The sequence below is a fragment of the Polyodon spathula genome, chromosome 14 (genome assembly GCF_017654505.1).
Source record: "Polyodon spathula isolate WHYD16114869_AA chromosome 14, ASM1765450v1, whole genome shotgun sequence".
Lineage (NCBI taxonomy): Eukaryota > Metazoa > Chordata > Actinopteri > Acipenseriformes > Polyodontidae > Polyodon > Polyodon spathula.
The window spans coordinates 39,284,828-39,356,916 of NC_054547.1; the positions used below are offsets into that span (position 1 = coordinate 39,284,828).

The window sequence follows — 72,089 nt, forward strand, 5'->3', positions numbered from 1 at the left end:
ATGTTCTTAACTATACTGCTTTCCAGCTGAAAACACAGCACCTGGGTCTGCGATGATTAGAGTTTCTACATCGGACTCCGATCTGAGAACGTGTGGGGCTCCCTGAGGAACAGTGGTGTAGATACAGTGCAGGGTTCCTGTTGAACCAGGAAACTCAAGCCTTTCTCTACCCATTGGCATGTGGAGGCTCTCTGGCTGCTGTGCCCCTGGCACTGCCTCTCAGTGAAGGATGACTCTCCCCTGGGGACAGGCTGCTGCTGCAGTTCCACAGCTTCATTTACTTCGGCTCAAGCCGGGCCGCACTCACACATCAGCAGCGGGTAACAAATAGCATTCCCCCGACTCCCGCTGCTAGCTCAGTGGGACTGCCTTCATCGAAAATGCAAAGTAGCAGAGACAGCCTTGATGGGTTCTCTCCCAAGTTCAGAGCATAGGAAGCAAAGAAGGTGCTAACTGTCACCGGTAACCCCCTTCTGAAAACCACAGTAACCCACAAACTCCTTCCTGTGAAATGGGCAGTGACATCATCCTCAAACAATCCCAAGCAGCAATCCAAATCTACAGCACTAATCTAGACTGCAGGTGCAATGTACCCATCAAGCGCCTGCTTCTCTAGAATCACAGGTGCATTGAGCTGTCTGTTCAGTACTGATACAGGTCACAGGTGTAACGTGTTAGTTGCCCAGTAGTTGACTGCCCTGCCAGTTAACATAATGAGCAGAAAAGGGGTTAACGGCAGCTCCTGCAGACTGCAGTGTTCTGTATTGCGTTCAGTAGTTCAATATCATCATTCAAATGGCACCTCGATTTTCCATTACTGGGGCCCCCTGCTGGATCTTCATTTCCCAAACATGATGAGATCCGGTGTAATGTTTATCCAAACAGACCCGCTGGCTTCCTTTCCATCATCTCCGGCTGGAAAGGTAATCAGGAATGTGTCAGATGGGGAGCAGGGCCTGGAATTACCTGAGAAAGAGTCTGTCGATAGAGAGAGAAAGTGAGAGGGGGAGGGGGGCTGGCTAGACACCATGCCCATGTCAGACTGCCACGAGACTGCAGAAACAAGCAAATCATTGGACCGGGCTCCTTCCTCCAAAACGACATGCTGCTGAACTTTTCATGCTAGGTGTGCAGTGGGAAGCAATGTTAATGCTTCTATCTGCTTTGATCTAAGCCATGGCAAGTCTGTGTATAAAGTGTAAAGAGCAAACTAAGATCCTGATGGGATCAGGAGCTTTTCAAATGCCCCAGCAGCACAGTGCTTTCACATTGATAGGGCAGGCGTGCTCTTTAATGGCAGATTGCCGCGTGAATCTGTAATCTTGCACCAGGTGTGTACAGGTGTGTCTGGGTGTACAGTGCCTCACAAGCTGAGCTCAGTGATAGCAGCCCCCCCCCCCCACTCCACACTCCTGTGAAGATATACTGCACTCTTCAGTCTAAACTCCTAATGCCTGCTGCGCCATTGATTTACAATTCTAATGATGCCTGCTTACAGTAAATTACACACGCTGGCTCCACTGTTCAAGTGTGCATAAATAATCATTTACTCCCAGATAGATAATGGCCTTTTAGCTAATATAGTTTCTCAGCTCCATGGCACAAAGCTACTTTGTGTATCTCTCTTTTAGAGGGAATTGAAGGGGATTTCTCATGGATCGCACTCGCGATTAAATGCTGCTTAGTGCCACTGAGACCTCCTAACGGCCTTAGCCTGTCAAGCACCGAGTCCGTGCAGGTGATCACAGGCAAGATAAACGCTTTGAAGGCTAGAGCACTTCACTTTGGTTAGGGGCAGATTTGAATTAAAACATCTTTTAAATGTTGGAAAAGTTTCCTTACCTGGCTTAACAGGGTCTGCTGTATAAGAAATATTCACGGCAGGTCAGTGAAATGCCTGTAGCACCGGGACCCAAGGGCAAGAACAGCTGCAAGTGGGTGTGGTCAGGACTGTAGGCTACAGCCAGTACAGGGTTGTGTAATGATGGGAAGCACAGCTGGTGTAAGGAGTTACGTACAGCCCCCTTTTATTTCTTATTTAAAATTCATTTTGATGCTGCAGTTATTTTATTATGTTTAAAAGTGAATGTAAAGGGTTTTTGAGGTACAGATTATTTCAGGCAAATTGGAGAGCCCTGTCCCTTTTATGGACCTTCAGATTATTAAGCCTGTCGGGGTCCTTCTTTGCTATGCTGTGATCAGGCTGCACTATGGGAGCAAAGTCTTGGGTACAAAGTGGGAAAATCAAGACACAAGCCTGGAGTCATTGATTTGTAATCTCAACATTAAGGCAGACCTGGCCACCAAGGACCTGTGAAAGTCTCTCTTACACTGCCTGCATATTATGTGGTTGTTATAAACTGTTAGATCCAGTGTGATATTTTTTCACCCCATAACAAAGGTCACAACTGTATAAGAAAAGTTATTGAAAATAAAAAGTATATATATATATATATATATATATATATATATATATATATATATATATATATATATATATATCGTTTGTCACCTTGACACTGGTCTGGTTCCCATGGAAACCTGGCTACTCCTCCGAACTGATAATGAAAAGTAAGGATGAAGCCAAGGGCATAGTGTCAGAACTCCTCAGAGCAGAATTCTGATGACAACTTGACCCGTGCGCGCCTGTGGCTCCACCCCTCAGCAAATTACCTGCAATGTGAACCAGCATGGGGCCTGTGCTAAGAATAATTATGAACTGCAGGACCCTCCGAAGTACTGCCTTCAATACACAAGGGTAGGACAGTGTGCATTCAATACACAAGGGTAGGATAGCGTGCATTCAGTACACAAGGGTAGGATAGCGTGCATTCAGTACACAAGGGTAGGACAGCGTGCATTCAATACACAAGGGTAGGATAGCGTGCATTCAGTACACAAGGGTAGGACAGCGTGCATTCAATACACAAGGGTAGGATAGCGTGCATTCAATACACAAGGGTAGGATAGCGTGCATTCAGTACACAAGGGTAGGATAGCGTGCATTCAGTACACAAGGGTAGGATAGCGTGCATTCAGTACACAAGGGTAGGATAGCGTGCATTCAATACACAAGGGTAGGATAGCGTGCATTCAATACACAAGGGTAGGATAGCGTGCATTCAATACACAAGGGTAGGACAGCGTGCATTCAATACACAAGGGTAGGATAGCGTGCATTCAGTACACAAGGGTAGGACAGCGTGCATTCAATACACAAGGGTAGGATAGCGTGCATTCAATACACAAGGGTAGGATAGCGTGCATTCAGTACACAAGGGTAGGATAGCGTGCATTCAGTACACAAGGGTAGGATAGCGTGCATTCAGTACACAAGGGTAGGATAGCGTGCATTCAATACACAAGGGTAGGATAGCGTGCATTCAATACACAAGGGTAGGATAGGGTGCATTCAATACACAAGGGTAGGACAGCGTGCATTCAATACACAAGGGTAGGACAGCGTGCATTCAATACACAAGGGTAGGATAGCGTGCATTCAATACACAAGGGTAGGCGATGGGCTGGAAGTTTTCAAATGAGTTGTTTGTGTTTTGTTTTTTTTTGGCCCTGTAGCCAAAATACAAACAACTGCAGTCAAGATTCTGTTCACCTTGCAGTCTTTCTTTCCATATGATAAAGAATCATCAAGGTATTCAAAACAATCCTGGGATTTAGCACATATTTCAATACCATGGAAGAGGCAGAAATTTCACTAAAATAAAACAAACAATCATTTTAACATCAAGGGGTAGAAAATGAAAATGCTTTTGAGCCCAAAGCATTTGTCACTGCAGAAAGTGATCCCATTCCATTTCCAGCAGAGCCAAGGTGTTAAAAGCTATGACTTTATAAATGTAACACATGCACTTACAGTAGACACTGTGCGCCTCTTGTAAAGATGTAGCATTGGTCATGCGAGAGACAGCACAGGCAAAGTGCAGGAAACCTCAACACGGTGTGTTAGACTGCAGTTCAACAGCACTTCCTCTTAGATACATGCGGGTGAGCGCACTGTAAAAAAGGTAACCTACTTAAAGAATGTGTCCAATCTTTAAAGCACACACCTACCACCCTTTTAAAATACACCTCTGATGCATACATGTGTCAAAAGTCTTATCATTATGTGTGCGTGGTTTTAAATAAGTATTCCATTCTACCTGTTAATTTATCATTCAAACATGCGTGGGCTTCACTAAACCACAAAGATCATTATTAAAAATTGATTAAACTCTAAACCTTGTAAAATAATTAAAGGAGATCTGGTTCAGGTAAATGTACTCTGCAGTCCAGGTGCTTTGGACGCACAACAGCAACACAAAGAGCTGCAGCCCAAATCAACAGATGAAACATCAGGATACACGAGAACTGCTCCTCACCACTGGAAGCATACTAAATACTGTGGACATCTGGTCTGCGGGACTCGCCCGAAGCAGGAAAACACAGTGTCAAAATCAAATCTACATATACACATAACAATGCCCAAATCTCTCTTTCCAGCAGTGTCTTCGATCAGCTTTAGAAGCTCTTCACTCGTCTCCCAGTAGCTGTGCTGTTGAAGGTGTCACTGTTTTGATGTGTATTTTAGTTCTGTGAATGGGGCCACCCCCTCCTTGCACCCCAGCTCTGGGAAGTCGTGTTCTCTTGAAATTAAACCCAGTTAGAGGAGTGAGCTCAACGCAGGCTGTGTCGCTCTTGTAGTGTGTGTGAGTGTGTTTTAACACCAGTCTGTTTGCAGCCTGGCTGTGTGTCCTCCTGGGACACATGCAGTTTTCAAGAGAACATTTGAGTGAATGCATTGTGTCTACTAATTTAGAAATTCTTGACGGTTCTACACCACCTACTGGACAATAAACACACTGCAGTCCTGGCCCAGAAACACACCTTCCTATCCCACCGATAGTCCTCTGAGCCCCCTGCAGCCTTTTAAGATTATTTTTTAATCAAGAGAGTAATAGAATTTATTTATTCCCAGGCGGAAGCAATCTCTTCTTCTTTTTTGCGTTCCATGAGTTAATGTAAGTTAATGTATTCCATCTCCTATCCATTAGCTGGGGTGACACGATCGCCTGTAAGTGACAGGATGCTCCGTGTTAAATTACATCCTTCTACCTCCTCCAGTAATGGCATACACGGGAGAGATTATGCACGGCTAATAGAAATGACATATGTGTCACTCTTGTTACATGGTGCCTATCTGCCAGCAATGAGCTGTCTGTGTAAATCACTGTCAGGAAGAGTGTGCTGAGGGGGAAGTCGAAGCAGTCTGAGGCACAGGCTCTGGTTAGGATTCCCCAACACAATGTTCTCTTAAATCTCCAGTGAGGTGTGTTGGTGCAATGCTTCTGGCATTGCGAGGACTGCTGTGAAGCTGTGGGTGGGAGATTGCTTGTAGCTGTTATGAGTTTACTGTCCAGCTAGTGTCGTAAGCGTCACTGTGAGATGACCCCCACCCTTCTATAGAGGCAGACATGCAACCATTATTTCTTATTTTCCTTCGTGTTTACATGCATGTGATGAAGATATCATGCAAACACAATGATAATAGCATCAAAAGTAACACAGGTGTGCACAAACCCAAATCCTAAACATATCGAAAGTGGGTCTCTCTGTGCCAAACCAGGACTTTTGTCTTCCTCTGGGTTAGGTGGAATCCTAGCTATTGGTAACAAATCACAGCTATGCTATATGAAATCCTTAATGGAAACTAGTTCAACAATCAATGACTGCATGCTTTCATGACCTATTGTATAATTCCTAATAACACAAAAAATAAATGATGTCATATATTACCAAGGTCAAGTGGTTCTGGGAAGGAAACAAATGAGTAAGAGGCTGTAGTGAAGGGAGGTGGGAGCAGCAGACAGAGCAGATCATTGGCTGTGCGTTGCAGAATCAGTAATTCTCTGCTGTATGTATTAAATTACTGCACCACTTCACTGACGTTTACCTTCCTTTTTGGTTGTATGATCCACACTGCGGGGTCATCCTGATTAGAAATCAAGAGTGGATGTGAAGTGTCTGAACAGCTGGCTGCCTGTCTCCATCCCTACCTGTCTGCAGTGACACAATGATACCTGGCTTTCATTAGCTGGATCTATCAGCAATGAGGGGCTCCTACAAGTCGACCTGCTGCCGTCTCAGAGCCCCGTCTCACACAAAGCCCTGTCACACTCAGAGCCTCATCTCACACAGAGCCCAGTCTCACTCAGAGCTCCGTCTCACTCAGAGCCCAGTCTCACTCAGAGCTCCGTCTCACTCAGAGCCCAGTCTCACTCAGAGACCTGACACACTCAGAGCCTCGTCTCACTCAGAGCCTAGTCACACTCAGAGCCCAGTCACACTCAGAGCCCAGTCTCACTCAGAGCCCCGTCTCACACAGAGCCTCGTCTCACTCAGAGCCTAGTCACACTCAGAGCCCAGTCTCACTCAGAACCCTGTCACACTCAGAGCCTCGTCTCACTCAGAGCCCAGTCACACTCAGAGCCCAGTCTCACTCAGAGACCTGACACACTCAGAGCCTCGTCTCACACAGAGCCCAGTCTCACTCAGAGCCCTGTCACACTCAGAGCCTCGTCTCACTCAGAGCCTAGTCACACTCAGAGCCCAGTCTCACTCAGAGCCCCGTCTCACACAGAGCCTCGTCTCACTCAGAGCCTAGTCACACTCAGAGCCCTGTCACACTCAGAGCCTCGTCTCACACAGAGCCCAGTCACACTCAGAGCCCAGTCTCACTCAGAGCCGTGTCTCACACAGAGCCTCGTCTCACTCAGAGCCCTGTCACACTCAGAGCCCAGTCTCACTCAGAGCCCAGTCACACTCAGAGCCCTGTCACACTCAGAGCCCCGTCTCACACAGAGCCCCGTCTCACTCAGAGCCTAGTCACACTCAGAGCCTAGTCACACTCAGAGCCCAGTCTCACTCAGAGCCCCGTCTCACACAGAGCCCTGTCACACTCAGAGCCTCGTCTCACTCAGAGCCCTGTCACACTCAGAGCCCAGTCTCACTCAGAGCCTAGTCACACTCAGAGCCCTGTCTCACTCAGAGCCCCGTCTCACACAGAGCCCAGTCACACTCAGAGCCCAGTCTCACTCAGAGCCCTGTCACACTCAGAGCCTCGTCTCACACAGAGCCCAGTCACACTCAGAGCCCAGTCTCACTCAGAGCCCCGTCTCACACATTGCCCCGTCTCACTCAGAGCCTAGTCACACTCAGAGCCTAGTCACACTCAGAGCCCAGTCTCACTCAGAGCCCCGTCTCACACAGAGCCCTGTCACACTCAGAGCCTCGTCTCACACTCAGAGCCCCGTCTCTCACTCAGAGCCTTGTCACACTCAGAGCCCTGTCTCACACAGAGCCCCGTCTCACAAAGAGCCCAGTCTCACTCAGAGCCCAGTCACACTCAGATCCCTGTCACACTCAGAGCCCTGTGAGACAGACAGCACGCCTGGTAGCTCCCGATAAACATGTGCAATCCACCCTGGAAATGAATTACTTACACAAATTCATAGGAGATGGGCAGGTAGCACCAGCGGCAGCTTGTTGTTGTTTTTAAGCAGGGGAGAAGGGAATGCTGTGTGCTGGCTGTGAATGGCTCTCATGCTTTACCCAAGGGGCACTTTCTTTATTTTATTATCTGTTGACAACTAGCTTTACTAACTAGCTTTTATGTTTTTTTAAATGCTAGAAATGTTCAGCAAAGATCCAATCCCTGCTCTGGGATAGACCCTATCTATGGAAAAGTGCATTTCCCGTTCAGTCAGTGCGTGTATAAGTGTCCCATGTTAAGTTTCCTGTCTCTCTATCTATATGAGGTGGCACAGTGGGCTAATTCACTACCAAACAGAACTGTTCTTCTTGGAGAAGTATGTTCAAATCCAGCTGATCTCTTACTTTATTTTCAAAGAATTTGCTAATTTTATTATCTAGACAATGATAAAGGAGGCTTTTCCATGGAAGAGAGATGGCACAGTGGGCTAATTTACTAGCATGCTGTGCTTTTCTCCTTGGAGAAAAGAAGAGGCAGACTGTACTTTTTTGCACATGTCTCTTTTAAAGATTCTTATGAGTGTAGTCAATAGAATGAAGACTGAAGAATTATTGAATGCACACAATCTAAGAATCTTTAATAGAGACTGGTGCACACACCAGTGCAGGCTGCCTCCTTTCTCTTCTCTCCCTACCTTCCATGCTCCTCCCTGGCAGGGCAAACTGAACGTATAGTACAGTGCACTTCATTGACAAACTCTACTGAAGCAATGCTTGAGACACAACTACATTCAATGAAAGAAACAAGTCTTTTTGAAGACACTGAAAAATAAATGTTTGCCATTGAATTCACGAAGTTTCTTTTAGATGTTTCTCAAAGAATGTGCACAGTAACCTTCTGTGGGAAGTGGACATGCCTCAAATGATTATTCTCTGTGTAGGGCATTTAGTCAAAGAAGTACAATGTAGTTTAAAATGGTACAAAACAAGTTAGGAAACGAGGCAGGATCACAATTCATTTCTATCCCCCCACTGCATTTCTTCCCAGAAAAAGAACAATTTTGCACGTGAGCAAAAAAAAAGAGCCGTCCCCGGGCCTCCTGCGACCTTCTCAGGGTGAATTCTGATGAGTTCTGATCTGCTAATGGGGCTTGCAATACACACTAACTGCTCACTGTCTCAAGGTCTACAATTAAAATCACTGTCTTAAGACCAACCTTCCCCACCATGAAAACACAATGGTGCTCAGGGCAATGAGCAGCGGGCCCGCGCCTTATCTATTTTTTAAAAATTATTAAATGAATGCAATTAGTGCTACCAGCAATGAACTCTGTGTAACAGCCCTTGTTATGAGACATCAGTGTCAGGGGCTCAGTGGGGCAATAATCCAGAGCCACTGCCCTCTGAAACCCCTATCACTCCTCTAGTGGCAGGCCTGGAGAACAACCTGCATGGGAAGACTTGCTGTGAGGTAGCCCTCTGTAAACTGGGTAGGGACGGCTGGATAGAGCTCATGCGCTTCCTCTCCTGGTCAGTGGAACAGTGTTGTGTGACGCATTGCCGTACGGATTCTGTCCCTTGTCTGCGAGATAAGAGGAGGTTGAAAAGCTATATAGCCATGAATGTAGGAGAGACCGGCTCTTGCATTGTGGTTAAGAAGCTCCTCTCTGTGTGTGGATCATTGTTCTATGGCAGGGAGGGACTCCACTAATGGAGGAGTGCTTCATTTCACAAGGATCTCCACACACAGTAATGCTTTTAAACCTGCTAGCTTATGAAACAGACAGAGATATCTTCTTTTAAATGAGTTCAGCTTTCCATCACCTTCATTCTGTGCTAATCCGTGAAGCTGCCTGATCCAAGCAAGTGGTCAATTTAATCACAATGGGCTGTTCTCCTTCACCCTCCCCCCCTTGCCGTGGAGCGACTGCCCTCTTTATATTGCCCTCAATGTCGGGTAATTGAAAACCCCATGCACTTTCCAAGATTAGACTCCCTCCCCGAGACTCTGACTGCCAATACTGGAGAATGCAACAGGGTCCCGACCGAATGAATAGACTGGGCAGCTTGCTGCTGTGCTGCTGTTAGCAGACCCTCTTGCAAATGCTTTACTTCCACGCTTGAAGCAGCCTCCGGAGACCAGTTGATCCAGGCATTTCACAGCTTCCCCTGAATCCAGGCACTTAGCCAGGCTATCTGCTCTTAGGGGATTCATGTCCTTGCAACAACTGTGTTTTTAAAATACAGGCCCCGGTTACCAGCGATCATTGTGTTTAAATGAGAGGGCTGTTTTTAATCTACACTAGTGCTTTCAAGACTAACAGCCCTGCCTTTTGACAAACATCCATTATTCAGACAGCAGGATTCTTTTTTTCTTTCTCAGTGTAAGGGATGATTGAGACAGGCTAATTAAAAAGAGCCACTCTCTCTTGGGAGAAGCAAGTACACGACTCCCCCCACCTTCTCCTGCTCTCACAGGCATCAATGCTGGCTGCAGCTCTCAAGTAAATAAACCAGTGTGTTTACTATGCAGCCCCCGAAAGGCGCTCGGCTGAAGCCCTGCCACCTCCACTCAGCCTAGCAGTTTAATTGCTTTAGTGCTGCTGTAGACTGAAGTCCAATCAGACAGGGCTCTGCAATGATCCATCCACAGCACGCACTTATTTCCACTGTCATGTTCATGTGTGCTGGATCTGGAGAGGGTTGGTTTGTACAGGGCGTAGGAAGGGCCCTGTGTAGCGAGAGAAATAAAACTCATTTCAATTTCAACAGCATAGAAACGAGCACGGAACACCCTGGGGCATTCGCCTGTTTCCAGTGTCATTCTAGCTTAACCCTTTCATGCATGGCGATCTCATATGGGGACATCTGAAAATGCATGAGGACATTATGAGGATGCCATGTGTTCCCCCATCTAAAGCATTGGGAAAAAAATGTAAAACATTTGCAGTGAAATATATTGATTGTGTGTCCAGCTATTTTCAAGATTCCATTCTTGAAAGGGTTAATAGGACCCAAAATGTTTTTCAAAATAAAAACAACCCTATAGAACTCAAGACAGATGGACCATGGTCTTTCTTGTTATTGTTATTTCTTTCTTAGCAGATGCTCTTACCTGTGGGGGCTTACAGTCAATACATTAATATAACAAGAATTACAGCCCAATTAGAGCAAGATGCAAAATACAGTGACTTCAGATCTAATAAGAGCAAATACAAAACACAGTACGATTTGATATCGGGGCAGTTCAAGAGCAGATAACAGTGTTGAGAGTTACACCAGGGTTAGATAGGACTATAAGTGAAATATAAAATATTACAAATTGGGTTCAGTGCAGGATTAAATACAGTAAACTAGAGAACAAGTTCAAGCGTATTAAAGGCAGAGTGCTATATTCTCCAGAAGGTAAGGGTTGAGTTTTACAGATGAAGAGGTGTGTCTTGAGGAGGCACTGGAAGGTGGTCAGGGACTGGCCAGTCCTGACCTCCATTGAAAGGTCGTTCCACCTCTGCAGGGCGAGGGTGCAGAAGGAGCGGGCTCTGGGGTCAAGGGAGCTTAGAGGAGATACAGCCAGTCTTCTGGTGCAAGCTGAGCGGAGAGGTCGGGTGGGGGTGCAGGGAGAGATGAGGGTCTGGAGGTAGCTGGGCGCAGTCTGGTCAAGGGATCGGTAGGCCAGTGCAAGTCATGAAGTGGATACGAGTGGTGATCGGGAGCCAGTGGAGTGTGTGAAGCAGTAGAGTAGCGTGGGAAAAGCAAGGCAGAGAGAACACCAGATGATCAGAGTTCTGGATGTCAGGTCAGGTGGTGAAGGGACACAGGGAGTCGAAAGAGCACGTGAGGGAGAATAAGAGAGTGGAGGTTGCAGTGTCTACAGAGAATTGGGAGGAGTCGCTAGGAGGGAGGTGAGAGAGAACAGTGGAGGCAAAGACAGAGGGGGAGAGAGAGAGAGCGGAGGTTATGGCAGGAGGTGACAGTGGGGGTAGATGGAGTAGGGAGAGAGGGGAGAGACAGAGAAAGAGATGAGAGGTCAGAGAGGTCCAGAGGGGTGACAGAGAAGATGGAGTGGCAAAAGGCCCCTGTAGAAGGTTAGGCCCAGTTGACGGCCAGCTTTGTGGGTAGGAGGGGACGGAGAGAGAGAGAAGTTGAAGGAGAGGAAGGAATCCGGCAGAGTGGATGGGGTTGGAGAGATGGATAGACAGTTGGGGTAGACAGAGAGGAAAGAGGGGTGGAGATAGTCGAGTTCATCGAGAAAGTGAGTGAGAGGTCCAAGGGGATGGTACAGTACAATTAGCAGGGAGAGGTTAGTTGGACAGCATGAAATTCAAAAGGTGCTGACAGATTTGCTGTATTGAAAAGATGTTCAGTGCTGTTTATATTCTGGGTGACTCCGCAAAAAATGCCCGTTGTCATATTATGGATTCTGCACGGTCACATCAGTTAACCACCTAAAACAATCAATCTCCTCTCTCCTATCTCTCTGCTTTGAAGCAGTCTTTACTGCTTTCACGATCACAAAATTTGCTCTAAATCTTAGATAAGCTGACACCCGAGACTGGTTTTAATTTCTGTGTCTCAAAGATTAATTACAAATCACCTCAATAACTTCAAGAGGCAGAAAACCAGCTGCCAATTAAACATGCAATCTCCTGTTCTCTCCAGTGCAGGACGTAGGAGGGTTTCAAAACGGACTAGAGCTGATATGAAGTTCTGATTCTTCCTCCGTTTGTCAGCTTCAGCAGATGTGATGCACGTGTGGACCGATTTCATACACTTTGAATCCGTACTAAGGATATGTTCACCAAAATATTTTAACATTTAAAAAGTGAACAAGTCCAGTCAATGTTTCAGTGCAGTGCACCTTCGCCAGGATTTACTAAACACAGAAGTCAGTGATTTTTTTAAAAGAAAGCTGCACTGTAATGTTTCTTTTACATTGTGAGCTGCCCATGCTGTAAGCAGCTGCAGTTATATACTGAGAAATAAACCAAACAGGTGGCAGAAGCGCACGTGAGAATTGCTTCTTGAGAATTCATACAGTGTGCGGTGGGTCAGTGTTGCTTGAAGCTGCCCTGGGGATTGGGGGAGCAAGTCTAGGGTAAATGACAGAATTGCAGCTCCTGGGCTGAATTGAGTGTGTCACCGCGGGCCCACTTCTCTCCACCTCCCCTGAATGTCACAGCTCTCTCTCTGTACTCGCTAATAAGAGCTGAGTCGTGCCCAAGGGGCTTCTGGTAATGATTACACTCTCCAAGGGTCACATCGCCCGCGCTAATTGCCTAATTTCTCGCTACTGTACTCGCACTTGGCATGCAATCACCACACGTTACTCTCAGAGTGCCACTGCCTCTGTAAAATAACAGCTGTAATAAAATTGCTGGCTGGAGTCTGGAGTGTTGCAACACTTTTAAAGTTGCAGTAACTCAACACACGGCTCTTTTCTGCTTGCTTTAAGAGGGTCAGTTTAACAACAAAAATAAATAAATAAAATCTGATGTGAAAGTGTCCGAGCAAAGTCGCCAGTGTTTTCAAAAAAATCAATAAAATCAGTAAGAAACAAAATGATCGTAATTCTGAAACAATAGTCTTCCATTCATTATGGAGTGAAAGCGTAAATGATGTTGTTTCATTTCTTTAGTAGCTCTTATTTCAAATTAAACTGTTAATGATACCCTCAGGCAGGGATTGAGGCTGGTGAACACAGCGTCACAGACCAGGTACTGTAGACTCGGACCGGGCGTGTGCTGGTGCACACAGCGTCACAGACCAGGTACTGTACACTCGGACCGGGCGTGTGCTGGTGAACACAGCGTCACAGACCAGGTACTGTAGCCTCGGACCGGGCGTGTGCTGGTGCACACAGCGTCACAGACCAGGTACTGTAGAGTCAGACCGGGCGTGTGCTGGTGCACACAGCGTCACAGACCAGGTACTGTAGAGTCGGACCGGGCGTGTGCTGGTGCACACAGCGTCACAGACCAGGTACTGTAGAGTCAGACCGGGCGTGTGCTGGTGCACACAGCGTCACAGACCAGGTACTGTAGAGTCAGACCGGGCGTGTGCTGGTGAACACAGCGTCACAGACCAGGTACTGTAGACTCGGACCGGGCGTGTGCTGGTGAACACAGCGTCACAGACCAGGTACTGTAGACTCGGACCGGGCGTGTGCTGGTGAACACAGCGTCACAGACCAGGTACTGTAGAGTCAGACCGGGCGTGTGCTGGTGAACACAGCGTCACAGACCAGGTACTGTAGAGTCAGACCGGGCGTGTGCTGGTGAACACAGCGTCACAGACCAGGTACTGTAGACTCGGACCGGGCGTGTGCTGGTGAACACAGCGTCACAGACCAGGTACTGTAGAGTCAGACCGGGCGTGTGCTGGTGAACACAGCGTCACAGACCAGGTACTGTAGAGTCAGACCGGGCGTGTGCTGGTGAACACAGCGTCACAGACCAGGTACTGTAGACTCGGACCGGGCGTGTGCTGGTGCACACAGAGCCACAGACCAGGTACTGTAGACTCGGACCGGGCGTGTGCTGGTGCACACAGCGCCACAGACCAGGTACTGTAGACTCGGACCGGGCGTGTGCTGGTGAACACAGCGTCACAGACCAGGTACTGTAGACTCGGACCGGGCGTGTGCTGGTGCACACAGCGTCACAGACCAGGTACTGTAGACTCGGACCGGGCGTGTGCTGGTGCACACAGCGTCACAGACCAGGTACTGTAGCCTCGGACCGGGCGTGTGCTGGTGCACACAGCGCCACAGACCAGGTACTGTAGACTCGGACCGGGCGTGTGCTGGTGCACACAGCGTCACAGACCAGGTACTGTAGACTCGGACCGGGCGTGTGCTGGTGAACACAGCGTCACAGACCAGGTACTGTAGACTCGGACCGGGCGTGTGCTGGTGCACACAGCGTCACAGACCAGGTACTGTAGCCTCGGACCGGGCGTGTGCTGGTGCACACAGTGTCACAGACCAGGTACTGTAGACTCGGACCGGGCGTGTGCTGGTGCACACAGCGTCACAGACCAGGTACTGTAGACTCGGACCGGGCGTGTGCTGGTGCACACAGCGTCACAGACCAGGTACTGTAGACTCGGACCGGGCGTGTGCTGGTGAACACAGCATCACAGACCAGGTACTGTAGACTCGGACCGGGCGTGTGCTGGTGAACACAGCGTCACAGACCAGGTACTGTAGACTCGGACCGGGCGTGTGCTGGTGAACACAGCGTCACAGACCAGGTACTGTAGACTCGGACCGGGCGTGTGCTGGTGCACACAGCGTCACAGACCAGGTACTGTAGACTCGGACCGGGCGTGTGCTGGTGAACACAGCGTCACAGACCAGGTACTGTAGACTCGGACCGGGCGTGTGCTGGTGAACACAGCGTCACAGACCAGGTACTGTAGACTCGGACCGGGCGTGTGCTGGTGCACACAGCGTCACAGACCAGGTACTGTAGACTCGGACCGGGCGTGTGCTGGTGAACACAGCGTCACAGACCAGGTACTGTAGAGTCAGACCGGGCGTGTGCTGGTGAACACAGCGTCACAGACCAGGTACTGTAGACTCGGACCGGGCGTGTGCTGGTGAACACAGCATCACAGACCAGGTACTGTAGACTCGGACCGGGCGTGTGCTGGTGAACACAGCGTCACAGACCAGGTACTGTAGACTCGGACCGGGCGTGTGCTGGTGCACACAGCGTCACAGACCAGGTACTGTAGACTCGGACCGGGCGTGTGCTGGTGAACACAGCGTCACAGACCAGGTACTGTAGACTCGGACCGGGCGTGTGCTGGTGAACACAGCGTCACAGACCAGGTACTGTAGAGTCAGACCGGGCGTGTGCTGGTGAACACAGCGTCACAGACCAGGTACTGTAGACTCGGACCGGGCGTGTGCTGGTGAACACAGCGTCACAGACCAGGTACTGTAGACTCGGACCGGGCGTGTGCTGGTGAACACAGCGTCACAGACCAGGTACTGTAGACTCGGACCGGGCGTGTGCTGGTGAACACAGCATCACAGACCAGGTACTGTAGACTCGGACCGGGCGTGTGCTGGTGCACACAGCGCCACAGACCAGGTACTGTAGACTCGGACCGGGCGTGTGCTGGTGCACACAGCGCCACAGACCAGGTACTGTAGCCTCGGACCGGGCGTGTGCTGGTGCACACAGCGCCACAGACCAGGTACTGTAGCCTCGGACCGGGCGTGTGCTGGTGCACACAGTGCCACAGACCAGGTACTGTAGCCTCGGACCGGGCGTGTTAAAAGGGTTTTGGGTGCTTCTTAATTTCCTGTGATTTTCTTTAAAAGCGGTGATTGTAACAAGCAGTTCTTTCAGAGTTTGTCGGCTCAAGTTACACAAACACAGTATAAGGTCCACTTCACCCAATCTCAAAATTTCCTGGGTCGAGCAAGCAAAAGCACACATGGAATATACATTGAATGAACCACAATTGCTGTATATACATAACTGCCACCTGGTGGGCATTCAATACTTAGCAGCTGTGCAGGGAAATCTGGATACCTGAAATAAGCAAGTTCTTTTTTCCCCCCTCTTTTATAGGTAGTTTGGATAGGTGACCAGTTCACTACTAGCATATACAATCTGAAGGTCATATAAACCAATTATAACCAAGGCAGCTGGCACAGACCCTGCAGGAGAGGGGAGACTAGTGAAACCAGTGCCAGGGCGTGGTCTGTAGAGAGTGCTATTCGAATACAAATCAAATGCAAATCAAACCGCCTAGTGCAACTAAGCTGTAGTGTGCAGTACAAAAGGATACAGAAACTTTCTAGCAACAAGTACTCAACTATTTTTTGTAGAGAGCAGATTGAGACCAGCCATCTTCAGCATCTATAATAATATACTATATATTCTGCAGCAGTTTATAGCATGTTGTTTTATTAAATTAAACCATGGCCTTCGCCAATTCTACTTCACTTCTGCTCATATTTCAAAAGGGAGAGACATTGGCTGATGTTAAACTTACGCTGCCATTCATCAAAAAAACCCACATAAACAAAGCGCACTTAATCTGCAGTCCTTGCAGTTAGGCTGAGTCTGCAGCACAAAATGTTTTCTTCTGACATGCTGGATATGAGGGAACCAGGAATAAATCTTTCTACACACAGTAGAAAGGTTGATGAAATTATAATATCCATAAACATAAATCCAGAAAACACAGAAATGAGTTTTGCAGAAAGAGAACCAGACTATGGAGACTAACCCGCTGTGTGAACCTGGAGAAAGCCCAACCTTTTACAGAGTGCCTCCAGCTCTGATGCTTGGTTCAACGTGCTTTCCTGCGGCCCCCTCCATAACCCCTGCGATCAGGAAAGGTGAAACGGTGCATTTTTGTGCAGTATTTGAGACGCACACTTTATAGTAAACGTGTATTTCCTGCACTTCCTTCTCGTTTCACCACAGCAGTGTGTTCAGTGTCAAAGCATGCCCTGCACTGACAGAAGCAGCTGGCTGGGTAATGACAGGATAGAGGAATTTGCATGCCCTGCACTGGGAGAAGCAGCTGGCTGGGTAATGACAGGATAGAGGAATTTGCATGCCCTGCACTGAGAGAAGCAGCTGGCTGGGTAATGACAGGATAGAGGAATTTGCATGCCCTGCACTGGGAGAAGCAGCTGGCTGGGTAATGACAGGATAGAGGAATTTGCATGCCCTGCACTGGGAGAAGCAGCTGGCTGGGTAATGACAGGATAGAGGAATTTCAGGTGAAATGCCCATGAAAGTGCACTGTAAGTATAACAAGACTAGTCAACAGGTACCACTACATTAATCAGACAGACACTCGCATAAACAGGACCAACAACTCACTTAAAAAGATTAGTCCTCCTTGTCAGAACGGGGCTCACAGATTGATTTACAGAGTCAATGTTTGGTAATACGATCATTACAAAGTGTACCTGTGGATGTTAATGATTACTTATGGGACCTGGCCTCTTCTATGCAATTTGAAGCGGGTGAAGAGAGGAGTGCTCTAAATGGAACAAACTCAAGATGATGGCCTGAATCCCAGACAGATCCCAAGCTGTCCTCCTGTGCTGTGTGTCTGGAGCCTGTCCTGGTCTGCTTTCTCTTGCTGCAATGCTGGAGAAACCTGAACAAACCAAGAGCAACGTTTGCAAACTTCATCAAGAACTGAAGCAAAGATTTGGTCTACAAGGACAAGGGATGGTTTTGTAGGTTCATCCTGCAAGAGATGCAAGGCTCAAGAATGCACAGTGAACATAACACAATTGGTTATTTTTTGCCTTTGTAATATGCATGAAGAGATTGTTTCACTATTCATCCAAAAACAAAAAACAGAATCAGAAAATAAATTGTTTTGCATCGTCACGCTCTGGCATCCCCCAGAACTGGAGTAATCTGTGCAGGTCCTGATCTTCATGCAGGTCTGCACACTGACCTCCCCCTCACTCAATCAGCACAGCGTGTTATTAGACACACACTCGTGGCTGAGCTGTGTGGGACAGAAGCTGGCTTCAGATCCCTGAAGAGAACACAGCACACACAGCAATGGTTTATACTTTCCTTTTAATACATTACTGTACTTTGAAAGAAAATCCAATACAAAGAGAAGCAGAGATGAAACCTGCAAAGAAATCCTTGAGTATTCCTATAGGATATACCACATATAGTATAGCTGTGGACCCTATCTTGCACAGTACACAACGACTGTATGTAATTTATATGGATTACTACAGGGTTACTGTCTATGCAAGTGCAATCTCGTATTTGCTAAATATTTTTAGTTGCACAGGAGTTCCAGTACATTCTGAGTTTACACATGTTTTAGTCTAGTTACATAAATACAGTTTCCTCTAATGGAAAGTGGAATTGGTCATTACAAGGTCAATTTGGTGGAGACAGGGACCTCTTAGTGAAATAATGATTGGATTTATTGGGAAGGAAAGGTATTCCGAGCGTGCATCTATTACTTCCAGTAAGGCTCTGCTCCTAGTGGGATGTGTGAGGCTTTCAGGAACATTTGAAACTCCTGTTCCTGTTCTATTCTGCTTTCCATTTACAATACACACAAGACTGTATCACAAGAGCTGGGCTGCAATGCGATCGCAGGGTGGAAGAGGTACACGTGTGCATTTATCAACAGAGGTTATTGAGATGCACCTCATTGAAATACTGAAGCCAGCAGGACTGAATCATCACTATGCAGTGTAGTCTCTACATGGGTTCAACAGGACACAATCAAATAACACGCGTGTGGAAATGCAGTTCAAACTGGCTGAAGGAAAAGCATTGAAGAGACAATACATTTTTAAATGCAGTCCTTATCTTTCAAAGACCTGACCAGGAGAATTTCACTCAAACACACAAGTATATATTTATATTTACTGTTTATTGTTTTAGTTTCAATAAAAAAAAAAGTATACCATCATCATTATTAAGGCTTACGAAAACATTTGCTGAGTTCATACACGTTATATATTAGCCACTTTCAAAACCATATGCATGTTATAATTCACAAAGAAGCAGCATTGCTGTTGTATTTTCAATTCCACATCAGTACACAGGGTGGTTACAGTCAGCTGGTCACTCTGTGGAAGAAACAAACACTGACCTTCCACAGAGCACTTGACCCTGGTGAGGGAGTGGAGACGGCAGGCTGTGGGTAGCCGTGCCACACAGTTCTCTGTAGTGTACCCAACACCCACAGGGATGTTAATGCATTGATTGATGGTACTGCACCCAGTGTCTCAGTGCATTAAAACACAGCAGAAAGCAGCAGCATCTCACATGCATACTGCAAAACAGACAACTGGTTTTACAGTCACCCAACATCATAATCATAACTACAATAAATGTAAACAGAATGGGATCAATGTTTCAGGTACTGTAATGCCATAAATATTTGCCATCATTTTATTGTGTTTTTTGCGTGTGAAAAACGCAAACATTTTTGGCACGAATATCAAACTTGGTTTTGCAAGTGTATTGATATATTGCAACAAGTTGCCAACATTTCTGCAGCAAAATAGGTTTTATTGGTCTGATTCTGCAAATATTTTGGTCGCAAATATTTACAGCTTTACAGTAACAGGCAAACAACCATAGTATACCCACAGTGTCCACACAACACTCAGTGTCCACACAATATACTCCGTGTCCACACAACATACTCAGTGTCACAAAATCCTTTATCTTGGAAACACAAACTGATTTTCCAGACAGCTGTTCAAAAGCACATACCGGTAAAACTAAACAATTAAAAAGGAGAAACAGACAAAGCTTTTCTTGTAGTAACGGTTAAGAACGCTGGAAGTAGAGCACCTGTACTGTGAGTGTCTCTCTCAGGTCGATCAATCAAGTTCAGTGGGAACCACAGCTGGTGTAAACAAAGCAACAGGAGGGTCCCTGCTGGTCTCTGCAGCTAGGAGCAGCAGCACTGAAGATTAGCTGCACGACACAACAGCCCATAAAAAAAGCCGCTCTGCCAATTCAAGAAGGCAGGTTCAAGACAATCCGCTGGCAGATCTGGGTGAAAAATGAAAACCTGGACTTCGGTCAGTGCGCCGGCAAAGGTTTCGCTGAGAAAGTGCGCTGTGATCCTCCTAGGAAGGAACCTGCAGTGTTTCCAGATTTCCAGGGAGGGTGTAGAACAGCCTGCAATGAAACACCACGTTCATTTCCTCTCTGGGTGTGCAGAAGATCCACCCCCTGCTAAACTCCTGCTAACTTTATCTGAAACGAGAATGTACTGAAATGGGTACACACAGTGAAGCGCAGTGACCGCACCGGAATGGTAATTCGATCCTGATGGGGCTCTTCAGGTTAGCTGTCCTGTAACCTTGTGCTCACTGCAGTCTTCCTCCCCTCTGCTGTACCCACGCTGCCACGCTTTCACTAGAGTTCCTTTCACATTTCCTTTAGGAACTAGGAGGCAGCGGCCACAGTGTTCAACAACACCTGAAAAGTCTGCCAAACTCGCTTGTCTCGGGCACAGACAGTATAGCCCAAAGGGTGTAAACTACATCAGCACCTATTGCAGCACGACTGCCGCTCCCCACTCTGTTATCTGGGCTGGGAGAAGCAGAGGAGTCAGCTACCCCAGCACCCTTTCAGTTTTTCTGTTTTACTGCCCAGAAAGTGCAGAGATCCGATCGTGAGGTTTCATGTAAAATTAACATGTATAATTAGAGTATTAAATCAAATACATAATATATAAAACCCTAGTTTATGTAGGTGCCCAAACTGTAATTATTTCACCAGGCTATTATACTCCATGACTAATACTTCATTTTCTGATGCTAAACAGAGTCATTTAAAGAGCTGTAAAAGAGTGGATTGCAAGATTATCGCTTTACTAGAGGGAACCATTCCGGGAAATTTATGTCGCACATTTTCTTTGGGCTGAATTGCTTTCCCAGCTTCACTTTCTGATTCCCTGCTAAGCTTTGATATATTTATCTATTTCCTCTGAGAGAGGTGATGGAAACAGTGTGCCAGGCTTCAGACACATTTATATAGATTCATACAAGTTGTACAAAACCTCCTGCAGAAGACAGGCAATATTATATTTAATCAGAACAGAGGGTCCGCTTCGGACAAAAGTTTGAATTCCGAGCACGATCCTGCTGGAGCTGCAGCAAGTCAGCATGTTCGTTTAACAGTGGTTTTGACTGCCACTTGATCATGCCAAACACAAAGCATCGGCTGCGATTGTAACGCTGGGACTGCACTGTGTGCTGGATAGCGGTTTAAACATTATGTACTGCAGTCTATTGATCTGGGTTGTCTGGATGTCAGAACCGGAGTAACTAAACGTGACAGCTGCTCCCTTGCCATTGAGACCCGCGTTCTGAAAGGTTTTCTTGATCCTGGAGAAATAAATCAATTGGAACGAATTAAACCGAAAGCAATGTAATAAACAGGAACTTGGCAGGCTGTTATAGTTTTACTTTAACCTTTTCATCTTTTGTGTATGTGTACATGTATATAACTAAACAGGGATGTGGTGGTAGTAATTATACAAGCCTAGCTCACCCTGGCACAGGATACAAAGAAAGTGACAATTTACTTTAAAAGTGGGATATCAGCCTCACTAATTTATCACCTTTATCAGAACAGACTTTCAAGTTAATAAAACCTGGTTGCGAGTCACCTGTGGTTTCGATTAACTAAACACGTCAGTGTGATTAATGCCACTCGATGAAAGTGTCACTATAAAAATGCTTAGATAACACACACTCCTCTCTGCATGGTCTGCCCCAGCTCAGAGGTGAGTGCTGGTGATGGGAGTCACTCCGTGGATGAGCAGAGTGGGTCCCAGGTCTCTGGTCATGATGTCCAGGTGGCGCAGGTAGGTGCGGTAGAGGCTGGTGTCCGCGGGGGGTCAGGGCAGGCTCAGAGGTGAGTGCTGGTGACGGGAGTCACTCCGTGGATGAGCAGAGTGGGTCCCAGGTCTCTGGTCATGATGTCCAGGTGGCGCAGGTAGGTGCGGTAGAGGCTGGTGTCCGTGGGGGGTCAGGGCAGGCTCAGAGGTGAGTGCTGGTGACGGGAGTCACTCCGTGGATGAGCAGAGTGGGTCCCAGGTCTCTGGTCATGATGTCCAGGTGGCGCAGGTAGGTGCGGTAGAGGCTGGTGTCCGCGGGGGGTCAGGGCAGGCTCAGAGGTGAGTGCTGGTGACGGGAGTCACTCCGTGGATGAGCAGAGTGGGTCCCAGGTCTCTGGTCATGATGTCCAGGTGGCGCAGGTAGGTGCGGTAGAGGCTGGTGTCCGCGGGGGGTCGGGGCAGGTACAGGAAGCGCACGGCCGGCTCCGAGGCCTGCTGCAGGATCATCCTGTTGACGGCCTGCAGGTAATCGTCGGAGATGCGGGTGGCGTTGCTGGGGAAGCTGTTCACAAAGTCCTCCTCCAGCTCTAGCTGGTCCTCTGGCTTCATCCCCACCTGTTTGTGCCAGTGCAGGGCTACCACGGAGTCCCAGGCCACAGTGTGGATGTCTGCTTTGATGCGTAGCTCGCGGAGCAGCTGCCGGAGCTTCTCCTCAGGGCCTCGCACGCTGCGACCGGACACCACACACAGGAAGAGGCGCAGCCGGGCCTGCCGCCAGGACCGCACCATGGTGAGCACACAGGCCAGCTGCAGCAGGAACAGGCTGCATGTGTCCACGTAGTTGCTGCTGTCCGGCCGCATCAGGTTCAGCGGCCACACGTCCACGTACACGGCTTTGCGGCCTAGCACCTCCTTCCTGTCGAAGTTGGAGAAGTAGCGAGCCAGGGCCACGTTCTTCAGCATCTTCACCGAGTCCGACACCACAGCCACGTAATCCTCCATCGACAGCGCCTTGCTGCTGGCCAGCCGCCGCAGTGGTGGAAAGTTCAGCTGCGGCTCCTCGACCGGAAGGCTGGTATCCATCGTGCTGCCCGCAAACTCACCCAGCCCATCCTGGGGCTCGCAGTCATCATAGAATCCGAGGACCATGGTGTTGGGTCTCATTCCGCCTGGAGGAAGAAAGCAGAAGGGATCGTTTACATTGTCCAAACTGGATTTATCTAGGAAACGGAAGGCCGTTGCTGAATGTGTATTTCGGTATTTGGATAATTTGAGTCACATCTGTAAGTTACAGCGTTTGAGAGCCTGTGAAGGGATGGAAATAAAACTCCTATTCTATAGCAGTTGAATCCATTCCTGGTTTCGCTATGAGTTTAACGAGACACACATGAGTTTGTTAACTATACACTGTGGCTAATAATCCCTGGAATGAGAGAAACTGCTGTGGAATAGGAGTCCGTTCCAGCCCTGTGGTGTGAGATGGCGTCTGTGCACACGTACCCAGGCCCGAGATGAAGAGCAGGTGCTGCGCACCGTGCCGGATGGTGTCAGCCAGGGTGAGGTTGACGAAGGCCTTGATGTTCAGCTTGTCGACGAGGGTGAGCCAGGAGTCATAGCGGGACTGCAGCGGGTCTGACGGCAGCGTGTCTGCAGGGAAGCACGCTGCATTAAAATCGAGGAGGCCAACACACCGACTGAGCTACTCAACTCACACTATCGCCACCTTCACATTTAATACATAGCATTTTTAACAGGGACAGTTTTAAGATATAGAATATAAAGCTTTCCCCCTGCTGCAGACCCCAGTCTCTTACCCAGGTCCCCGAGTTCCACATGGCCCAACACGTACAGACCGCTCTTCTTAATGTCATTCACGAAGCCGATGAGCTCCACGCTGCTCCGGGGGTTGGCCACCATCAGGAGCACTTGCGGCCGCCAGAACTTAACATGGTCCTTCCTCACGTCCAGCATCAGCAGGTACTTCCTCACCTACATGCACGCAACGAAACAGAATGTCAGTGCCCTGAAAATCCACAATGCATGCTGTATTTATTTATACTCTCCACTAGACAGCTAGGAAAAAAAACAAAAGCACAGACCTCTTTACTGAGAAAACCTGACCAATCAAACTTACCGACACTCCAATGTGTTTTCTGTCAAAGCTTTAACTTCCTTGTAGGAGTTTGCTATCTGAAGTGTTTGGCTACAAGACCCTGTGGTTCTCTCTGTATCATCACAATAATTCTAATATGATGAACAACCTTTTCAAAGAATTAAACAAAGTGTCTGCATGTCTCCAGACGGAGGTCACACAGCCTGATTAGATTACAAAGAGAGAAATCCAATCCTATTAGAATCACCCAGATTATACGGTAAACATATTCAAATCAATCACGATAAAACTGCAGCAGCCAACACTGCGGGAACTAATTCTATTTAAGGCCGGTTTCACAGGAACATGCAAAGCAGGTGTTGGGGGCCAGATTAACACCTCGAACGCTATCCGAGACCTTCAACTGCTTTGGAACATAACACGTCCATTCTGCAATCGCACGCACGCACGCACGCACGCACGCACGCACGCACGCACGCACGCACGCACGCCTGTGCAAAAGTCTTAGACATTTTGCACATTTTTGGGGGGAGTTATACTACCATAGAATCAACCTGCTTTAACACTGCCATGGAGTCAACCTGCACCAACACTGCCATGGAATCAACCTGCACCATCTACAGAACCTCATGTCACTTTTACATTTTAAATACATTTTAAAAATGCTTTTTTTTTTTGGACTCTTCTCGCATTCCACCTGGATTGCTTGTAAAGCTGTAATGAATCTGATGTTATATCGCAGTCACCCTTTTAAGACCTGGAAGTACCTGGTGGAAGATGAGGGCCTGGCTGATGTAGCCCCAGCTGCTGGTGGGAGACAGGTAGTGGATGATGACGAGCAGGAACAGCATGAAGGCGATGCTGGCCGAGGCGTAGATAGGGTTAATGAGGAACATCATGATGCCACAGCCCACGATCCCCAGCACACAGGTGTGCCAGGTGAAGTAGCGGAACGTGGGCCTGGAGAGAGAGAGAGATCAATGTTTATCCATCACTGCATACCTCCAAACTATAGAGAGACACACACAGTATTCACATACCCATGAGTCACATATCCAGCATTATTTCTGGGTTTGTTTGTTTCTGAATTACCTTCATCTTCTACGGCTTCATAACAGTGTGGAACGAAATGGAGAGAGAGAGAGAGAGAGTTGTTGTGGGTTGACATGATGGGCCCAAAAACATGAACATGAAACAACATTAAGAACATGACTGAACACAAATGAATACCCCAGGACCAAACGGACAGGCACTTCTAAAGAGATAATGAATATTTAAAAATGACAGCCAGCTAAATAACGATAATTAAAACATAAAAATAGCAGCGCAGATTGAGAGATGAAACGCCACATCCGAGTCGTCCCAGTGGGGAGGACGGGGTCCTCAATCATAGGATGACCCCAACCTTCTGCAATAATAGACTCTAATGATAAACATCCATTAAGCCTGTTCCTGGCTATTGTAATTACCATTTGAATGACTTGTCTCGATCATTAATGCACCCAGCTGGGAAAATTGCACTACAGAAAATAAAAGCCTATATGCCTCCCATACCTGGGGGGAGGGGGGCTCCTCTTTGTTTTTTTAAACAAAGCAGTAGATTGCTAACAAACAACTGCTTCTTTAGGTTGTGTAATTAGCTTACTGTAGCTGCAGAGAAGAGTTAGTGCCAGCAGAGCTGAGATGAGAGATTCAGCAGCTTACTTCTCTCTCATGTCTGGCTGTGCCAGCAGCGACGCCCGCTTTCTACTGGGCAAACAGCTACTCACATGGGCTTTCACCCCCAGCGTCTCCAAAAGAGAGCTGCACCCTTTGTAGAACATGACACAGGCATAAATGGCTTTGGGAATTTCCACAACAATTCTCTTTTCTCTGGATAGTCACACACCTCTCCCATATTGAGGTCCCGCTGGCAGGTGATCGCACACCATCGAACAATATAATCTGTGCGAATCTCACAGTGAGGCTGTACCGTGCTCAATCCAGCCTGGCTGCACTGTCCTCTCTCTCACTCTGTAAACTCAGAGAATGGGGGGCTGTAAAGCAGTGCAGGAGTGAGTACACGGTCTGCCCTTACGTGGAGGTTAAAAAAAGTAACTTGCTTTCAAAACCCAACAACTGCTCATCAAAAACAGACAAAGAGAGCTTTCTGAGAGCATGCAGCAGTGCAGAGTGAAGCGCCTCCTGTTGGAGCGTGGCGGTGACGCGGGAGCCAGTCCCCCTGCTGGGCTTCATATTACTGTTCCTGCTTCAACCCCAGAGTAACAAAGCAAAACGACTGGCAGGCATTTAAAGTGGCTTAAGTCTAATAGATTTAAGGAATTTCAGAAATGTCACAGGAGTCGAAGCCGTGCTGAAGTGTCCTGAAGCACAGCATTCCAAGCTAAACCTGAACCTTGCTGGGAAATCGCCTGCCTTACTTTATTATTTGTTGCTACCATGCCGACAAGATCACAGCAGATTAGCAGTGTGCCGTATTTAGTAGCCGCAATTAAGTTTGTCTGAAAGAAACAACAACGACGACTGCCTGGTTCGTTAGGGACTTCTGATTTGCCCTCGTGGCTTTCAGCCGAACCCCTGATAGCAGCGGAAGGAAGTCCACAGTGTATCAGTCTGTATGCCACTGGGTTCAAACTCTAGACCAGATCTATCAGACCAGCAAGAAAAACAGACAAAACTAATTCTAACGACACACACAGGTGCTTTAGAGCAGTTGTCGGCAACCTATGGCACCGCAGGTGGTTTTGTGTAGCACTCACACAGCTACAGTCCAGGGTGTAAGGATCGCAAGTTAAAAAAGGCTTCTCTTTTACAACCTGGTGGGAGCGCTTGACAAAATGTCTGTAGAAAGCAAAAGCTGACGTGCGTTCATTTCACGCTAGTGCGAAGGAGGAATTTGGATTTGTTCAGAAGGCTCGTGCAGTTTGCGCTTTCTGCTGTGAAAGTATTGTCACGACACTTTCAAACGAAGCATGGAAAATAATTTCATGACTAAGCTAACAAAACTGAAGCTATCAAAAAAAAAAAAAAAGCTGTGGCGGGATATGAAAAGCAAAGCAGAGTTTTACAGCGTTCATTTTATATCATTCAGTGTAAAAAAAAAATTATGTACAAGAACTGTAGTTTTACACACACAGACACACACACAGACACACACATATATATATATATATAGTGAGAGTCATTCATGCACAGCCCAAGATCACAAATCTTTCATATAGGTGCTGACCCAAAACGGCATAGAACATAAAAGAAAGTAGCCTCTGTTTAGTCATCAACCATGTTGAGTAAAAGACAAAGCACAGTCCACTTGTTTACCGAGACTAAAATGAATGAATCCTTAATTCATTTTAGACTTCATGTTGGAAAGTAAAAACGCAAACAGCAATGTTTTACATCTAAAAGACCATCAACAAGAAACACAGCGCGTTTCATCAATACGTCTCTTCATCAGGTGTTGGAGATCAGGTGAATCCAATATATAAATCAGTAGACAGAACCAGTTAAATCGAACAATAATTAACTCATTAGAAAAGTATCTCAATTCAAGATCACAGGTCCTGACACTTACATGACAGTATAAATATCATTCATTAGTCAAAAAGTACAACCATGGAAACATTTGTAATAGGTCCTCAATACATTCTCAAAGAGGACTCCGAGTAAGAAGATCACTGATATTACATATAAACTATGTTTCAAATTCAAATACATTGCTGCTTGCTTTTTACTCTCTTCAACATCACTAAATAGCATTTTATCATGCATGCATGTGTGTGTGTGTGTGTGTGTGTGTGTGTGTCTGTGAGTGTGTGTGCGCTCTTAGTATCCCTATCTATTTATCTGCAGGCTCCAGCTCCCTGAATCACTTCTCCGGTCAGCTTGCCAGTGCACCTGGGTGCCATGCCAACACCACTCCACTGTAATTTAACAAAATGATGAGCAAGCCCAGTCTCCTAACAGCGAACACACCTGACCTTTCTCAAAGAAAAGAGTCTGTGGGGTCCCTGGCTGTCAGAGTGTGGTTGTGCTGTAGATCTAGTGACAATAAGAGCAGCATTTTTCTACTCTTGCTTCCTACACAAAACAGAGAAAAGGAGAACAAGTGGCTTAACAGTGGTGTCCAGGGACTGGGAGGCAGTGTGGTATTAACGATGTGGCGCGCTCAGAGACAGGAGAGCTGTGCCCGGGTGAGTGACAGTGAGAACTCTCTCCCTGTGATATTAACATTGCAGCGTGCTCAGAGACAGGAGAGCTGTGCCCGGGTGAGTGACAGTGAGAACTCTCTCCCTGTGATATTAACCTCCCTGCGAGAGCTGTGCCCAGGTGTGGTACCTGAAGTTGGGTGCGGAGGCCCACTCCAGCGCCAGGCAGGCCAGGTCCACGGCTGCGTACACCAGCATGAAGAAGATGGCGACGATCCCCGCGATGGTGTTGAGCTTCCCTGAGAACAGCACCAGCTGCAAAGAGCAAACACACAGAGCACAGACTGGCATCAGAGCTAAACCTGCCCAGGAAGAGATTATAAATATAAGACCAAGAATGTTGTATTGCACAGCTTCCAATGACAATCCATGTCATTTAATACTGTATTATAAATCCTGTATGAAATCACCCAATCACTGTGAAGGATTTGTACAAATTTAGCACATTCTAGACATAGCTGTCATGCCATGCATAAAACATACCACACAGTTATAAGTTAACTACTCTTGTAACAATAAGATAAACCCTTCCCATGACATCTACTCATATACAATAGAGATATAGTTTTAGAGCTTCTTTCAAAAGCAAAGATCTGGATACCACTTAACACAGCGAGAGCCAGGCCAAGTGCTCAGGAATTATGAGCGAAAGGCCAGGCTGAATATGTGCGCTTTCATTCCAACTCGAACGGCAGATAAATCTAATTAATTGAGACATGCTGGATGCTCCTGACCCCTGGGTGATCCTAAAAGTTTGGAGAAGTGTTTAAAAACCAATTCAAAATAGCAAAGCCTGTAAAATACAGTGTGACATTCTGAAGCCCCTTCATCTCATTGTGGGGAGGCAAGCAAGATCACACACACAGTTCATCCTGTGCTGGTCTCAGTGTGGGGAGGCATGCAGGACCACACACACAGTTCATCCTGTGCTGGTCTCAGTGTGGGGAGGCATGCAGGATCACACACACAGTTCATCCTGTGCTGGTCTCAGTGTGGGGAGGCATGCAGGATCACACACACAGTTCATCCTGTGCTGGTCTCAGTGTGGGGAGGCAAGCAGGACCACACACACAGTTCATCCTGTGCTGGTCTCAGTGTGGGGAGGCATGCAGGACCACACACACAGTTCATCCTGTGCTGGTCTCAGTGTGGGGAGGCAAGCAGGACCACACACACAGTTCATCCTGTGCTGGTCTCAGTGTGGGGAGGCATGCAGGACCACACACACAGTTCATCCTGTGCTGGTCTCAGTGTGGGGAGGCATGCAGGACCACACACACAGTTCATCCTGTGCTGGTCTCAGTGTGGGGAGGCATGCAGGACCACACACACAGTTCATCCTGTGCTAGTCTCAGTGTGGGGAGGCAAGCAGGATCACACACACAGTTCATCCTGTGCTAGTCTCAGTGTGGGGAGGCATGCAGGACCACACACACAGTTCATCCTGTGCTGGTCTCAGTGTGGGGAGGCATGCAGGATCACACACACAGTTCATCCTGTGCTAGTCTCAGTGTGGGGAGGCAAGCAGGACCACACACACAGTTCACCCTGTGCTAGTCTCAGTGTGGGGAGGCAAGCAGGACCACACACACAGTTCATCCTGTGCTGGTCTCAGTGTGGGGAGGCAAGCAGGATCACACACACAGTTCATCCTGTGCTGGTCTCAGTGTGGGGAGGCATGCAGGATCACACACACAGTTCATCCTGTGCTGGTCTCAGTGTGGGGAGGCATGCAGGATCACACACACAGTTCATCCTGTGCTGGTCTCAGTGTGGGGAGGCATGCAGGATCACACACACAGTTCACCCTGTGCTGGTCTCAGTGTGGGGAGGCATGCAGGATCACACACACAGTTCATCCTGTGCTGGTCTCAGTGTGGGGAGGCATGCAGGACCACACACACAGTTCATCCTGTGCTGGTCTCAGTGTGGGGAGGCATGCAGGACCACACACACAGTTCATCCTGTGCTGGTCTCAGTGTGGGGAGGCAAGCAGGATCACACACACAGTTCATCCTGTGCTAGTCTCAGTGTGGGGAGGCATGCAGGATCACACACACAGTTCATCCTGTGCTAGTCTCAGTGTGGGGAGGCATGCAGGATCACACACACAGTTCATCCTGTGCTGGTCTCAGTGTGGGGAGGCATGCAGGATCACACACACAGTTCATCCTGTGCTGGTCTCAGTGTGGGGAGGCAAGCAGGACCACACACACAGTTCACCCTGTGCTGGTCTCAGTGTGGGGAGGCATGCAGGATCACACACACAGTTCACCCTGTGCTAGTCTCAGTGTGGGGAGGCATGCAGGATCACACACACAGTTCATCCTGTGCTGGTCTCAGTGTGGGGAGGCATGCAGGATCACACACACAGTTCATCCTGTGCTGGTCTCAGTGTGGGGAGGCATGCAGGACCACACACACAGTTCATCCTGTGCTAGTCTCAGTGTGGGGAGGCAAGCAGGACCACACACACAGTTCATCCTGTGCTAGTCTCAGTGTGGGGAGGCATGCAGGATCACACACACGGTGACAGGCACTTCTTCACAAGGGCGATTAGGCCACACAGCTGTCAGAGCGTCTCAGATGTTTTATTTTAATTCTGCGTGTTTTAACACTGAAAGCTCATCTCCAGCCCAGCAGCCAGAACCGACAGCTTAAAAAAAAAAAAAAAAAGAAAGAAAAAGTAGAAGGCCAGTTGTGAAAAAGGGCAAAATTGATGAAATTACGCAAAGCGCGGAACACCTCGCCGATCAATTACTGCCATTAATTGAGGCATCCTGTCGATTTGGGGGCCTGAATCATTTCATCTCCCTCCAGGACTGGAGCCCTAATGATAACTAATTACAGGAGTGAAGGCAGGTATTAATCATGCGGCTGTGTGGTGTTTTCAGCCCTATTGATTTCTGAATTTGTTTTACATTCTTTCGTGCCTGTGTCAGTCCTTTACAGCTTTGGGACAGATCCACAGCCCATGCACACACGGGCTGCCCCGTTACCTACACCGCTGGTGTCAAACAACATGTGAGCAATGAATGAAAGAACTGATCAATGAATCAGTCTGCTGTAGCACTGCCTGCAAGGGTCACAGTGGCTGCTTATCTGATGATCTGCGCAGTGAAAGACCAATGCATTCCTTAGCAGACGTCAATACACTTAAGTGGCAGACTTGTCTAGGAATAAATCATTTTCATGTTGATTTTTACACGTCAGGAGCTAGTGAAGACAGATTCCAACATCACTGATGATTGATTGGTTAATTAATTCACCCTCAAAGACCTACCAAACTAGACAGATCCAACTGTATCAACTGGCACCATGGCTTAAAACTCGCACTAGCCCTGCTGCACCCAGTCCTGAGTTTCAGAAGTACCTTCAATGAAGTATTTGTATCAAAATGATCAGCAGCCAGCAGTCTGATGTTAATAAATCATTCCTCCCTTATAGCTGCAGGCTCAGGTGTGACGCATTCATGCTGCGAGAAGTGTGATATGTTACTAATGAGCAGGTTTACCAGGAACCTGATTGCCCGAACTCCTGGCACCTGTTCATTTCATTCTCTCTGCTAAAAAATGGGAGTTCTGGAACCCAGGAGTGTGTGCAGCAGACCTGTGACCTGTGTCCCTAAAGCAAGGCGCACCCACCTGAACTAGAAACCAGGAGATGAGCACAGAGGCCCACGGATTGCCACTGCGAGACATCATCTTGGCTGGAGCCAGCACCTTTCCTGGGGGAGAAAGAGAGAACGTCAGCTCAGCTACTGCAGAGTGCCAACATTAACGAGCTGGTATGTTCTGCTGTCTTTTTTTTTCACAATAAAAAGGGCTTTTTGAAGGACTGGACATATCAACTCTGAGAACTCACCAGGCAGCGGTGTCATCCAGTCTGAAGACTTGGCGCTGGAGAATGCCAGCTCTGATGGGCCACTTGGTGTACATAAATTTAACTGGCAGCAGTGCTGGCAAGGATACAAGGCACAGCTCAGGGAATTGGAGTGCTGGGCTATGCACAGGTGCCCCGAAAGCAACTGCAGGTCTCTCCCGTCCAAGCGCGGGCAGCAACGTAGTAAAAAGGCATTTTAGAATCAAGAACACCACGGTGGTGCCAGTCAGAGGGTGTCATTAGCAAAGGGCGATCCCGCCTGCCCTCTCCCTGTCCTTGAACGTCAGTGAGCGACGCAGGGCCCTCCCCGCGCACTGCGTCCTGGAGCCATGTGATTTACTGGATTATGTAAAAAAAGAGCGCTGCTTGGTGGCTGCACCCAGGGATTTCAAGGGACACAATTTACAGTAGCAAAATAAATCAGGGCAGTAAAAACACACTCTGGCAGTGACAGCAAAAGAGAGAGGGAGCGAGAGAGTGTCTGTGTGCATAGGGAAAGGCTCTCCGAGTGGAGTGTGGTTGAGCACTGCAATGAAACAGACACACTGCAGGCATCCAAACCGCAGCCTATTCTACTGCACACACCCAAGCACTCCGTCACTGCCTCCAACACTCCCTCGCTGTTATAACTGTCACTAGAGTGGAGGGAAAGGGAATGTCTTCAAGGTGTTAAATTACTCTGAATTGAGCAAGATTCATTTTCGATATTTTAATATCAACATTTACTTTGGAAAATGTGTGTGTTTGAAAACACATGGTTACAATTATTAAAAAACAAAACAAACAAAAAACTCCTGCATTATATAACTTGCTTGGGTGGGGTCCAGTGTCCTGAACAATACGTTTATTCCTATGGGGAGGGAATTGATTCTGTGGAAGAAGCTGACATGACCATATATGGGCAGTGCAGTGTACAGAGAGACAGGAACGTGAAACACAGATCGCACACGAAGAAGCCTATATAATGAAGAGTACGTGACCAATTAACGGCACGCCTTACAACTGACAGACAGCATTCAATTCGGCAGGGGAGACGCCCGGCAGAGAGACGTGGTAAACACACCTCTTGTTCTGTAAATAGACTTAACTGTAAACTAACATGTATATAAGTTGTTGCAATTTTATATACTGGGCTGATGCTCTATTATTATTATTATTATTTGCTAATGTTCTAAGTGTAATATGATATGTCCTGGTAGAAAATCATTTGATGCTAAAATTACTGTTTATCCCACTGTATGTGTTGCATATTGAATAGAATCATATAATTAATTAAATTATTAGATTAAGAACAAATTCTAATAAATCCAACAGTTCTAGGTGGATAGATGGACGCCGCCACATTGTACCATGGATTGTGCAACACGAGGCAGCCAGACAGTTATTTCTCGAACCCCAGTCTAGAGCCTTGCAGTAGGGCCATCCTCGGTGCCAACTCTCCAGCGTGTCAGGGATCTGACGCGAGAGACCTGTAGAAATATATAGCTGGTGCTGCTCCAGAAGACTCAAACAGCAGAAGGTCCTCCGCTGCCTAGCTAGTTCCTAACAGGTGCTGAAGCCTCACTCACTGCTCAGCGCTGTGCATTATTCACAGCAGGCAGGAGGAGCGTGGCCGATAGGCTCCGTTTTACATTTTAAACTCTCGGCTCTTTAATTGTACTGCTTCTGAAACGTTCCTCTTTATCTCTGCCCCCTTCTGCCAAGTCTAACGTTCAGATCTCCACAGGCGAGCCCACAGATCTTAGACTGGCAATCTGTAATCAAGGAGGAATGGAGATTAGAGGAATTGAATGGCAATTAGCAGGGCTTCCTGGAGCCTGGGGCACAGCAATCAAGGAGCTGACCCCTCTCTCTCTCTCTCCACAGGCTCCTGCTCACAGGACACTCCAGCTCATCGGCTCAGGTTCTATGCACCTTTTTTTCTTTTTGTTTGAACTCTGAACTCACAGCCTAATGACTGACACAGCGACAGCTGTCACCTTCATGAATTATAATTGGGAGTGATCTGTAACTAGAACTTTGGCTGGCTTGGGTTTCAAAAAGATTTGCTGAGCAAGTGTCTTCTCTCCGTAAGCAGTTTCTGTAAGGATCTCTTACTTATTTTATTTATTTAAAGTAAGACTGAAAAGGAACACATTTCCAGATAAACCAGATAAGTGACTTGTCCAGATGAATAATATAAGCACTAAGTTTCTCAAGTTTCCTGTATATGTGTAAAAGTGTGACATACAGTGCTCCTCACCCAGTACATGATTGACTGTTTGTTTATTTTAGAACAGGGAGCGGGGCGTTCTTGGAGGGAGAGGTCTCAGCTGTTTCTTTTGATAAGGGATGGGGTCCAGGGTGGACTCACCGAACAGGTCGTCCCTGGCCATCGCGTACAGGATGCGGGACGCCCCGATCAGGTTGCTCATGGCTGCGGAGAGGGTGGAGGAGTAGACCCCGATGGTGACGAAGGGGTGCCAGACATTGATGTCCCGCAGGAAGCTGTAGTCTCGCTGTAGCAGGAGCCTGGAGAAAAATAAATCAAATAAAAAAAACTGATACAGTGTAGCGGTGAAGAGCAGGCAGACTGTGGAACATGAGCTAGCATTCCAGAGGATCATACTGTCCTGGGTCCTAACAAGCCGCCTATACTGTAATGTACCATATAACACACTCACACGCCATTAACCTGACCACTGTCTTTTAGCTTTAATCTAATAACTAAAGGGTGTGATGATGGGATTCCTGCACTACACACTATACAGAGGGAAGTCACAAAGGCTCCTGCTGACAGCACAGCTCAAAAGCCGGTCTTCAAACGACGAATACAGGCAAACCAAGACTGCAGAGATTAACAGAAGTTAAAGTTAAAAACGAAGCACTTGTCTGTAAAAACAGCTCTAACTACACGAAGCATTTGGAGGCATCCGTCTCCCTCTGTCTACTATAAAAAAAAAAAAAGTGTACTTTATCCACTCAGAGGAGAGTTACGTCCTTGTACACTAGAGGAGCCCTGTACGAATGCTCTAGGTACAGCATAGAGCTGTAAAAGACAAAAGCAGCTGAACAGCCCTGTTTCTTTTGGAATGGTTTAGCTCATGAAAGACATATGCACCTCTGCCTCTGTGCCTCAATCACAGCCCAGTCCGTTAGACCCATTTATTAAAAAACACGCCTAAAGAAGCCAGCAAGAGTCAAGAGACAGATACTAGGATCTCAAAAACATGAATGTGTATGAATAGGACTGACTGGAAGGCAATATACTGGGAAGGCTGGTGTGAAGATGACTGTCACAAATCAAAAAATTACATATATATTCTAAATAAATAAATAAATAAACCCAGGTTGGCAGAAGAGCACTTTTAATTACAAATCCCATCACGTTTGTTTCAGGTTGAGCAGTTTTAATACTTGCCATCACAACCCTATTAAGTATTGCTAGGTCGATACAGTGATTTGAACACAATTATTCCACGCAAAGAAACTAAGTGGCACTAAAAGCAGCGCTCCAGAGATTATCACTGCTGGCTGGAGTCAGGAAAATTGTCTTTCTCTGCAAACAACCAGATCTGGAGAAACTAATCAAACCGGGTTCTCATCTCGGCACAGCACAGCACAGCCGTTTACAACGTACTGTTACTCGGGCTGCCTTATAAAAGCAATCATGCCATTGGGCCATGGCAGGTGAGCAGTGAAATCCCCCGGAACCCGGTTCTGACTCGAGGGATACCTGATCACACCCGGCTACTAGCAACGCATCACACTGCAACAGAATGGACTTATTTTTTATTAGACCGCTATAGACAGCAACGCTGAAAAAGGAGACACAGGCTACTGTACAGGAACACACTGTGTGTGAAAAGGGAAGGAAACTATCCCCAGTAAAAGACTGCTCAACCTCCGTTCGAACCATATTAACACTGTAATCTTCACGTCCCATTTTACAAGGTTCCCACAAGCACTGCTTACACACAGAGTATAGAGTGCTGTGCACTCTGTATCGAGGAAAACACGTACAATCCAGCTTAAAGGGGAAAGGGAAACAATACACATGCGCTTAGGTAGAGTGAAGGATGCCCTGGCGCACCAGCGAGAGGGTTGGGGGGGATGGTGGCACTGGTGGTGTATTCAGATTGCAGTCAATGTCAGCAGTCACGTTCTGGTTATTAATTCTCCCGGGGGGCTGGGGGTTTCAATATAAATCTCTGTGCGTTTGACATTTTCAACTGCTGCCCTGGAAAACAAAGACATAATAAAATATGCGACAACGTTGTTTAATGGGGGGGGGGGGGGGGGGGGGGGGGGGGGGGGGGGGGGGGGCGGAAAAAAAAATTAAATAAAAGCCCTGCAGTTAAAATCCAAACCACAGCACAGAGCCACGGCTGACATAACCTTTCATACACAAGATTAATAACACGTTGAAGCCATCTACACTGCATGACGGACGATCGCGAGCGTGCTTGATTAAAGGCACAGGGGGCCCTGCAGTAACGCAAACCTGCCATTCAGGCACTGCGTTTGACAATATCTCATCTGAAGTAATCTGTGAACAGACGTTTAAGGGCATTGCCAAAAACATCAGGAAAACAAAACATACTCAACCCCCCCTGCACCCTATGCATTCCAATGACAACCACAGTCCCTTCAGTATCTATCAGCACACACTCACAGTCCCTTCAGTATCTATCAGCACACACTCACAGTCCCTTCAGTATCTATCAGCACACACTCACAGTCTCTTCAGTATCTATCAGCACACACTCAGTCTCTTCAGTATCTATCAGCACACACTCACAGTCCCTTCAGTATCTATCAGCACACACTCACAATCTCTTCAGTATCTATCAGCACACACTCACAGTCCCTTCAGTATCTATCAGCACACACTCACAGTCTCTTCAGTATCTATCAGCACACACTCACAGTCCCTTCAGTATCTATCAGCACACACTCACAGTCTCTTCAGTATCTATCAGCACACACTCACAGTCCCTTCAGTATCTATCAGCACACACTCACAGTCTCTTCAGTATCTATCAGCACACACTCACAGTCCCTTCAGTATCTATCAGCACACACTCACAGTCTCTTCAGTATCTATCAGCACACACTCACAGTCCCTTCAGTATCTATCAGCACACACTCACAGTCTCTTCAGTATCTATCAGCACACACTCACAGTCTCTTCAGTATCTATCAGCACACACTCACAGTCCCTTCAGTATCTATCAGCACACACTCACAGTCCCTTCAGTATCTATCAGCACACACTCACAGTCCCTTCAGTATCTATCAGCACACACTCAGTCTCTTCAGTATCTATCAGCACACACTCACAGTCCCTTCAGTATCTATCAGCACACACTCACAGTCCCTTCAGTATCTATCAGCACACACTCACAGTCTCTTCAGTATCTATCAGCACACACTCACAGTCTCTTCAGTATCTATCTGCACACACTCAGTTCCAGCATGCTTCCCAGTCTAACGACACTGTTCCAGCCAGGACTATCGACACAGTCAGCTAGCTTCATCTCAGGAAGAAAACCTGGCATTCGCTGGATTGAGATTGGGTGAACGGTCCACTGCATATACCAGTTCTTCCTAACTTCTTTTCTCTGTAGTCCTTTGCTCATGCCTAAATTATCTCTGTAAAGACCTTCAGGTTCCATTTAAAAAGTAACTGAAGCACCTGACTATAACAGCAAGCTTGTCTGGACTGTGGTTTTAAACACACTTAAAGGCAGGGCCTTCCTCATTCTCTGGTCTAACCAACAGCTCAGAATTGTTAGATGTGCTGCCCTTCAGCTCCTGGCTGGGACTGAGGAATCCATTCATGAAACAAACAGTTAAGCTGTGCGACAGGGACCCGGCTGGGGGGAGGACACGTTCCACTTGTGAATCCGCATCACTTCTGTGTCATGTCAACTGCAACACATTGCTCTGTGAAGACTCTGAGTTGAGCATATAGAGAGAGGGCTTGTTTTTAATATGCAGTGACTGCCATGCATCTCCAGGGGATCGTGCCAATTCAAAAAATACATCTGCATTCATTTAAACCCAGTGCTAGAGTTCACCTGGTGGATATGGAGCTCATCCTGATCTGAGCAGTACCACTGCTAGAGAATGACAGAGCACACACACACACACACACACACGCACGCATGCACACACGCACATAAAACAGGCAGGAAAATAAGTATTAAGAAAATGTAGATTGTCTAAAGCAGCCCCTTAAGAGCATCACCAAACTCACTGCACTTGGGACCAGGTGCAGGTTTGAACCTGGCTCTCCAGCGGTGAAAGGCTAGTCCATTACATCACTGTACCACCTCGGTACGGTTTTCTGGGCCCCCGGACACCCCTCCCCCTCTCAAGTGCACTGCTGCTCAGAGACTTGGAATAAACAACACGTCTTCAGATTTGTTTAAAATAAAAAGGTCTGAGACCCCATTGCCAGCTATGATCTCATCTGATGTTTTGTTTTTGCCACAAAAATCAATATCTATTTGTCTGGAGTGACATTGATGGATTCCTTCACTTGTGATTGTTTTCATTTCTTTTGAAGACTCACTCAATAGAGACAGTCTGGATTGCAGAGCGGGCTTAACCCCTTCAAGACTGGACACCGAGCCCTCTAGTGGCAGATAAACAAATAGTAGGACAGCAATTTCTTCAGCACACTGTGCCCTTTAGAAACCAATATACCATTTCTGAGGTGTACTGTGCTTGCAGAATCACAGGGCTTTATAGGGTTAGAAACACAGTCAGAGTTCGGGGTGGATGAGTCAGACAGAGAAGGTAAGAGATTAAAAATAGAATGGAACAGTGAAAGAGATTTGGAAAGAGATAGGCAGGGAGCACATATTTAATCTGTATGCCTCCAGTGGAATGCTTAAGCAGAGAATTATGAAATGGAATCAATAGCTAACAAGCTCAACAGAGTTATCCTCAGCATCTCCTCACTGAACTGCAACAGAGCCCACATCTTAATGTGTGAGCAGAGCTGGGGACTGGGAACCAGGAGATCCGCGTTCAAATCAGTTCTCATTAGCTCAGTGTTGGGATGGAATACAGCAAGTCCAGTGAAATCAGCGAGGGCAGAGTTCCGAATTGTTTTTGAAGCGAGGTGCCCAGCGCCAATTACAGTGAAACAGGTTCTGCCCGAAGCATACAGGTGATCAACCCCAACAGAACAAGGAAGAAGTCAACCCTTCCTTGGAGCACAAGCTGGGAACACAGAGCTCACTGGCAGGCTTTAACCTTGGGGCAGCTGGCTGATCAAGCAGCAGTGCCCGAAATGAATCTGAATGTGAAGATTGATTGAGGGAGGCTTGGAACGCAGCATGGTCACCTGTTCAATCCTCCCATTAGCATCGGGTTCAATACCTTCAACAGCACTGCGATCACACGGACCGTGACGAATCCCCACCTGGCACAGTCCGTACACACAGCAATGCGGTGCGTTTGCCAGCTGCAGCCGGTGCACCTTTGTAAAGCATGCCAAAATGGATCTCTTCTCATTGTATGGAGCAAGCTGCCATGGTCACAGACCAGCTCCTACTAGCAGTGGATAGGGCAGCGCATCGCAAACAAGCCAGACAGCATGAACACAGAAAGCATGCTGAGGGGGACAGCAGACACATACAGATAGCACAACACAAGACTGGGAAGGAGCTCTGGGACTCTGTGTAGCAGAAATGTGGGAGCTGGCTTTCAAGCCGTGAGAAGCGGGTTCGATTCCAGCTGTCAGGGAGGGATCTGGCTCTGTGCATCTTGAAGAGCTGCAATATGACCCTTCAGTCAGTGCACAGTTTTGGCTTGGACAAGCACATGCATTTAAGCCTATTATTACCATAAAAAAGGACCGGTGCATAGTAAAGCACAAGTAAGCACTGTACAGCCGGGAGAGGTATGGTAAAGCATATTCAAAAACATGGCAATTCAAGATAAACTATGGGAAATACATAGTATAACAATGGTAAAAGACATCAAAAACCTGCAAAATTATCGTGCAAATGTATAAACTTTGTTAAGGGTAATGACACACATTTAAAAAAAAAAATCCAGTGACGTCTGTGTGGTACCTCTCTCATCATTCAGGACTTCAAACTTTTCAGAAACATGTTGATGCCACACAGTGAAATTACTTTCCATCTTTCAAGGCTGAAGTATAATTTCTCTATAAAACCCCCGTTTGCAGTTCTCTTAAAAAAAAAACTAATAAAAAACCTTACATTCACGCTACAGGAAGCAAACTGCGATGTAAGCGTGTATCTTGGGAGCCCCCTGGCGTCCACATGCGGAACCAGCAAGCAGATATTTTTTTTACAGCTGCAGATCTTGGCACAGCTGTATTATTTGTCAGTACAGAAAAGTCAATGAAATGCCCTGGTGGAAGGAGGGCAGCTGCCTGCGTGTGTGGATCTGGGGAGCCAGTGATCAGTGCCTGCGTGTGTGGATCTGGGGAGCCAGTGATCAGTGCCTGCGTGTGTGGGTCTGGGGAGCCAGTGATCAGTGCCTGCGTGTGTGGATCTGGGGAGCCAGTGATCAGTGCCTGCGTGTGTGGATCTGGGGAGCCAGTGATCAGTGCCTGCGTGTGTGGATCTGGGGAGCCAGTGATCAGTGCCTGAGTGTGTGGATCAGGGGAGCCAGTGATCAGTGCCTGCATGTGTGGATCAGGGGAGCCAGTGATCAGTGCCCAGTCTTCCCGCGTGTTAACTCCATTTAGACCAGATCATCTGAAGCGCCTTTCTGTTCCAAAACTACCTGTCTGCAAGCGTATTCAACTGCTGTGGTTATTGTCGATTGAACATGGGTCTCATGTTACAATCTCTCAAATCCACTTTCCCTTCCTGGTGGCAATGTCCAGGTACTGTGCTAAATAAAACCACAGCATTACCAGCAATTACAACACAGTGGATTAGGAACTGATATTGCACAATGGTCCTGATTCAGCACTGAACTGGTGCAATGGTACTGCACTGGATTGCCCTCAGAGTGCACTGGATCATACCGCGAGTGCATTACGCTACAGTGTTACTCTGTGGTACCACTGCTGACCTGCATGGTTCCCTTTCTAGCCACCGCTTCCCTTTTCACTGCTAGACCCACACCACGGCACACCAGACACACACAATACACCATTTCAGTAACTGTGCTTGGAAGAAAAGGAATGTATTCCCTTTGTTTGAGATGTGATCAGAACATGCAAACCAGAGAGAGAAGTGGTGTGACTGATGAGTGCAGGTCTGTTTGAAGGACTCCTCCCTTCAGTAAAACACAGGCGTAATCGGAAATGTTTCACAATTTCGTTTGGAACCCCATGATGCAAGTGCTTTCCTGCCTCTTACTTTGCGATTGTGTAGCTTCATATCTGCAGTGATTACACTGTTACCACCCTTGTTTATCTGTGTGTAATGAACCCCCACACCTCTGTTCTAACCAATACTGAAACTAGCCTTGAACTACAAATACAGCACGCATTAAGAGCTGCTACACAATACGGGAGAGGGGCTGACTTAAGAACATAAGAAAGTTTACAAACGAGAGGAGGCCATTCGGCCCATCTTGCTCGTTTGGTTGTTAGTAGCTTATTGATCCCAAAATCTCATCAAGCAGCTTCTTGAAGGATCCCAGGGTGTCAGCTTCAACAACATTACTGGGGAGTTGATTCCAGACCCTCACAATTCTCTGTGTAAAAAAGTGTCTCCTATTTTCTGTTCTGAATGCCCCTTTTTCTAAACTCCATTTGTGACCCCTGGTCCTTGTTTCTTTTTTCAGGCTGAAAAAGTCCCTTGCGTCGACACTGTCAATACCTTTTAGAATTTTGAATGCTTGAATTAGGTCGCCACGTAGTCTTCTTTGTTCAAGACTGAACAGATTCAATTCTTTTAGCCTGTCTGCATATGACATGCCTTTTAAGCCCGGAATAATTCTGGTCGCTCTTCTTTGCACTCTTTCTAGAGCAGCAATATCTTTTTTATAGCGAGGTGACCAGAACTGCACACAATATTCAAGATGAGGTCTTACAAGTGCATTGTACAGTTTTAACATTACTTCCCTTGATTTAAATTCAACACTTTTCACAATGTATCCGAGTATCTTGTTAGCCTTTTTTATAGCTTCCCCACATTGCCTAGATGAAGACATTTCTGAGTCAACAAAAACTCCTAGGTCTTTTTCATAGATTCCTTCTCCAATTTCAATATCTCCCATATGATATTTATAATGTACATTTTTATTTCCTGCGTGCAGTACCTTACACTTTTCTCTATTAAATGTCATTTGCCATGTGTCTGCCCAGTTCTGAATCTTGTCTAGATCATTTTGAATGACCTTTGCTGCTGCAACAGTGTTTGCCACTCCTCCTACTTTTGTGTCGTCTGCAAATTTAACAAGTTTGCTTACTATACCAGAATCTAAATCATTAATGTAGATTAGGAATAGCAGAGGACCTAATACTGATCCCTGTGGTACACCGCTGGTTACCACACTCCATTCTGAGGTTTTTCCTCTAATCAGTACTTTCTGTTTTCTACATGTTAACCACTCCCTAATCCATGTACATGTGTTTCCTTGAATCCCAACTGCGTTCAGTTTGAGAATTAATCTTTTGTGCGGGACTTTGTCAAAAGCTTTCTGGAAATCTAAATAAACCATGTCATATGCTTTGCAATTATCCATTATCGATGTTGCATCCTCAAAAAAATCAAGCAAGTTAGTTAGGCACGATCTCCCTTTCCTAAAACCATGTTGACTGTCTCCCAGGACCCTGTTACCATATAGGTAATTTTCCATTTTGGATCTTATTATAGTTTCCATAAGTTTGCATATAATAGAAGTCAGGCTTACTGGTCTGTAGTTACCTGGTTCAGTTTTGTTTCCCTTTTTGTGGATCGGTATTACGTTTGCAATTTTCCAGTCTGTCGGTACCACCCCTGTGTCAAGAGACTGCTGCATGATCTTGGTTAGCGGTTTGTAAATTACTTCTTTCATTTCTTTGAGTACTACTGGGAGGATCTCATCCGGCCCAGGGGATTTGTTTATTTTAAGAGCTCCTAGTCCCTTTAACACTTCTGCCTCAGTTATGCTAAAGTTATTTAAAACTGGATAGGAACTGGATGACATGTGGGGCATGTTGTCAGTATCTTCCTTTGTAAAAACTTGTGAAAAGTAATCATTTAACATATTTGCTATTTTTTTTTCTTCCTCTATGATTTTGCCATTTGTATCTCTTAAACATTTAATCTCCTCTTTGAATGTTCTCTTGCTGTTGTAATATTGGAAAAACATTTTGGAATTGGTTTTAGCTTCTTTAGCAATGTTCATTTCTATTTCTCTCTTGGCCTTTCTAACTTCCTTTTTGACTTGCATTTGCAGTTCTGTGTACTCTTTCTGTGTACTTTCTTTTTGTTCCTTTTTTAATGCTCTGTAAAGTGCCTTTTTTCGCTGAATATTTTTTTTTATTGATCTATTAAACCATTTTGGCAATTTAGTTTTACATTTAGATTTGTCTACTTTAGGGATATAATTGTTTTGCGCCTCTAGTACTACGTTTTTGAAGAACAACCATCCTTCTTCTGTGGGTGTTTTCTCTATTTTACTCCAATCTACTTCTGTTAGTCTCTGTTTCATGCCTTCATAGTTTGCTTTTCTAAAATTGTAAACCTTAGCTTTAGTCTTTACTTTTGAGGATTTAAAAAACACTTCAAATGAGACCATGTTGTGGTCTGAGTTTGCCAGTGGTTCTCTGACCTCTGTTTTAGTTATTCTATCTTCGTTATTTGAAAAGACTAAATCAAGGCATGCCTCCCCTCTAGTCGGTGCCTTGACAAATTGTGTTAGGAAGCAGTCATTTGTCATTTCCACCATTTCTATTTCATCCTTCGCGCTACCCACCGGGTTTTCCCATTTTATTTGGGGGAAGTTGACTTCAAGTTTAATTACAGGGCGTTTAACACCCCACTCAGCCACACAGCACCTCTTCATGGGCAAGTCAAGCAGGAAGGAACAGCGGTGGCTCTGAGAGAGAGCAGAGGAGCCCGAGAGCGCTCTCACCTGTCGCAAGAGCAGGCCACCATGACGGACAGCAGGTTGTAGATGATGTAGGTGAACATGACGGCAGTGATGGTGCCCCTGGGGATGGAGTAACTGGGGGTCTTCAGATCCCCTGCAAGCAGGAGAGACACAGGCTTTACACTGCGGGCTCGTCACATACACTTCACTGTCTACAAGGCCTGCCTCGCAATCAATGACACTTCTTTATGTTACAGTGCAGATCTGCTTCTACTGACAGCAGTATAAAGTCCTTCAGTATCACAAGCACCCCTGTACTAAGGTCACCAAAAGCAGTGTCAAATACGAAACCTTACCTCTCAAAACAGAGCGACATCTACCAACTACCAAGCCACCTGAAAACTGAACACTTGGATTCCACAAGATCTCTCTCGTTTGCCTATTTTTTTATTTAAGATTTAATACAACAATTATTATTAAAAACTAAAACACAGTAAACTTGAACGACTTAAAAATAAAACTAAAAGCAGGGTTGGGAATAAGACTCCTACTGCATAGCAGTTTCACTGCAAACAGGTAACAAGCTCAGGTGTGTCTTATTAAAGTGACAGTAAAGTCTTACTTCCATCCCTGAAAATAAATAGTAGCTAAGTACAAATACTTTGAAATGTTTAGCCTTTAGTTGTAAGCCCTCCCTCTGGCAAGGCCAAGGTTTCAGTGTATATTCTAATGCCAGAAGCCAACATGTTTTTAACAGTCCACACTGAAATCCAGCTGGTCTCACCTGACATATTAGAGCCCGCCATGATCCCAGTGCAGCCGTTAAACATCACAGCGAACACCGTGGCAAAAGTCATCAAGTTGCCCGTGGTGTAGTCCACGGTGTAGTCGCCTGGAGAGACGGAAAGAAAGACAGCATGCTTTATTAAGACTCCCATTGTATAGCAGTTTGATCCATTTCTGGTTTACTGTGTCTAATAAGACACACCTGAGCTTGTTACCTATACACACTGGGGCTACTCAAGCACATATTAAAAGCTGGAATGTGTGAAAGTACTATGCAATAGGAGTCTATTTCTATCCTTAGTCTAGCATTAATATATTTGCTGTAGGTCACATGATTTTGCACTTCGACCAGCGGAGCGAGCTTGAAGGGGTTGGGTACCAGGAAGCAGAAGCAACTTCTCCTTTTCATCTGTTGCTTAAAAAAAGCAAGCGAAGAACCAAAGAGAACTTTAACACAAGAATAAAAATGGAGGAGGGCAAAGATAATGGGGTAGCATCGCACTCCTTTAATCTGAAGCCCCTCGCCCCAGCACTCACCCATAAGGTTCTCCTGCAGGGTGGCCAGCTTGAAGCCTGTGAAGTTGGCGGTGGTGGTGCCCGTGCCGTTGAGCAGGGGCACGGTGACCTCGTGGGGCTTGACCACGAAGAAGCTGATGAAGATGGTGATCAGCGCCAGGAGGACGATAAGGAAGATGATAAAGGTGGCCTTGGCGTAGATGTGGGCGCCCACCAGGCACACCACCAGACACAACAGCAGGATGCTTGTGCCGTAGAGCAGCTCCCACCAGTACGTGCGTGGCAGGACCTGCACGCTGCTGCCCAGCCCTGCCTCGGGACCTGCACATATACACACACACGACAAGACAAGCCCAACCGTTCACACATAACCAACAGAGTATGAAATACACAACAGCACCCTGCCTCCAGGCTAGTGCGCCACACACCAAAACCCACACACACACCCACACCGGTTTCGTGCTGCAGCCTGCTCTATTATACAATTTGAACAGCCCTTGTATATCTATCCAGTGGGCCAATTAATTGTTTTGACACACTGACTCAAAAATAGAGAAAAGTGTAAGGTGCTGCATGCAGGAAATAAAAATGTGCATTATAAATATCATATGGGAGATACTGAAATTAAAGAAGGAATCTATGAAAAAGACCTAGGAGTTTTTGTTTACTCAGAAATGTCTTCATCTAGACAATGTGGGGAAGCTATAAAAAAGGCCAACAAGATGCTCGGATACTTTGTGAAAAGTGTTGAATTTAAATCAAGGGAAGTAATGTTAAAACTGTACAATGCATTAGTAAGACCTCATCTTGAATATTGTATTCAGTTCTGGTCACCTCGCTATAAAAAGGAAATTGCTGCTCTAGAAAGAATGCAAAGAAGAGCGACCAGAATTATTCCGTGCTTAAAAGGCATGTCATATGCAGACAAGGTAAAAGCACTGAATCTGTTCAGTCTTGAACAAAGAAGACTACGAGGCGACCAAATTCAAGCATTCAAAATTCTAAAAGGTATTGACAATGTCGACCCAAGGTTTCTTTTTTCAGGTCGAAAAAGTCCAAGGACCAGGGGTCACAAATGGAGATTAGACAAAGGGGCATTCAGAACAGAAAACCTCTCAAGGGCTGACCAGACCCAGGGCTCTGACTCACTGGAGGAAGTAGTATTGATGTCTCTGGCTTAATTCTGCTATCAGTAATTAAAAATGCTTTCACGCGCCTGGCTGTGATTAACGAAGACTGGCCATTCCAGACATTCCTAGAAATAAAAGTTTCAGCAGAAACTCTTCTATGACACAACCTTTCATCTTTTCATTGAATAATTATACATTCTAACTTGAAAACAGTGGCTTTGTAGCAAACCAGGGTTTTGTTATATAGTTGAATTCCCAAGACAGGGCAGTATGGCTACCTTGCGGGACCCCGAAGGTGTCCATGATTGACTCCACCAGCCCCAGCACGAAGAGGGCGCTCCCACAGACATTGGCCAGGAAGAACATGATCCCAATGCTGCCTCCGAACTCCGGCCCCAGCGCGCGGCTGATCATGTCTGCACGGGGCAATCAAGGGAAACACAAACACCACGAGAGGGGAAACCTGTACTTGCCTGAGCTACACTGTAGCTGCTGCAGCTGCTTTAGCTCAACGGTAACGCTTTGGTTGTTCCAGATCTTTTAAGTGATATACAGAGTTTTAAAAAGGGATTAAACCACCAGAATTGTGAAAAATGCATTGTACAGTAATCAACTAATTGCTGCTGTTGATGTCTGCATATGGCTTGATTTGAATTGCTTGATTATTTCTTTATATTTCGTTTAGCGTTGCACCGTTCAGTGCGCCAGCACTGGGATTCATGACAGTCCAGCCTGCAGTCTGCAGTCCGGGACTCTGACGCTCCGTTACTATTCCTACTTCTGCGGGGTCAGGAGTTCAACGCTATTAAAATGATTGCTGCGGAACACACAAACCTGACCGAAACTGAAAGAATTAAACCTTTTCTAAATTCACTAACTGTGAGAGAATGACAAGCATTAACAGAAAAAAAACATGAAATACAAAATGCAAACTATACTATTTTGAAACGGTTGCTGCTTTAGATCACTTCGCAGAGTTTTTGCTCAGTTAAAAGGCAAACCCTAAAATAGCGTTCTAACTAAACCGTTTGAGCAGTTCCTTCTTTCTGAAGCAGGTGGTCTGTGCAGAAAGGAGGACTGTGTGCTGTGCTGACTACCAAGCAAACGCCCTGGGGAATCCCAGAGCTCGTTTTGCGACAGACTGGAAATGTGCCACGGTGCCAGGCAGTGAGAAGATAAATCTTCCTTCTATTAAACACGACAGCCTATTGTCCTGACACAGCTACAGCAGCACAATCAGAGAGAGTGTACACAGCTACAGCAACACAATCAGAGAGAGTGTACACAGCTACAGCAACACAATCAGAGAGAATCTACACACCTACAGCAACACAATCAAAGTGTCTCTACCACAGCTGTATGGGTGGGGCGACATCATAAATCAGGTGTGAGGAAGTACAAAAACAGCAAACAAAAAAAGCCGATCAGTTTAGCAGTCTTTCCTGTGTGCAATATTTCTTTCTGCAATTTGTAATACAAGAACACATTGTGTGTAGTTTCTCTTAAGAGAACTCACTTCACACACCTTGAGTAAGCAGAAGTGCTCAGATTCCTGTTCCTCTAGCCCAAACTGCACAATCTTTTATAACAATGGGAGACACCCAGCATGTTTCACATTAACTCAGACTCACTGAAAACAGCCCAAACAGTAAGAATTCACATTCACAGTCAGGTGCCTTTAACAGCGGTACTGTCTTCTATGTTTAGAGAAGTGCTCAGTATTAAGTTATGGGCTTGTGCTTAACAGCATAACACTATGAGCTGAATCTGACTGCATTGTGTCCTTTAAAGCAAGCCGATTGGATGGAGGCCACGTGACTCCGCTCTGATTGGAAGGATACAGTAGGCGCCACCCGCGTCGAGCGCCCCATTGGTGGAGATGGCACACACTGACAGCACGGTCATGCCGATGATGATGTAGGCCACGATGAACATGGCAATGGTCTGGTACAGACCGGACTGTCCCACCACGAACCCTGTGGGGAGAAACGTGCAGCAAGCTCAGATAATGGGATTTTGCATCGGCATGCTGCCACCCAGCGCATGTACATTTCAAATGACATTGTAAAGAGAACGTTCCTGCTTTGCAAGCGAGTTAAAATAAACAGGCTGAAACATGAAAAGACACAGGTCAGTTTGTACAGATCAGATGTCTGTTTGATCTGCTGTAGAAGATGGTTTATCTATTACACAGCAGACAGTCAGACCTCAAAGACCTCAGCAGATAGCCAAGCTCCCATTGAAACGCTAGACTTGTCCTTGTGATGTGCAGCAGACCATGCAAGCCACAAGAGTAGTCATGATAGAAGTATAATAAATATGATCATACACAATGCACACTGAACCCTCTGGGTAAGCACTGGTTCCTAACACGAACTGCTGGAGTTTACAGGGTTGCGTTGGGGGTTTCATTCCTGTTCCTTCTGGTAACATGATGTCGTGTGGCATTGCCAGCGTTTTTATTTCTTTTCAGCAAAACCTGGGCAAACGCCACTGTGGAGTGTTTCTGTAATATAGGCTGAACTAATAACACACCTGAGCCAAAAAGCTTCACAAAACAAGACAGCAAAGCAGAAATACAACCACGGAAACAGGTAGAAACAATACAGACTAATACACAGGCAGCTCACACACACACACACAGATACTTAGATCGACAGATGTAACATTTTGTTTTTAGAGCACTAGTCACAATGATTCAGTCCACTATGAACTCCACTATTCACTCACCTGAACCCAGCAACGACTGGCAGGTAGCAGGTGTGTTTGCTTAACAAAATCAATACATGACATACCCAACTATCACTGTACTTTGGCCCTGCTAAATATAGTGGCCCTCATTTTCCAGATGTATTTCTGACAGGGCCTATGTCGCTACCGCCTATCTGAAACGTGTCACCGCATTCCACACTTGTTTTTTGAGTTACTCGAGGAATTTGCCATTGGAGTGGCTGCTGGTACAGAAATGACAGGGAATGTTGATCAAAACAAATATTAAAACAGAAAATTCAAACAATTCTAATTTACAAGTATGTGGCATAGCTAACTTTGGGTCTATACCTCGCATAGCGTGTTTTACTGTAAGTTAGTAGAGTTCGCTTTTTTTTTAATTGATGGATGTACTTATTGCATTGATTATAAACGTTTTAACAGAAATACTTTACAGTGGTTTAATTTTATTTTATATAATTGTTTTATTCGTATTGTTAAATTGTCAATTTCCTGCACAGTACTAATGAATCATAATTAACTCACCGATTCTGAGGAACACCACCACGCTAAACATTGACAGCAACGTCGGGATAACGACCCCGAAAAAGGTGGAGAGCTTCTGGGGCTGGGGAGTCTGTGTCCGGCTGCTTGAGCCACGGAGCTGGCTCCCATCTCGCTCGCCGGTTCCCGGTGCATGGTGCAGGCGGTCCGCGTCAGTTATACTGCAGGAGAGTCGGTAATGCAAAAGCGGGGTCCGGTCTGTCATTATAATGTAATATTATTTTTCGATCTTGCGCTGAGCTAACACGACACCACGCTAGCAAGCATCACACAGACACGCTGCTATTACTGGACCCTAAAGCACGCACAAACGCCAAGCGAAGCAGCTAACTCGCTAGTCATTAAAGCTAGACGATTTTTCAGCCAGAATGCGGAACTGCAATTCTAAGTTTCACTATCCAATTGACAGCGCCACGGAACTCCCGTGATTTCCCCGGTTGAAAAGACCATGTGATTCGGGTTTCGGTCATATGATCGCCGTGCGGGCAAATCCCTGTGCTGCTCTGATCACAGCAGTAATAATGGTAGGACTGTCGCTCCAGCTGTTTGTGTGGCAACTTTGACAAGCCAGTGTGAACTGGCAAATTAGTGTTTCTTATAAACCAGAAAAATTACTTCTGAAGCAGGAGTTGTTCAGCGGTCGGCTATAGCAGATCAGCCCCGCACTGTTTTACAACGAGTGCTGTATGTAGGGTGACTGCATGTAGCTCGGCTTTATAAGCGTTTCACCAGTGTTTTATTCCAACAGTCCAGCGAGATTACAAACATCGTGGCTGCAGGATCAGCGTTAGTTAAAACATGTATACGGTTTACACACACACACACACAAGTGTACCGGTGTATGGCCAGAAAGTGGTACACGTACCAAAACGTGACCCAGGTTGAAGCTGCCAGTGCTGTGATTGACTACTGCACAGATCATTACGCAGCGATCTCTGATAACAGGATCAGGTCCCGGGTTAGCGCCCCCGCCCTCCGCCTGTGTGATGCGCTTGCTTGCGCTAACCGAGATCGTTACAACAGTAAAGCAAAACAAACGCGCAGATCCAGTTAGTCACTGTGGTTGATACAGGGCATGCTACCAGCTATAACGCCTAACTGGTTTATCAATACTGCTGTTCTGTCCGGGGTTAGACTAATTGCCGATATGTAAATTGAAAGCATAGCGATGTGTAGTTTTGCTGCTGCCAGGGGGTATTGTGGGGTGATGTTGCATTAACACCGATGTAGACCAGCCCCAAACAGCAAACAATTCAAATTAAAAAAGGTTACTGCCGTAGCTACTTATCCGTGAATTGCTGAGAAGTTAATGCTTGTACTACACCGTGTAAGTAGGGTACCGAGATCCAGACAGTACGTGCAGCAGCGTTTCTCTTGGTTTGAGTCGGGCTTTGTAGGATATTCTGAGTCCTATTACAGCCTCAATAATAAATGAATAATAGGTTGCAGGAAATGTACTACAAGAAATCAAGCAAGACCAAACCTTTAGTCTCTACTCGACTTCAGTAACACGTTTATTACGTTTCTAAAATTATATATACAGAGCATTAAAAACAAAACAAAATAAGTAACAGCCTGTAGCTTGTCGTGATTGCGGTGTAAGTGCTACCCGACTCGACAGACCTGTAGCGCGGGTGGGTTTGTTTGTTTACCCGGAGTGCTTCCTTTCAGCCCCAGGGGTTCTGCAAGCCCAGCGGTCAGCGGTGCACAGGGCATCCTCGCATCTGGGAGGAGAGCGCTGGGACGGTGCACCTGCAGCTGGTGTTTTGGTGTATGTATAATTCAATATTTACTGCTGTTTCACCTCTATATCTGCTGAAACGAACTTGTCTCGTGACACATACAATAAAATAAACCCATTTAAAACACAGTACAGAAATGCTGCACCTGTGCACACACAGAAACATATGCACGTACACATTCCATATACATTGAACGCATTTCTTTACTCGGTTCATGAAAGCCATCGAAGAATGTGATTATATGGTTAACTGGTCCAAATCCAAAGCGCTGCCCATTTCAAAGGATTGGTTTCCATCTATATTAAAAGGACTGTCTGTTTCAATGGCCACAGAAAGGCACTAAACACGTAGGGTTAACAATTAATCAAGATTATAAAATAATTACTGTTCAAATTTGTTATAATCCCATATGTGTGTACAATAAGAAAACAGTCTCTCAAGAGTCATGGGCTAAACCAGGAATCCGTTGCCATGGGAACTTACAGAATATTTAAAAATAACCTGGGTCTGACACACTGAAATATGAAAATTAATAGAAAATTTAAACATGCTCTTAAATCATTGAAAGGTATGGGCCCAAGTTTCATTGAACCACATTTAACACAAACTGAATCTCATCTTCAGTCAGCTCAGAAATGTGTTTCAGTTTTCTACAAATATATGTTAATGTAGTCCAACATAAAAAATGACACTACTAAAGTAACGTGAGAAAGCTATGCAGGAGGAGATCTCTCAAAAAGCTTGGAAACATACACATTCATATGTTAAAATGTGCTCAATCAGTGCTAGGCTTCGTTCCATTCAATTCAAAATTAAAAACCGCTGCCATTATACACCATATAAACTATATAGCTCAAATCTAAAACCAAACTCAAATTGCTGGAGATGTGAAAATAATAATAATCTTTATATAGCACCTTTCATAGTGAACCACCATCACAAAGCTCTTTACAAGATACGAGACTGGGGTGTGTGAGCTATGCATCAGCTGCAGAGTCGCTTACAACAACGTTTCACCCGAAAGACAGAGGGCAAGGAGGTTCAGTGACTCGCTCAGGGTCACACAGTGAGTCAGTGGCTGAGCTGGGATTTGAACCGGGTGGTGGTTACAAGCCTGTTTCTGTAACCACTGGACCACACAACCTCTGTGGAACGGAAGATGAATACATATGCTGTACATGACAAGTAATATATGGTATCTCAGTACACTACATCCTAATGAACTGAACAATACCAGTCCACCGTCATTGGAGTGAGATGAGATGCACTTCAGGTGAATTCTTACAATATGAGAGAAATTATTATTATACATTTTAAAAATCGACTTATTTGTAACATTTTGGAGCAAAGCCTCAAACTTTTTAATAGAAATGTATTATATAGATGTAGTTATACAAACTATACAGAATTTACATATTAAATAAACACATATAAACATGGGGAAGATTTCTACAGCAATTTACTGAAAAATGTACATTTCTCATTTTTTCATAGGATAAAGCGTCATGTTAAACCTCAAGCCGGTTCTTTATTTAACAAGCTTGCAGCTCGCACAGTGATTCCCTCACTCTTACCCGTTCTTCACTTGCATTAGCTGCACAGCTCTTACATGTGCAGCTCTGGAAGGAACCATGTTTTAGCAAACATACACTTTCATTCTGCTACCACTTCAGGATACAGGAAGTTCTCAGCTTCTAAGCCTTATTCACAGGATATCCGATACACTTACACTTCCTGGACCCTTTCACCTTGCCAGCGTATTCTGGGTCAAAGCATGCTTATTTTTAATTTTGTAGAAAAAAATGGTAATTTATGCTTTGTAGTAAAGAGTTTTGAAACCCCCCTCCACTTTTAGGTTTACTTGGATTAACTGATTAATTTGGGCAATATCTGTCCATGGGAAAGGGTTAAGATCAGGAGAATGCACCGTTAAACAGGGATACACAGCACCTCTTTGGAGTGCTCTTTCCACTGCACCTTATAAATACATGGAACCAGTCCTGAGCTGACAGCAGATGATCCTGAGATGGTTTTCAGAGGGGGGAAGGTTACACATGTATTCTACACTCTTTCAAACTGCAAACTTGTACACAGAACTCCACAGTGTAGAGCGCTCTAGCTGTGCAGGAAAGAGAACTCCTCTCAAAACAACGGACCAGGAAACTAATCCAAAATACACATCTGTATATCTACGCCTATTTTTATTTCTTTTTCAGTATCCCTGTCTCTGAAGCTGTTTAATTAGCTATTCTTGGGTAGTCATTCTATAAAGTTAGTCAGTGCTGAAAGAGTTAATGATGTTGCTGTCAGGGCTCCAGGCAGGCAGGATCCAGACCAGGTGGACACAGCCTTTTTTCCACCTGGGTCTTGCCCCAGTTCACCCTGGGTTCGTTTCACATGGTCCACTCCAGCCCTGCCAGGCGGTCCTGGCCCTTGCTTGCTGTACTCTAGGCAGTGCAATCTGACACCCCTTGTCTACTGGCACGCTGGGTCCTGGAGGAACCTCAATAAGCCTCAACATGCATGTCTGCATCTGACTGTGTTTACTATCATGCATTCTATCAATAAGCTCTACACGATTCAGCATTGTTGATGCCGTAGGCTTGGCCGGAAATTGGAACTGTTTTCTTTCCTTCCATTTAGCGCCTTCCTCCTTGCATTGGCCTGAAATCTGCACCTCTCCTATTGTTGTGACACATGGTCAGACGAGGTCAGTGTTGCTTTATGAAAGGAGCCGGCAGCAGGCTCGCAGTGTCTGTGGAACCACAGGAATGAGGGATTGCACCCCAGCGCTGGGGCAGGCAGGGAGTCACTTCCTTCGCCCCTTGCAGATCTCAGGGGCCGTCTCTTTAGTGAAGCTCTGCAGCTTGCCCCTGGTCAGGGAGGTGTAGCGTCTCAGTATGCAGTGCAGGCTGCTGGTCAGGGAGCACTTAGGCTCTGCTTTCTCTTCACTGGCTCCGGCTGCCTACAAACAGAATCAATCAATCAATCAATCAAGACAGACAGACAGGTGTACCTGAGAAATCTGAAGCCCTGGCAGATACTGTAGGACACCAATTGTAATGTACTGTACTGTACACCAGAGGCCACTGTGAAGGAGCTTTATTATCAGTATCCTGGGTGATGCCGCTGGATGACAGTATTATTATTATATCCTGTTATTCAGGAGTGAGTGGAGACAGGGACCCCAGGGTCAGTGCTCTACGGGCGGGAGGGAGGGAGAAGGGGGGTGGCCGGGGTGCTGCAGTGTTCCTCCTCACTTCCCAGCATGAGCTGGAGACCCAGAATGGACTTCCTCTACAAGAAAGAGTCTGCACTCTGTGTCACTGACACCACAGTACAGTAACATGCATGGTTAGCTTGCTCACTGCTGGTGTGCTTTGCTCAGTGCTGGTGTGCTTTGCTCAGTGCTGTTGTGCTTTGCTCAGTGCTGTTGTGCTTGCTCAGTGCTGGTGTTGCTTTGCTCAGTGCTGGTGTGCTTTGCTCACTGCTGGTGTGCTTTGCTCACTGCTGGTGTGCTTTGCTCAGTGCTGGTGTCTTTGCTCAGTGCTGGTGTGCTTTGCTCATTGCTGGTGTGCTTTGCTCAGTGCTGGTGTCTTTGCTCAGTGCTGGTGTTCTTTGCTCAGTGCTGGTGTGCTTTGCTCAGTGCTGGTGTGCTTTGCTCAGTGCTGGTGTGCTTTGCTCAGTGCTGGTGTGCTTTGCTCAGTGCTGGTGTTCTTTGCTCAGTGCTGGTGTGCTTTGCTCAGTGCTGGTGTGCTTTGCTCAGTGCTGGTGTGTCAGTGCTGGTGTGCTTTGCTCAGTGCTGGTGTGCTTTGCTCAGTGCTGGTGTGCTTTGCTCAGTGCTGGTGCTTTGCTCAGTGCTGGTGTGCTTTGCTCAGTGCTGGTGTGCTTGCACAGTGCTGGTGTGCTTGCTCAGTGCTGGTGTGCTTTGCTCAGTGCTGGTGTGCTTTGCTCAGTGCTGGTGTGCTTTGCTCAGTGCTGGTGTGCTTTGCTCAGTGCTGGTGTGCTTTGCTCAGTGCTGGTGTGTTTGCACAGTGCTGGTGTGCTTTGCTCAGTGCTGGTGTGCTTTGCTCAGTGCTGGTGTGCTTTGCTCAGTGCTGGTGTGCTTTGCTCAGTGCTGGTGTGCTTTGCTCAGTGCTGGTGTGCTTTGCTCAGTGCTGGTGTGCTTTGCTCAGTGCTGGTGTGCTTTGCTCAGTGCTGGTGTGCTTTGCTCAGTGCTGGTGTTCTTTGCTCAGTGCTGGTGTGCTTTGCTCAGTGCTGGTGTGCTTTGCTCAGTGCTGGTGTGCTTTGCTCAGTGCTGGTGTGCTTTGCTCAGTGCTGGTGTGCTTTGCTCAGTGCTTGTGCTTTCAGTGCTGGTGTGCTTTGCTCAGTGCTGGTGTTCTTTGCTCAGTGCTGGTGTGCTTTGCTCAGTGCTGGTGTGCTTTGCTCAGTGCTGGTGTGCTTTGCTCAGTGCTGGTGTGCTTTGCTCAGTGCTGGTGTGCTTTGCTCAGTGCTGGTGTGCTTTGCTCAGTGCTGGTGTGCTTTGCTCAGTGCTGGTGTGCTTTGCTCAGTGCTGGTGTTCTTTGCTCAGTGCTGGTGTGCTTTGCTCAGTGCTGGTGTGCTTTGCTCAGTGCTGGTGTGCTTTGCTCAGTGCTGGTGTGCTTTGCTCAGTGCTGGTGTGCTTTGCTCATTGCTGGTGTGCTTTGCTCAGTGCTGGTGTGCTTTGCTCAGTGCTGGTGTGCTTTGCTCAGTGCTGGTGTGCTTTGCTCAGTGCTGGTGTGCTTTGCTCAGTGCTGGTGTGCTTTGCTCAGTGCTGGTGTGCTTTGCTCAGTGCTGGTGTGCTTTGCTCAGTGCTGGTGTGCTTTGCTCAGTGCTGGTGTGCTTTGCTCAGTGCTGGTGTGCTTTGCTCAGTGCTGGTGTGCTTTGCTCAGTGCTGGTGTGCTTTGCTCAGTGCTGGTGTGCTTTGCACAGTGCTGGTGTGCTTTGCTCAGTGCTGGTGTGCTTTGCTCAGTGCTGTTGTGCTTTGCTCAGTGCTGGTGTGCTTTGCTCAGTGCTGGTGTGCTTTGCTCAGTGCTGGTGTGCTTTGCTCAGTGCTGGTGTGCTTTGCTCAGTGCTGGTGTGCTTTGCTCAGTGCTGGTGTGCTTTGCTGCTGGTGTGCTTTGCTCAGTGCTGGTGTGCTTTGCTCAGTGCTGGTGTGCTTTGCTCAGTGCTGGTGTTCTTTGCTCAGTGCTGGTGTTGCATTGCTGGTGTGCTTTGCTCAGTGCTGGTGTGCTTGCTCAGTGCTGGTGTGCTTTGCTCAGTGCTGGTGTGCTTTGCTCAGTGCTGGTGTGCTTTGCTCAGTGCTGGTGTGCTTTGCTCAGTGCTGGTGTGCTCAGTGCTGGTTGCTTTGCTCAGTGCTGGTGTGCTTTGCTCACTGCTGGTGTGCTTTGCTCAGTGCTGGTGTGCTTTGCTCAGTGCTGGTGTGCTTTGCTCAGTGCTGGTGTGCTTTGCTCAGTGCTGGTGTGCTTTGCTCAGTGCTGGTGTGCTTTGCTCAGTGCTGGTGTGCTTTGCTCAGTGCTGGTGTGCTTTGCTCAGTGCTGGTGTGCTTTGCTCAGTGCTGGTGTGCTTTGCTCAGTGCTGGTGTGCTTTGCTCAGTGCTGGTGTGCTTTGCTCAGTGCTGGTGTGCTTTGCTCAGTGCTGTTGTGCTTTGCTCAGTGCTGGTGTGCTTTGCTCAGTGCTGGTGTGCTTTGCTCAGTGCTGGTGTGCTTTGCTCAGTGCTGGTGTGCTTTGCTCAGTGCTGGTGTGCTTTGCTCAGTGCTGGTGTGCTTTGCTCAGTGCTGGTGTGCTTTGCTCAGTGCTGGTGTGCTTTGCTCAGTGCTGGTGTGCTTTGCTCAGTGCTGGTGTGCTTTGCTCAGTGCTGGTGTGCTTTGCTCAGTGCTGGTGTGTTGCTCAGTGCTGGTGTGCTTTGCTCAGTGCTGGTGTGCTTTTGCTCAGTGCTGGTGTGCTTTGCTCAGTGCTGGTGTGCTTTGCTCAGTGCTGGTGTGCTTTGCTCAGTGCTGGTGTGCTTTGCTCAGTGCTGGTGTTCTTTGCTCAGTGCTGGTGTGCTTTGCTCAGTGCTGGTGTGCTTTGCTCAGTGCTGGTGTGCTTTGCTCAGTGCTGGTGTGCTTTGCTCAGTGCTGGTGTGCTTTGCTCAGTGCTGGTGTGCTTTGCTCAGTGCTGGTGTGCTTTGCTCAGTGCTGGTGTGCTTTGCTCAGTGCTGGTGTGCTTTGCTCAGTGCTGGTGTGCTGCTTGCTCAGTGCTGGTGTGCTTTGCTCAGTGCTGGTGTGCTTTGCTCAGTGCTGGTGTGCTTTGCTCAGTGCTGGTGTGCTTTGCTCAGTGCTGGTGTGCTTTGCTCAGTGCTGGTGTGCTTTGCTCAGTGCTGGTGTGCTTTGCTCAGTGCTGGTGTGCTTTGCTCAGTGCTGGTGTGCTTTGCTCAGTGCTGGTGTGCTTTGCTCAGTGCTGGTGTGCTTTGCTCAGTGCTGGTGTGCTTTGCTCAGTGCTGGTGTGCTTTGCTCAGTGCTGGTGTGCTTTGCTCAGTGCTGGTGTTTTGCACAGTGCTGGTGTGCTTTGCTCAGTGCTGGTGTGCTTGCTCAGTGCTGGTGTGCTTTGCTCAGTGCTGGTGTGCTTTGCTCAGTGCTGGTGTGCTTTGCTCAGTGCTGGTGTGCTTTGCTCAGTGCTGGTGTGCTTTGCTCAGTGCTGGTGTGCTTTGCTCAGTGCTGGTGTGCTTTGCTCAGTGCTGGTGTGCTTTGCTCAGTGCTGGTGTGTGCTTTGCTCAGTGCTGGTGTGCTTTGCTCAGTGCTGGTGTGCTTTGCTCAGTGCTGGTGTGCTTTGCTCAGTGCTGGTGTGCTTTGCTCAGTGCTGGTGTGTTTGCACAGTGCTGGTGTGCTTTGTGCTGGTGTGCTTTGCTCAGTGCTGGTGTGTTTTGCTCAGTGCTGGTGTGCTTTGCTCAGTGCTGGTGTGCTTTGCTCAGTGCTGGTGTGCTTTGCTCAGTGCTGGTGTGCTTTGCTCAGTGCTGGTGTGCTTTGCACAGTGCTGGTGTGCTTTGCGCAGTGCTGGTGTGCTTTGCTCAGTGCTGGTGTGCTTTGCTCAGTGCTGGTGTGCTTTGCTCAGTGCTGGTGTGCTTTGCTCAGTGCTGGTGTGCTTTGCTCAGTGCTGGTGTGCTTTGCTCAGTGCTGGTGTGCTTTGCTCAGTGCTGGTGTGCTTTGCTCAGTGCTGGTGTGCTTTGCTCAGTGCTGGTGTGCTTTGCTCAGTGCTGGTGTGCTTTGCTCAGTGCTGGTGTGCTTGCTCAGTGCTGGTGTGCTTTGCTCAGTGCTGGTGTGCTTTGCTCAGTGCTGGTGTGCTTTGCTCAGTGCTGGTGTGCTTTGCTCAGTGCTGGTGTGCTTTGCTCAGTGCTGGTGTGCTTTGCTCAGTGCTGGTGTGCTTTGCTCAGTGCTGGTGTGCTTTGCTCAGTGCTGGTGTGCTTTGCTCAGTGCTGGTGTGCTTTGCTCAGTGCTGGTGTGCTTTGCTCAGTGCTGGTGTGCTTTGCTCAGTGCTGGTGTGCTTTGCTCAGTGCTGGTGTGCTTTGCTCAGTGCTGGTGCTTTGCTCAGTGCTGGTGTGCTTTGCTCAGTGCTGGTGTGCTTTGCTCAGTGCTGGTGTGCTTTGCTCAGTGCTGGTGTGCTTTGCTCAGTGCTGGTGTGCTTTGCTCAGTGCTGGTGTGCTTTGCTCAGTGCTGGTGTGCTTTGCTCAGTGCTGGTGTGCTTTGCTCAGTGCTGGTGTGCTTTGCTCAGTGCTGGTGTGCTTTGCTTCAGTGCTGGTGCTTTGCTCAGTGCTGGTGTGCTTTGCTCAGTGCTGGTGTGCTTTGCTCAGTGCTGGTGTGCTTTGCTCAGTGCTGGTGTGCTTTGCTCAGTGCTGGTGTGCTTTGCTCAGCGCTGGGTGTGCAGTTTGCTCAGTGCTGGTGTGCTTTGCTCAGTGCTGGTGTGCTTTGCTCAGTGCTGGTGTCTTTGCTCAGTGCTGGTGTTCTTTGCTCATTGCTGGTGTGCTTTGCTCACTGCTGGTGTGCTTTGCTCACTGCTGGTGTGCTTTGCTCAGTGCTGGTGTGTTTGCTCAGTGCTGGTGTGCTTTGCTCAGTGCTGGTGTGCTTTGCTCAGTGCTGGTGTGCTTTGCTCAGTGCTGGTGTGCTTTGCTCAGTGCTGGTGTGCTTTCAGTGCTGGTGTGCTTTGCTCAGTGCTGGTGTGCTTTGCTCAGTGCTGGTGTGCTTTGCTCAGTGCTGGTGTGCTTTGCTCAGTGCTGGTGTGCTTTGCTCAGTGCTGGTGTGCTTTGCTCAGTGCTGGTGTCAGTGCTGGTGTGCTTTGCTCAGTGCTGGTGTGCTTTGCTCAGTGCTGGTGTGTTTTGCTCAGTGCTGGTGTGTGCTTTGCTCAGTGCTGGTGTGCTTTGCTGGCGGGGGACGTATCACGGGTGCCTCACTACCACAACGTAGGCCGGGAACGTACACGACCACAGTGGCGACTACGGAAACGAGTTGCACAGTGGCTGGTGTACAAACCAGGGCACACTGGGTGCATTTAACGAGTGCTAACCGTGCTTACCCAGAAATGTTTTCTACTTGCTCACTACCACACGAACGTCCAGTGCTGGTGTGCTTTGCTCAGTGCTGGTGTGCTTTGCTCAGTGCTGGTGTGCTTTGCTCAGTGCTGGTGTGCTTGCTCAGTGCTGGTGTGCTTTGCTCAGTGCTGGTGTGCTTTGCTCAGTGCTGGTGTGCTTGCACAGTGCTGGTGTTGCAGTGCTGGTGTGCTTGCACAGTGCTGGTTTGCTTGCTCACTGCTGGTGTGCTTTGCTCAGTGCTGGTGTGCTTGCTCAGTGCTGGTGTGCTTTGCTCAGTGCTGGTGTGCTTTGCTCAGTGCTGGTGTGCTTTGCTCAGTGCTGGTGTGCTTTGCACAGTGCTGGTGTGCTTTGCTCAGTGCTGTGCTTTGCTCAGTGCTGGTGTGCTTTGCTCAGTGCTGGTGTGCTTTGCTCAGTGCTGGTGTGCTTTGCTCAGTGCTGGTGTGCTTGCTCAGTGCTGGTGTGCTTGCACAGTGCTGGTGTGCTTTGCTCAGTGCTGGTGTGCTTTGCTCAGTGTGATGCTCACCGGCAGGGGCAGGCTGTGCAGGATCATGACCATGTTCTTGATGTTCTGGACAACTCTCTCCAGCAAGGCGTGAATGCAGTGGGACTGTGGTGTGCTCCTCACTGCCTGCACTGCCTCGGAGAGCATGGTCAGTGCAGAGATGATCTCATTCCTCTGTACTTCACTCTGACAGTCAGCAAAAACAAAATTGGATCAATGTCTGGGCCATTCACTGGAAAGTGCTTTACTTTAAAATCAATAGGATCAATTCCGAAATCAATTGCTCCGAAATTACTTACGGATTTGTGTTCCCACTGCATCATCTGGAAGCCTACATTTGGTAGCTTGACTTTCTGCGAGAGCAGGGAGGGAATTCCGCACTGGTTCTGTGAGTCAGAGACACAGCCAGAGTTACATCAGGGGGTGAAGGACACAGCCAGAGTTACATCAGGGGGGTGAAGGATACAGCCAGAGTTACATCAGGGGGTCAGGACCACAGCCAGAGTTACATCAGGTGGTGAAGGACACAGCCAGAGGTACATCAGGGGGTGAAGGACACAGCCAGAGGTACATCAGGGGGTGAAGGACAAAGCCAGAGGTACATCAGGGGGTGAAGGACACAGCCAGAGGTACATCAGGGGGTGAAGGACACAGCCAGAGTTACATCAGGGGGTGAAGGACACAGCCAGAGTTACATCAGGGGGTGAAGGACACAGCCAGAGAAACGTCAGGGGGTGAAGGACACAGCCAGAGGTACATCAGGGGGTGAAGGACACAGACAGAGTTACATCAGGGGGTCAGGACCAAATCGTCTCCAAATCATCATTAGCGCACTTGTTTTGTGAGGGCCTGTAAAGCTGTGAAGCTCAAAGAGGCTCCTGCCAGTAGAGCTGCAGTCTGCTCGCTGCCTCATCTTACCAAGGCATCCTGGAAGCCTTTTGTCCTTTCAATTTGCTCCTCAATGGCATGAGGTTTACACACAAAGTTAATGGAGCTCGCCTGCATCTCTTGCGCTTGGAACAGAATCGCTGCCAGCAGCAGAAGTCCTGCAAGTAAAGAGAAGGAGGGGGCATGATTGAAGTGTTTAAAATCAAACAGGAGTTGACAAAGTTAACCTGAACCAATACTGTAAACACAGCACAGAAACCAGGACCACAGGACACAGCTGCAAATCAAGTGGAGATGAACCCAAGACGAGGGGAGGAGACACCTCTCCACACAGAGTGGTGAGGGGATGGAATGGGTTACCTAGTCATGTTGCTGAAGGAGACTCTTCTCCACAAAGAGAGTGGTGAGTGGTTGAGGCACAATAACTGGAATCCTTTAAGACCTGACTTTACAAAGACAAAGCGAGTCAGTCAACTACTAGGAACCAGATGAGCTCTGATGGGCCAAATGGCCTCCTCTCGTTCATTAAATTTCCCAATTTATTAAAGACCAGCTGAGTCATTCGCAAGAGATCAGTTGCTTCAATGAAATTGTACTCTAATTGCCTCCCATGACATCCTGCCAGACAAGTTATGCAACATATTGGTAAACATATATATAAGTGAGTGTTGAGGCTGCTTAAAGAAAACAGCATGCCTGCAGCCATGGTGAGCCACTATATGTTAAGCAAAACAGTGTGTTGCAATCAGTGGTGTAACTGGTTTCAAAAGTTTCTGTAACTTTGTGGGCATGCATGAAGATTATCTAACAAGTATAACAACACATAGCATCCCTTGTATGTCTAATTAAAAGATCTAAAGGCATTCCTGCGGCAATCATTCAAAATAATGCATTATTAGCACAATGTTGCCATGAGTGAAGAATGTGACAACTAGTTATATTATTCAGAACTGCCCTTGAAATATATTTCTAGAGACATTGAAGTTTCCCCACAATTGAAATACTTCGGATAAATACAGTTTTGCTATTAAAACGATGCTCGTATTGTATTGGTGTGAGAAAGGGGTGTTTTTAAAAAGTATTTTCATTCACTTAAAAGATGCAGATAAAACTTGAACCTCAAACAGAGTGCATCGCCGATAATGTAAATAACACCAAGCGCCAAACTTTAAACGTGTTCCTGTAACAGGTAAGAACTCAACTTTACTACGATGAATACGATAATGTTCGTTATGGTAATTGTTTACTTATTAGTTAAAACATGTTTAGTAACATTGATAAATAGAGAAGTGACAGTCTGTGCGATTGTATTTAAACACGCAGAATAATTTAGAATCAGTAATATATCGTGAGTCATTTGGTATGATAATCGCGTAAAATGTTATTGGTAATGTGTTTAGTTTGTATTAATGTTTATATTTATTTGCACAAGACACAAAGGCCATTTAGCTGTTTTAAGTTTACGGTTTTCAATTTAAAATGAAAAAGTAAAAAGTGTGATAACATTAGTAAAAAACACGAGCTATGGTGAATTACATATTTAAATGTAATGGATTTTGGATACAGAAGCATAGCGCATCTTCCTCTATCTTTGTCCATCCGTTTCCATTTCCCTCCCAACATTACTGTGCTCTCAGGCTGTATACAAATTAGGAGGCCGGGTCTTTAAACTAGCCGCCAGGTATGCTCACTTCTCATTGGTCAGTTTCCCTAGTTGAGGTGTGTGCAGCTCCAGGACCTGGATCGGTGGAGCCTGATCCAGATCCTTATAGTAAAACACCATCTCATGACCCGGCTCCAGTGACCCCGGATCCGATCCCATTGTCTTCCCATTCACGTCTTGTTTGTTTGTTTGGAGGGTGTTTGGAGATCCCGTTATGGGGTCTCGTTCAGGAGGGCTGGGGGCTCTCACCCGCCGACACGGGGTCCGTTGCCTGCCTGACCCCGGGGTTTCGGTGGAGGAGTGCCTGCTGGCAGTAGGAGAGGTGGTGGGGTTTGAGAATATTATGTCGGCGTCAAGAATGAATAAAGCGCTGGTAATATTTTTAGTGGAGGTGTCTCTGGTACACAAGCTGGTAGAGGAAGGATTTACAGTGAAAGGTGAATTTGTTCAGGTTTCCCCTCTAGTAACCCCGGTAACGAAAGTTATTATTTCTAATGTGCCTCCGTTTTTAAAAAATGAGCAATTAGAAAAGAATTTAGCTCGTTTTGGTAAACTGGTGTCCCCGATTAAGGGAATCCCGCTGGGGTGCAAAAATAACAGTGTTAGGCACGTCATGTCGTTTAGAAGGCAGGCGTTTGTCTTACTAAATGATCCTAATCAAGTCATTAATGTTGCCTGGAATTTTAACGTGGAAGGGATGAATTGTGTAGTTTTTGTCAGTTCCGAAACGATGAGGTGTTTTTACTGTGGAGAACAGGGACACCAGAGGAAAGCCTGCCCGAGAAGGGAGGCTAGAGCGGAGACAGGGCAGGATCAGGGCGATGCTGGCGGGGAGGAAGTCGGGGGTGTTGGGGGTGAGCGGGAGGAAGAGTCGGCTCCTGCACCGCAGCCGCAGAGCGAGCCCGTGCTGACCGAGGAGGGGGCGATCCAGAAGGAAACCGGAGCAGAACCACCAACACCACGGCCTCGCACAAAGAGACCCAGCCGCAGCCTGTCACTGACGGGTTCGGAGGATAATACCGCTACTACTGAGAATGGTGAAGAATCATTCAAGGTAGTAGCGAAAAAGACACGAATTCAGCGGAAGGCTGCAGAGCTGCCGGATGGCAGAGCGCAGCCAGTGCAGAACTCCGAACCCGTGCAGACAGGGAGACTGCGGGCTCCAGGCGGGGCGTCAGTCCCTCCCAACGCGGAGGAAGAGAGCACAGCGCAGGGTGAGCCGGGCGCGGTGCAAGACTCTCCGCTAGCTGAATCTCAGCCGCCTGAAATAGTGACGGCTGTGGCAGAGACCGGTGTCGAGGAGTCGGAGGGAGCTGCGGAGGAACGGATTCTCGGGGGCGAGCGAGAGGACAGCGCGGATGAGATGGAGGGGGAGCTCTCTGACTCCTCGCTTATCTCAGACATCCCTGATAGCCAACCCGTCAGTAAGAAAAAGTTATACACGCTTGAGCAGGTAAATGATTTTATGATAGAAACAAAAGGGAAAAGGGGAGTAGAAATAGAGAGTTTTTTCCCTGATCTAAGGTTATTTCTCCACTCCGCTCACGTTATAACAAGGAAAGCCACAATAGAAGAATTTGATCAGCCAAAACGTTATAGATTAAAAAAAATTGTTCAGAAAATTAAAAAGGATCTTAAAAGTGGTTCAAAATCTCTTGTTTAAAAATGGCTGTGTTTTATGAAACTTCTTTTATTACTTGTTTTAGTGTGTTAGTTTTTTTAGCTATGATGGAAAGGTGCGTTTTTGTTTCTTTTAATCTAAACGGCTGCAGACAGTCTTTTAAGAGGGCGCAGCTAGTCGAGTTTTTAGAGCAGAAGCAGGCGGGGGTGGTGTTTCTGCAGGAAACGCACTCGGATCAGGAGAATGAGGAGGCGTGGCGAGCGGAGTGGAAGGGGCTGTGCGTGATGAGTCACGGCGCTAGTACTAGTGCAGGAGTAGCCGTGCTTTTTAAACCCAGCCTGGGGGCAGTTTTACTAGATATGGATGAAATCGAGAAAGGGAGGATTTTAAAAGTAAGAGCTAGGCTGGGCAGTACAGTGTATGTTTTTATTAATATTTATGCCCCCAATAGAGGGGGGGAACGAATTTTATTTTTTAAGAAATTAAAGCAAGCTCTTTTTAATATTAATAATAATGATGTGGTGGTAGTAGGAGGAGATTTTAATTGTACTGTTAATTTTAATATTGATAGAAATAATGATGAACCACACCCTCAGTCCTCCAGAGAGTTGGCTGCATTGTTAGAGTCCAGTGACCTGGTTGACATATGGAGATGCCTGCACCCCAGTTCAAGACAATACACCTGGTCTCAGTATCACACAGACTGTGTATATAGAGCAAGACTAGACCGGTTTTATACTTCTAAAAACGATTTAAATAAATTTATCAAAGCAAGAATCATCCCCAGTAGTCTCTCTGACCACCACTGTCTATTAATTACAGTATTAATTCAATCAGAACCCCACAGAGCATCTTACTGGCATTTCAATGTAAAATTATTACAAGATGTAAAATTTAAGCAACAATTCAAACTTTTTTGGATAATTTGGAAAAAAGAAAAAGCACAATATAAAGATTTAAGACAGTGGTGGGACATTGGCAAAATACAAATTAAATGTTTTTGTCAACAATATACTATAAATGCAACCAGGTCACTGAACACAGCCGTAAACTATAAATGCTGTCCACTCACCCCCCTGTAGACCGGTTTTAAGTTTAGTTACAAAAATAGTGTTATATGATATTGTACGTTGGTCCGTTACTTTTGAGAGAACTGGAGTCCAAAATCCTCCTCCTAGAGGAAAGTTTAAATTCAGAATTTAAAGAACAGACCCTGGAGAACCTAAAGGAGCAGAAAATCGCGCTGGGGAGCTTGCTGAAGGAAAGAGTGAAGGGGGCGATTGTGCGTTCCAGATTCATGGAGTTGAGAGACATGGATGCCCCCACTAGTTTCTTCTTCAACCTGGAGAGGAAGAGAGCGGACAGTAGACAGCTGTGTTGTATCAGGACTCCTGGTGGGAAAGAACTGCACACCCGGGAGGAAATCAGCAGAGAGGCGGTGCGTTTTTACAAGGAACTTTATAATAAAGAACTGTGCAACATAGAGGACACTGAGCGGCTGCTCCAGGGGTTACCCAGCCTCAGTGAGAAGGAGCAGATTCAGCTGGACGCACCGCTGACCCACCAGGAGATGACCGCCGCTGTCAAGCAGCTCTCCAGCGGAAAGGTTCCCGGGATCGATGGACTGCCAGCAGAATTTTATAATAATTTCTGGGATATAATGGGGGAGGATTTGCTCCAGGTTCTGAGAGAGAGCCTCAGCCACAGGGAACTGCCTCTTAGCTGCCGTAGGGCAGTGGTTACACTGCTGCCCAAGAAGGGAGACCTATGCCAGCTTAAAAATTGGAGACCTGTGTCAATTTTATGTTCTGATTTAAAGATTTTATCCAAAACAATCGCTAATAGATTAAAAAGTGTTATTGGAACTGTAATACATATGGATCAAACATATTGTATACCGGGTCGCTCTATTTTTGATAACTTGTTTTTTATTCGAGATTTTTTAACTGTAAGTGATATTTGTGATTTTAATGTAGGAATGGTCTCCCTGGATCAAGAGAAGGCTTTCGACAGAGTCGACCACACCTACCTCTTTCATACACTGGAAGCCTTCGGGTTCGGTCCTGGTTTTATTTCTTATATTCGGCTTTTATATTCCAACATTTTTAGTATTTTAAAGATCAACAATGGGCTGAGTCAGCCCTTCCCAGTGTGCAGGGGTATAAGGCAGGGCTGTGCCCTGTCTGGTATGCTGTATTCACTGGTTATAGAGCCCCTGCTGCACCTGCTGAGGGTCAGGCTAGCTGGATGGACAGTGCCCTCCTCGCCCTCCACACCCTCCTCTGCCACAGTGAAGGTGTCTGCCTACGCAGACGATGTGACTGTGTTTGTGAGGGGGGATGCAGATGTCCAAGCGCTGCAGCAGACTCTAAATGAGTTCCAGAGAGCATCTTCTGCCAGAGTAAACTGGGCAAAATGTGACACCTTCCTGTCAGGCGGCTGGGATGAGGGCACCCCTCCTTTCCTGCCTGAGGGGCTGAAATGGAACAGAACAGGTATTAAAGTGTTGGGGGTGCACCTCGGAACAGAAAACTACATGAAAAAGAACTGGGAGGGTTTGTTGGACAGGGTGAGGGGGCGGCTGCAGAGGTGGAAGGGACTGCTGGCTCAACTGTCCTTCAAGGGCCGGGTGCTTGTTATTAATAATCTGGTGGCCTCTAGCTTGTGGCACAAGCTGGTATGCCTGGACCCACCCCAGGGCCTGGTGAAGGAGATCCAGAGAGTGTTGCTGGAGTTCTTTTGGAGCGGGAGACACAGTTTGAGGCCGGCAGTCCTCTACCTCCCTAGTGATGAGGGGGGGCAGGGGCTAGTCAGCATTGCCAGCAGGGTGGCAGCCTTCAGACTGCAGGCGGTTCAGAGACTCCTGTACACTGAGGAGGAGGCTCATTGGAAGAGGCTGGCCTGTTTCCTTCTCAATAGATTTGGGGGGCTGGGGTTAGGAAAACACCTGTTTTTAATTGAGAACACCAGTTTTAGTAAAGCAGGACTTCCTCCTTTTTATCAAAGTATTTTAAAAGCCTGGCAGCTGGTGAGGGTGGAAAGGGATGTGGAGTCCTTGACAGGGCAGGACCTGTTTGAGGAGCCCCTATTTTTTAATCCACTCTTTCCAGTTAAGTTCCTCCAGTCGATGACGCTCTGTGCCAGTTTTTTAAAAGCAGGTGTAACCAGGATGGTCCACCTGTTAAACCTTGAGCTCTCCTGCTGGCTAACTGCCTCCCAGCTAACTGCACAGCTAGGCTGGCACTCAGAGAGGCTTGCAGAAAGACTGATGGGTGAGTTGAGGGGCTGCCTCTCCCCGCGGCTCAAGGCAGTCCTGAGGGAGGAGTTGTCCAGAGGCACAGAGCAGAGACAGCTTTCCTTATTTCCAGGGATGATCGTGTCACCAGCAGTAGGTGAGGAAGGTGAGGGCGGTGGAGAGAATGGAGGGACTTTGCTTAAATTGCAGAATGTGGAGGAAATTATCTTTCACACAATGAATGGAAAACATATATACAAATTGTGTGTTAAAGCCACAGAGTATAGTAGGCTAAGGGGTCTGGTAGACTCTAAGTGGCGAGCTTACTTGGCTGTAGAGGAGGGGCACAGGCCGGTGTGGAGGGTGCTGTACAAGCCGCCTCTCGCCAAGAGAGTGGGGGACCTGCAGTGGAAGATTCTACACTGCATTGTGTCCACAGGCAGGTTTCTCCATAGAGTGGACCCCAGCATCAGTGAGCAGTGCGCTTTTTGCTCAGCAGAGGAAACTCTCTTTCATGCCTACAGTGAGTGTGAGAGGCTGCGGCCACTTTTTAATTTACTGCAGGGAATCCTGAATAATTTAGGGGTTGTTTTTAGTAAGGAGCTTTTTATTTTTGGGGTTCTATACAGTTTTAAAATGAAAAACAGGTGTGTTCTTATTAATTTTTTAATTGGACAGGCAAAATTGGCTATTTTAAAGACAAGGAAAAATCAACTCTCTGGTTCTGGACTGACCAGTTTAGTGGTTCAGTTCAGGGTGCTCGTGGTCAGCCAGATCAGAGTAGAGTTTGAGTATTTTAAACTGGTCAGTAACCTGGAGGACTTTCAGGAGAGGTGGTGTGTGGGAGACGCCTTGTGTGCTGTGAGTGAGGAGGGGGAGCTCCAGTTTTTGTTCTAATTTTATTTAATTTTTGTTTTACAGTGTTTTATTTTTGGCTTTTATCTGTTTTCAACAAAGAAAAAAAAACACTGTTTAATATTGATTTTTTAATGATCCTTTTATTTTGTTTAAAATCTGTTTTTAAGGAGAACACAATGTATTTTAGGATTTTTTAAATTTTGCTCAGGCAGTAGGAATCTTAACTTTTGTTGTGTTTTACCTTTATTTGAATTTTAATGGATTTTATTTGGAATATTTAAATAAAGGATCTTAAAAGTCTCTCTCTCTCATATATAATTATCAGACAAGAAAGTTGTATAGTCTTAATTCATTTAATAACAAGGAACAGGGAGAATTGGAACTGGGCACATGTATACAACAAGGGTATATCATGAGGCGCCTAGCTATGTATGCCTCTGGCACATATTAGTGACATAACAATATCCGGCAAACTATCAGCACTTCAATACATCACAAAAAGTTTTAGTACTCCTGGAATATGAGGGGGGCATGCGCGTCCCGGTGTGAACTACGGCTATGGGTGCAATGCTACTCCGACATTTACCTATCGATATGATCATGCAGAATTCATTAGTGACCGATTCCCCAGTATAGTGGTCGGTAAACAGCCTGAAAACACGCCCCTCAGAGTCGAGCCAACGCTTTCACTTTCCAAACACAGCTGTGTTTGTTCCCACTATCAGGTACAAAGGAAGTGTGCGTTGCCAGGTACTGCCGTGACAGTGAGTGGGACGAGAAATCAATGCCCTGACAGAGCCACCATGCCACTGAGTTTGCACTGCTACAGTGTATGCTCCAAAAGTTATCCCGTCCAGTTCTGCTATGCTGAGGTCAGGTTTTCCCAGTATCTTCAGTAAACTGGGAGTCTGGCACATGCATTATCTCCTCGGGCTGTAGCGGCTTTGTTGTGTCAGAATCAATAAACTTCACAGAGTCCACATGAAACTAAACAATGATCAGGACCTGGAGAGGTGAGCGAGATCTCCTCAAAGCCTTGCTTGTAGAACCCTCCTAAGGTTCACTTCCACAGTGATGGATTACAGCTCATCTGTTCGTGTTTCTTAACAATTCTGTTCTAACACGTGTTATTGCATTCTTGTCAACTGATGTGTTGAACAATGCTGTTGGAAACCAAATATGTAGCAGGAATGCAGGTGACACTTCAATGAACACCACAAAGTCAGCTTTTATTTAAATCGTCCTAGGTAAGAGGTCGTGTTCAGGGAATGGGTCCTTACATGTGTAAAATGTCACCAAGGTTTGAGAAAGAATGTCATTAGCACTGCACAGTCCCATCGGGGGTCTATTGCTGATCTTTGTGTTTCATTTGGATTGGTTATACTGGCACCGCCCAGCTTGCTCTCCTCAGTTCATGGAAAGTTTTTAAAAACTGCAAGATAACTGACAGGTATGCAGCACAAGAAAAAACAAACCGATCTTTCACTCTGACAAGTAAAACCCGACACAGACTCCTGCGCTGTACAGCTAGAACTTCTCTCGTTCTTGCACCTGTGTGGTTCTTGCAAGGACGCCCATTGAGCTCTCGCTTACAGTTCTGCACTCGACACACCTGGGTCAGGTTCGGGTGCAGGGTGTGCTTGCCCATTACCATTTATCTTTCTCTCTGTCGCGCACACACTCACACATTAAGAGACACTCAGCTAAATATTCTCACACTTTAACTTTGCATAAGCAAACTTTTAAATTCTATCGAGTAGCCTAAACCGCAACTCCTGCTGTAGAAACTGACAATTCATGCATTTTTACAAATCCGGCAAAATGATGCAAAGCGCACTGAATTGTACAACTGTGATATACAAACTGTTCACTAACATTATTTAAAGATTGCTTTGATAAATGTAATCAAGTTTGATGCTGTAAAGAAGATATCTCTGGTACAGAATATAGTTTCATGAATATCAAAAAGTATTCAGTTACATTTTAAATACTTTAATATTATTTTAAACAGCAAAGTTTATAATAAATACAGTTAAAACTTCGTGAAAGCGGACCAAAGCTTCACCCACACCTCTATCCATCGCTTACAATATGTATAAAAAGAAGAAGAAAAAAATCCAAACTTACTGCTGAACTCCATAACACGCTCCTCTGTGCGAGAGTTAAATCACTGAGCCGTCATTCCCACTTCCAGATCTGTTTTCCATTTATGCTGCGAGAGATTGGAAAAGAGAAGAATGTGCCCCTGACTAGATAAAGACCTGCGCAAAAAGCGTCTTCCTTTCCAAACAAGTTTTCTCATATATTATCGCAATCAATGGTGATCTCCGCTAATGCTAGAATAGTAGTTAGGACCTTAATGGAGATGGGGGGGGGGAAGGGGGAGAAGGGGGAGGGTATCGCTTGCTACGACACAGTCACACAAGCACACGTCTGATTTAGAGCAGCGACCCCCCTCCTCTCCATTAAGGGTTAAACCGATACAAAAAAGGCAACGAGAAACTACTCCCGGTTGACGTTTCACACGACACAGGCATTTGTAAAGAGCGTCTGAATGTCCAGCGCTTAGTGTGATGCACTGCGGCGCTTCAGTGATAAACCAATCCAATAAAAAACAAAAAAAAACAGTTCTCAAAACAGTGCCGCTATCATAAACACAGCTTTTTGACCAATTAAAATATAAATAAAACACACATATAGTATCATTGAAGAATGTATTTCATAGACAGTATATTACACCACAAACATTTTAATGTTGCTAGCTTTGAATAATATTTTAATATTAAAAGTTATTATAATTACTGCTCTCTCGTTATTGTTATATTTGCAATTGTTCTAATTGCAATTACTAACATTGCATTAGTTCTTAATCTGTGTTCAGCTGCTTTCATCTGATTTCAGCAGCTGCTCTTCTATTCTAGTTGCCTGCCATAAACATACAGTATAGGCTAGATCAGCCAAAGTGACTTTATATTAGAAAGCACCCGCGCCATCTAGTGCACAGCTGTATATTGCCAGAATCACAACAAGATACTTGTATTTAAAGGAGCTAGTCACTAGATGGCGCTGACTTCTAATTATATAAAGTCACTTTGGTTTATCTAGCTTGTGTTATATATGTCTATGGCAGGAAAAAACTGAAAAGCAGCTCCTGAACTCAAGTGAAAGATCTTAAAAGAATAATTAGGAAAACAAATAGTAATTGCAATAAGAACCACACAGATCATGACAACAAGGTTAATTACTCAGTAACCCAGGATCACACCAAGGTTAGC

At 46.6% G+C, this 72,089-nt stretch overlaps 1 protein-coding gene across 1 annotated transcript; it reads right to left on the bottom strand.

Moving 5' to 3' along the window:
- Positions 1-18,868: 18,868 nt before the first annotated feature.
- Positions 18,869-50,118, bottom strand: LOC121326838 (solute carrier family 12 member 9-like). The gene is made up of 13 exons (XM_041270409.1): positions 49,710-50,118; positions 48,296-48,430; positions 46,733-46,870; positions 45,346-45,645; positions 44,807-44,914; positions 44,065-44,176; positions 34,373-34,530; positions 31,782-31,864; positions 28,268-28,392; positions 24,700-24,892; positions 23,634-23,808; positions 23,320-23,466; positions 18,869-22,988 (listed from the first exon to the last, which is right to left on the bottom strand). The coding sequence occupies exons 1-13, from the start codon at positions 49,930-49,932 to the stop codon at positions 22,153-22,155; spliced, it is 2,733 nt and encodes a 910-aa protein (XP_041126343.1). The 5' UTR covers positions 49,933-50,118; the 3' UTR covers positions 18,869-22,152.
- Positions 50,119-72,089: the final 21,971 nt, after the last annotated feature.

Coding starts and splice junctions, on each gene's coding strand:
- LOC121326838 (XM_041270409.1), bottom strand. CDS start 49,932: ATGACAGACCGGACCCCGCTTTTGCATTACCGACTCTCCTGCAGTATA. Junction 46,871..48,295: donor CGACGCGGGTGGCGCCTACT/GTATCCTTCCAA, acceptor TGCCCCGTGCAG/ACATGATCAGCCGCGCGCTG. Junction 23,467..23,633: donor TGTGGAACTCGGGGACCTGG/GTAAGAGACTGG, acceptor GCTTCCCTGCAG/ACACGCTGCCGTCAGACCCG.